At 52.3% G+C, this 70,377-nt stretch overlaps 1 protein-coding gene across 1 annotated transcript; it reads left to right on the forward strand.

Annotated features, from left to right (window-relative positions):
- Positions 1-377: 377 nt before the first annotated feature.
- On the forward strand, positions 378-58,867 carry CLIP2 (CAP-Gly domain containing linker protein 2; the record flags this gene model as incomplete). The annotated part of the gene is made up of 19 exons (XM_080703879.1): positions 378-501; positions 14,426-14,982; positions 21,783-21,907; positions 23,524-23,737; positions 25,152-25,349; positions 27,592-27,695; positions 29,334-29,394; positions 36,302-36,406; positions 38,814-39,749; positions 41,985-42,042; positions 44,873-44,956; positions 45,889-46,045; positions 51,105-51,264; positions 52,568-52,753; positions 53,002-53,064; positions 56,559-56,661; positions 58,213-58,388; positions 58,508-58,610; positions 58,704-58,867. The coding sequence occupies 19 exons, from the start codon at positions 378-380 to the stop codon at positions 58,865-58,867; spliced, it is 3,678 nt and encodes a 1,225-aa protein (XP_080560005.1).
- Between the last annotated feature and the right edge of the window lie 11,510 nt (positions 58,868-70,377).

Here is a 70,377-nt window from a genome sequence, read left to right on the forward strand (position 1 = left end):
CTGATTGCAGAGAGAGCGTGCCCAAACCCAGAGCGGCTTGCATCACCACACTGCGCAGCCTGGGCCTGTGCCTGCTGCTGCCGCCACTCAGTGCCTCAGCTTCCCTGCCCAGGAAACATGAGTGATGGTGTTCCCTGCCTCATGGCAAGAGGTGCCAGACTCCCTTGAAGGTGCGGTGTCGGTGTTGGCACAGGGGCTCCTGGTCCTGGGCTGTAGCTCTTGTTTGCAGTGCTGGGGACGGAGCCCAGGGCTTCACTGTACTATGGGGGACTGACTTGATGGTGTGATCTTTTCTGTTCTCTGCCAACAGGTGAGTGAGGATGGTGGAGAGGATGTGACCGGCACCCACCCTTGCCCACCCCCTGAGTGGCACCACCATGCAGAAGCCCAGTGGCCTGAAGCCCCCCGGCCGAGGGGGGAAGCATTCTAGCCCCATGGGCAGGACCTCCAGTGGGTCAGCCTCCGCCTCTGCCGCAGCGGCTGCCACCAGCTCCAAGGAAGGTATGCGGTAGAGGGCGGGGGGTGGGCTGCAGTGACAGGGGGTTTCTTCTGGAAGGGCCCGGGAGCCCCCCGCCGCTCTGTGATCAGCCTGGAGTCCTGCGGTTCACTGCCAGTTCTTTGTGTCTGGCTCCAATCTCCTTAAAAACTAACTACAGAATCGGCTTTGATGCAGGCTTTCTCTTCCCTCGCCCATCCTCAGTCTCAAAACAGAGACTGGAAGGTGGCGAGCTCTCCGCCCAGCCCTGACTCCCGTGACCTGTCACGCAGCTCCCTTTGCTGTTTTCTTCCAACTCTCTCTTCTGACTCAGGTGCTCGTTGTCAGCGGCTGTTGTGCCCAGGCTCCCGTCCCGCATCCCCGCTGTTCACTGTGCCCCACGGGCAGTGCTTCCCCATACCATGTCCAGTGAGGTGGCTAGTGTGCTTTTGCAGGGCTGTGTGATAGTCCCAAGGGGGTGGGCCACAGCCTGGCCTGCGGTAGCTTCCTCACAACATCCTGGGTGGTCTGACCTCCCAGGCCCCCTTCCTGCAGGGCTGTTCCAGAGAGAAGAGGTGACCATGTTAGCCACAGCCCTGAGCCTGCAGAGGGACGGTGGCGGCACAAGGCCGTGGCTGGACTTGATGCCCTGCCTCCTCCTGGCACCTGCTGCTGCCTTTGCAGGTCACCCCGACACCCAGACACCCAGGCTTGGGGAGATGAGCTAGGAACAGCTGGCGGGCACAGCCAAGCCCCGGGAGAGGGGAAGGGGGATTCTATCATAGAGCTGCCTTTGTTCCTGCTCTAGGATCTGGAGTGATGGAAGCCTGGGAGGAGGGGCAGGGGAGGTGCCAGAGGGGGACCGTCCCTCACTCCCTCTCCCACCCACAGAACAGGCCCAGTGAGGTCTGTAGTGTTGGGGTGCCCACCCTGGCCAAGGCTGGGACTGCGTGTGGGGGGACTGGGGCCCCTCCGGATGTGTCTGGCGGTGGCTTGGGGGTGGGGCGGGCATGTAAGTTAGCCTCTGCTCTGGGAATCAGGACAGTGGCTGCCGCCCAAAGCATGAGCTCAGCCTCTGGGCAGAGGGTCTGGCAGGGAGGAGACCTGGACGGATGCCCTGGCGCCCACCCTACGGAGCTGGGAGGGCCTGTGCCAGTCCTTAGAGCTTGACACGCAGGGAGCAGCTGGGCCCAGGGGTGCTCAAGGGGGTCTCGTATAGGGAGGTGGCCCGGAGTGGAGGGAGATGTCGTTAGAGCAGGCGGGCTGAACCCCACCTGTGGACAGAGGCCTGGGCACAGCAGTGTGGGTGTGGCTGGGGTTCTTGGAGGCAGCTCTTAAGGGGGATTTAGGGAAGGCCTTTCCCAGGGGCAGAAGGGCATAGGTGCAAACATGTATTTGCAGTTCATCCTGGGCTTGAGGCAGGAGAGGAGGCTCAGGCCGCCAGGCTGGCAGCCCCAGGCCGTAATGGGTGCAGCCCTTTCTAGGTCAGGAGGAGCCCGCTGTAGTCAGGCTGTGTCCACTGCTACCCCGAGTTATGGGAGGGAAGAACTATGCAGCTGTGGTTCTAACCCTCAGGTAGGGGAAGACCAGGCTGTAGGCGAGGTGTCCCTCTTGGTCCCATCAAGAAGGGATGGATAAACGGCATGGTGGCACACACTTGTAATCCCAGTACTTGGGAGGCTGAGACAGGAGGATCGCAGTTTCATGGCCAACCTCAGCTACTAAGACCCTCTGCAACTTAGTGAAATGCTGTTTCAAAATAAAGAATAAAAGCCAGGTGTGGTGCACGCTTATAATCCCCGTGCTTGGGGTGGGGGGGTGGATACAGGAGGATCGCGCAGGTTCGAAGCCAGCCTCAGCTGGTTTAAGAGACCCTGTTTCCAAATAAAATATAAAATAGGTCTGGTTGTGTAGGCCAGAGGTAGAAGGGTTCCATCCCCAGTCCCCAGTACCACCGAGAGAGAGAGAAAGAGAGAGAGAGAGAGAGAGAGAGAGAGAGAGAGAGAAGAGTAAGAGTAGGGCTGGGGGTGTAGCTCAGAGGTAGAATGCCCCTGGGTCCAATCCCCAATAATGCAAATAATAATAATAATAATAATAATAATAATAATAATAATAGAAAGAGATGGACAGCGTGGTGGTATACACCTGTACTAGAACTTGAGAGGCTGAGATGGGATTGCAGGTTCAAGGACAGGCTTAGCAGATGGCGAGATTCTCATCAACCTAGCAAGGCTCTATTTCAAAATAAAAATAAAATAGGAATGGGGTGTAGCTTGGAGGTAAAATGCCCTCAAATCAATCCTCAGTACAAGAACAAAAAGGGACAGGCTGGAACTGGGTAGGTGGTGCATACCTATAATCCCAGTATTTAGGAGTTAGAGACAGGAGGATTGCAGGTTCAAGGCCAGCCTCAGCAGCTTAGACTTTGAACAATTTAGCGAGATCCTGTTTCAAATTTTAATTTTTTTAAAAAGGGTTTAGGGGTATAGCTCAAAGGTAGAGTGTCCCTGGGTTCAATCCTAATACCACCACCACCAACACAAAAGACGGTGGGGCTGCAGGGACCTGGGCAGGGACGCCTGGGGCTGCTGAGGGAGGGGCCAGCTGCTTCCTCTTCCACCTCCTCCTGCCCTTTGCCTCTAACGGAGCAAGGGTGGGGGTCCTTGAAGGGCTGCCCCAGCCCTAGAGCCATGATGCCCCTCCCATCTGTGACACCTAGCTTGTTACAGCACTCTCTGCAACAGGCATCTTACTACATTTCTTCTTCATGAACAACCTGCGAGGAATCTGCTCTTCTCTCCATTTCTAAGATGTGACAACCCACCTGCCGCCCCAGATAGTCCAGAGGCTGAGGCAGGAGGATCACTTGAGTCCAGCCTGGACAATACAGCGAGACCCCCATCTCAAAAAGAAAAGATAAGATGAGGGCTGGGGGTGTGGCTCAGGTACAGCGCTTGTCTAACCTGCGTGAGGCCCTGGGTTTACCCCTGTACCGTAGAAATGAAAAGGATGAGACAGCAGAGGGAGCGCCCAGCTGAGTTGCCCGGAGTGACAGGCCGGGGAGCCGCAGGGCTGGAGCCGAGACTCACACCCCCCAGGCTGTAAAGCCGGTGTGGGCTGCTTCCCCTGGGGTGGGCTGCTGGGGAAACTGAGTCCAGTCCCAGCTCTCCATGCTAGACTCAAAACCCCAGGAGGCAGAGAAGAGCTTTGTGTTCTCTTAAGACTGATCACAACTGCCCTCAAGAGTTCCTGTGGTCTTGCCTCATGCTGGGGACCCGGGAGGTGTCGGAAGAATATGTGAGGGAACCCCCCAGACAGGGAGTGGGGCCAGGAGGACGGGCTCACCCGTCATGGATGTGCACAGGGCTACTCCCGTAGCCTTTCAGCTCTGGCTTGCTGAGCTGGGTGCACCTGCACCCGGGGGCGCTGCAGACTTGGAGCCAGCCAAGGGCCCACAGGGCTGCAGTCACCCCCTTCCCCTGGAGGGTGATGGCCTTTGCTTCCACACCCAGGCTCCTTTATAGGCCTCTCAGGTGGGATTCCTTCCTTCCTTCCTTTTCTTTTCTTTTCTTTTCTTTTCTTTTCTTTCTTTTTTTGTACTGGGAATTGAATTTGGGGGCATTCTACCTCCAAGCTACACCACTAGCCCTTTTTATTTTTTATTTTATTTTATTTTTTGGTGGTACTAGGGGTGGAACCCAGAGGCTTTCTACCTCCGGGCTATACTCTCAGACCCATTTTATATTTTTTTGGAAACAGGGTCTCACTAAGTTGCTGAGAGCCTCACTAAGTAGCTGAGGCTGGCTTCGAACCTGCATGATCCTCCTGTCTCAGCCTCCCAAGCATGGGGATTACAAGCAGCGTGCGCCACCACGCCCGGCCCTTTTTATTTGTTTGTTTGTTTGTTTATTTGGTGGTACTGGGAGTGGAACCCAGAGGCTTTCTACATCCGGGCTATACTCCCAGACTTTTTTTTATATTTTATTTGGAAACAGGGTCTCACTAAGTTGCTGAGAGCCTCACTAAGTAGCTGAGGCTGGCTTTGAACCTATGCGATCCTCCTGTCTCGGCCTCCCAAGCGCAGGGATTACAAGCGTGTGCCACCACGCCCCAGCTCCTTTTTATTTTTTATTTTCTATTTTTTTGTGTGTGTGTGTGGGTCTGGGGATGGAACCTGGGGGCATCTGACCTCTGAACTACACCCTCTGCCCTAGTTTTTATTCTTGAATTTGAAACTGGGTCTCACTGAGTTGCAGAGGGCCTCACTAAGTAGCTGAGGCTGTCCGCGAACGGCGATCCTCAGGTCTCAGCCTCCCGAATGCTGGGATTACAATCGTGTGCCACCACTCCCGGCTCCCTTATTATTTTTTATTTTGAGACAGCCTCACTAAGTTGCTGATGCTAACCTTGAACCTGTCTCCCAAGTACTGGGCTTACAGGTGTGCTCCTCAGGCCCATTGGGATCATGATTTTGAGATGCAAAACCAGGGCAACAGGACCATGCACCCCCAGCTTCCCGCCGCCATTGCTGCCTCCACCCCTGCCCAGCAGCCAAGGTCATCTGCATCCCTTCAAGGCCAGCTTCTGTGCTCCCCTCCCCTCTCCTAACCACATCCTAAACTTTGTAATGGCTTCAGGACAGGGAAGCCAAGCCGAGCTTTTCCGGGGCTGTGCAGCGGGGGCAGGGCTGCCTCTGAATGCCTCTGACGTAGTCCACTATTGATCAGATTGGGGGGGTACGGTGGCCAGTGCCTGCCTGCCCAGTGACCCAGCCGCACGGGCTTCTCCATGGGGAGCTGGCTATGTTCTTTGCAGGGTAAGCCACCGGTGTCACCCTCCCCAGAGTGTCCCACTGTCTTCTGGGTGGGTGGCGGCTCTGTTCCTCCGGGCTGGCATGGGGGAAGGGAGGGGACCTCTGAGCTCTCTTTGGCTCAGGAAGGATGCTGAGCAATCCTGGACTCGGGGCCAGCCGCCATGTGGGCGAATGGAGGGCCTTTTCTTTTGGAGTGGGTGGTACAGGGGCAGTGTCGCTGGGGCTGGGGGGTGCCATAGGGATGGCTGCACTTCAGAGGCGCCCTGTGTGGTCAGGGAGGCTGGGGAGCGTCAGATCTTGCCAGGCAGGCTGTCTTGGTGGGTGCTGTCAGAGGGACTGACCAACGTGGGGGTTCCCTTGAGGGATACTCTGGACACCTGTCCCTTCCTTTGTGACCTCTGGCTGTCTTGGTGGGTGCTGTCAGAAGGACTGACCAATGTGGGGGTTCCCTTGAGGGATACTCTGGACACCTGTCCCTTCCTTTGTGACCTCTGCCTTTGGACTCCTGAGGAGAGGAAGGGGCTTAGAGCCCAACAGTATTTGGGAACTGTGGGGCATTTATGTATGGGTCACCAGGGAGGGGACCAGGTTGCATTTCCCCCCGGGGCTCTGGGCACAGAGAGAGGAGCTAGCATAGGTCCTCCCCCCAGGCTTACGTTGAGGCAGGCGAATGGGTACAGATTCACACTGTGCCTGGGAGAGCGGGAGCCTGGCTGGTTGGGAGAGACTCAAGTGGTGCTTGGAGCGGCCACCGCTGCCTGAGGGCTGTTGGAGCTGGCCTGGGTGAGCAGGCAGGGTTTCCTTAGGAGATTCCACGAGGAGAATGCAGTACTTACGGCGAACTGCTCTCCCTGGCAGCCCTGCTTTATGCCTGTGGTCTTGGCATGCTGTATCAAGAGCACCTCCCAGCCAGGCACGGTGATACACACCTGTAATCCCAGAACTGGGGAGACTGAGACAAGGGGCATCACTGGTTTGAGGCCAGCCTCAGCAACTCAGACCCCCCCAACAATTTAGCAAGACTGTATGTCTTTCTTTCCTTTCCTTTCCTTTCCCTTTGTGGGTCTGGGGATGGAACTCAGGGCCATTTCACCTCCGAGCTACATCCCCTGCCCTATTTTTTATTCTTTATTTTGAAACAGGGTTTCACTAATTAGCTGAGGCTGTCTGTGAACCACGATCCTCTGGTCTCAGCCTACCAAATGCTGGGAATACAAGCGCGCGCCACCACGCCCAGGTCAACAAGACCATATTTCAAAATAAAAAATAAGAAGGGCTGGGGTTGTAGCTTAGAGATAGGAATGTCCCTGAGTTCAATCCCTAGTACCCCTGCACACACAAGAAAAAAAGGTTGCCGCTTGTAATCCCCGCGCTTGGGAGGCAGACAGGAGGGTTGCGCTGGTTTAAGAGACCCAGTTTCCAAATTAAAAAAAAAAAAAAAAATAGGTCTGGGAGTGTAGCCTGGAGGTAGAAGGGCTTCCAGGAACCCCAGTACCACCAAAAATAAAAAAGAAGAAGAAGAAAAAAAAAAAAAAGAAAGAAAAGAAAAAAAGAAAAGGTTATTGTAAAAAGTGATCCTGGTCTGAGCTGTGGTGTAGCTTAGTGGTAGAGGCCCTGGGTTCCATTCCCAGGACCGTGCACATGTGAGCTTGATTGATTCTGAGAGCTGAAATGGGTCGGAGCAGGGCTGATGAGATTGGGTTTTAGTTCAGGGAGAGGGACTGAAGCGGAGAGGGGAGACCCTACTGGAAACTTCTGTGCAGGTGTGAAATTCCAGATGGGGCCTCTGAGACCCAAGAGGGAATCCGCCTCTAGGAGTTATTTCTCATGTGGAATTGCCTGTCACGGGTGAGAAGCTAGAAGGGAGAGAGGGAGGGGGAGAAGCAATTAAGTTTCAAATTAAAGTGGGTGGAAGCGGGTTCTGGTGGCGCATGCTTGTAACCCTAGACTCAGATTGGGAGTCTGAGACAGGAGGATTGTAGCCTCAGCAGCTTGGTGAGACTCTAAGCAATCTAGCAAGACCTTGTTTCAAAATAAAAAGTTAAAGCTAGCCCGGCGTGGTGGCGCACGCTTGTAATCCCCGCGCTTGGGAGGCGGAGACAGGAGGATCGCGCAGGTTCGAAGCCAGCCACGCTGGCTTAAGAGACCCTGTTTTCAAATAAAAAAGTATAAAAAAATAGGTCTGGGAGTGTAACCCGGAGGTAGAGGGCTTCCAGGAACCCCAGTACCACCACCAAAAAAAAAAAAAGTTAAAGCTAGGCATGGTGGCCCACGCTTGTAATCCCAGCATTTGGGAGGCTGAGACAGGAGGATCCCAGTTTGCAGACACCTCAGCTATTTAGTGAGGCTCTTTGCAACTCATTAAGACCTTGTTTCAAAATAAAGAATAAAAAATAGGACTGAGGATGTGGCTCGGAGATAAAATGCCCCTGGGTTCCATCCCCAGGACCCCCCAATAAATAATTAATAAATAAATAAAAATTAAAAAATAAATAGTTAAAAAAATTGGGCTAGCCAGGCGTGGTGACGCACGATTATAATCCCTGAACTTGGGAGGCAGAGACAGGAGGATCGCTCAGGTTTGAAGCCAGCTGCGCTGGCTTAAGAGACCCTGTTTCCAAATTTAAAATATATATAAAAATAGGTCTGGGAGTGTAACCCGGAGGTAGAAGGGTTTTCAGTACCACCAAAAAATAAAAATAAAAAAATAAAATAAATAAAATTGGGCTGGGCGTATAGCCCAGAGGTAGAAGGCCCCGGGACATCCCTAAAATACCACACAAAAAAATAAATAAGTGAAATAAAAACATAAAAGGGTGGGTGGGTAGTGGGGCCTCCTGAGATGGGGAGGATGGAGGAGGAACTGTGGGGAGTGAGGAAGGAGCCCTGCTATTCAGGATGTTGTGTTGAGATCCTTGGACCAGCTAGACCAGAGAGCTGATGGATGGGTGGGTCTGGTGCAGGGAGTGGTCTGGGCTGGAGAGAGCAACTGGGAACCAGCTTCATTCTATACTTCTTGTAGCATTTGGATCTTCTGCAAGGAGAATTTGTTAATGTCTTAATTTGCTAATGTCTGAAGAAATGTGTTAGAATAATGGGCGTTAGCCAAAGCTTCAGGAGAGGGTTAGATATTGGGGGGTACAGCGTAGATAAGTGTTTCCTTTCCTGCCTAGACTCCTGGCCCTCAGGCATCTTTGTTTCCTCTTCCTGTCTCTTGTCACAAGATCTATAGGGAATTTAGGTGTGCCTTAGATGGACCTCTCCATCAGGGGGACCAGTGGTGTTTTGGAACTGGCCCAGCTGGCTCCAGAGAACCAGTCGTGAAGTTGTCAGGAATTTTACCAAGGCAGGTATTAAACAGGCATTTAGTAAACCAGGGCTGGAAGTATAGTTCAGTGATAGCATAAGACCCCAGGGCGGAGGAGCAGGCAGCCTTGAAAGGAGGGTGTCAGCAGGGCTGGACTGCAGTGAGGCTCCAGTAAAAATAGTCTTTACAGCAGGAGGGCTTCGGGAGGCTGAGACTGGAGGATCACGGTTCGCAGACAGCCCCAGCTACTTAGTGAGGCTCTTTGTACTTAGTGAGACCCTGTTTCAAATTAAGTAATAAAAAAAAAAAAAAACAGGGCAAGGGGTGTGGCTCGGAGATCTAATGCCCTTGGGTTCCATCCTCAGACCGGCAAAAAAAAAAAAAAAAAAAAAAAAGCAAGATAGGGGAGGATCAGAGAGGGTCTGGGAAGCAGATTCCCATCAGTAGATGGGACCTGTTCCTTCTAGGAGCTTCCTGATGGAACAATCCCAAATTTCATCATTCTTAACATTATTCTTCAAGAATGGGACCAGGTAGCCGGGCATGGTGGTTTACGCTTATAATCCCAGCATTTGGGAGGCTGAGACAGGATCACGGTGGACAGCCTCAGGTACTTAGTGAGGCCCTTTGCAACTCAGTGAGACCCTGTTTTTGTTTTTGTTTTTTTAAAAAGCTGGGCATGGTGGCGTGAACTTGTAATCCCAGCATTCGGGAGGCTGAGACTGGAGGATCATGGTTCACGGACAGCCTCAGCTACTTACTTAGTGAGGCCCTCCGCAACTTAGACCCTGTTTCAAAATAAAGAATAAAAAAATATAGGGCAGGGATGTAGCTTGGAGGGCAAATGTCCCTAGGTTCCATCCCTAGACCCACAAAAAAGTAAAATTAAGTTAAAAAATTTAAAAAATATTGCTGAGGGTGTGGTTTGGAGGTAGAATGCCCCTGGATTCCATCCCCAGTACTGCAAAAAAGAAAAAAGAAAAAAAAAGAATGGGACCAAGTGATATCTAAATACCATCCCACTTGTGGGTGGTTTTTCTTATGTACATGTATGGTACCAGGGACTGAACTTAGGGCGCTCTATCATGAAACTATATCCCTAGCGCTTTTTAGTTTTAACTTTGAGATGGGATTTTGCCAAATTGCCAAGGCTGGCCTTGAACTTGCAATCATTCTATCTCTGTCCTGAGTCCCTAGGATTATAGGCGTGTACCACCACACGGGTGAGTATTTTTTAAGTAAATGGTAAATATACGTGTATACATTTAGTGTGTTTTGTGCTGTGGTAGTAGTATATCACAGACTATAGAAGTGGGTTTGGCTCGTGATTCTGAAGACTGGGAAGTTTGCTGTGTGGGGCCTTCTCACTGCACCATCCCTTCGCAGCAGGCAAAAGGCCCAAAGACAGAATGGGAGCCAGGCGTGGTGGGCACATCTATAATCCCAGTACTTGGGAGGCTGAACAGGAGGCTCGTAAGTTTGAGGCCAGCCTCAGCAACTTAGTAAGACCCTATTTCAAAATTAAAATAAAAAGAGCTGGAGGTTTAGCTTGGAGGTAGAAAGCCCCTGTGTTCAGTATCCACTACTGGAAAAAAAAAAATTGGGGATGAGGACAGGGATAGAGGAAGGGGCTTGTATAACAAGCCCACTCCTGGGGTAACGACATTGGTCCGTCCTGTCGGTGGGGCCCTGGTTCTTGATCCCTCCTGTTGGGCCCCATCTCTCGATACTTTAGTGCTGGGGATCTAGTTTCCAACACATGAGCTGGGAAAAACACACTCCATGCTGTTTCTATGATGGCGCTTTACTTAAAAGGTCTGTGACCCGTGCTTGCTAATATTCCTTCAGTGGACACCATGGTCCATGCGGCACACATTCCTTTGGAGGGAGAAAGGCTTGTTTGCTGGCAGGCGGGTGGGTGCGCTGTGGGGAGGCCTTTGTTTTGCGGGCTTTGGGGTCATGCCACCCAGGGCTCTGTCTCTGTTCCCAAGCCTGAGGGTGGGTGGCCATGGTGAGGAAGGCAAGCCCCAGAGGAGACTGAAGGGAATAGCTGTTTGCTTCCAAACGTGGAGAGAAGCCAGGCGTGGTGGTGCCTGGCCCTCCTTTGGTCCTCATACTGGAAGGAGGATCGCAGGTTTAAGGCCAGCCTCAGCTACTTAGACTCTCAGCAACCTAGTGAGACCTTGTTTCAAAAACAAAAAGTAAAAGGAGCCTCTGTGCAGAGGGCATCGGGTGGGCTGGCTTCTAGGTGACGCAGTCAAGGAAGGCTTCACTGAGGAGGTGAGGAAGCATTGTGTGACTCTCTGGAGCCGGAGGTCACGGGCAGTCCCATCTGAGATTGAGCCTGCTTTCTCCCTCCCAGGCCCCCACGACTCTGGGTCCCTTCCTCAGCTGTGCACGGAGCATACAAGCCTCACCGAGGGTGGCCCCACCTGCACTCCCCTCTTGCTGGCCCTCCTTTGGCCCACGATCCCAGCAGGACGTAGACATAGCATCTGTGTAGTACTTGCTCAGCACACGGGGCCCCTGCTGGCTGAGGCTCCGCAGGTCTGGATGAGGCCTGGAACCCCCAGCCCCCCCACCGCCCGCCTCAAGGCAGCACAGGACCTGGCAGGTGGAGGGGAGAATGCCTTCCCCTATGGACCCACAGCAAGCCCCCACCTGCTATGGGCCAGGCCGCCAGCTGCTGCCACTCCTCACTGTGGCTTTCAGCCCTGTTCATCAAGCTTCTGCTTTGAACTTGAAACCCAAAGGAACTTCAGTTGTGCCTCAGTGGGGGGTGGGGGGGATCGCTGTCTAGGGAGAGGATCAAGGGCCAGGGTGTAAGTCTGTGTCGCTGGGCCCGGTAGGGGGTGGCAGTGGCCCTTTGCTTTTTTTTTTTTTTTTACTGGGGATTAGACCCAGGGACATTCTACCTCCAAAATATAAACCCAGCCCTTTTTATTTTTTATTTTGAAACAGGGCCTTGCACAGTTGCTTAGACTGGCTTCCAACACGTTCTCCTGTCCCAGCCTCCTAAACCCTGAGATTACATGTGTGTGAAACCACGCCTGCTGGCCCTTTGCTATTATGGGGAGATGGCTGAGCCGCTGCAGCTCTGGGGTACTGGAAGACTCGGGGTCATGAGACCTGGGCCTGCCCTCAGGGAGCTTCCTGAGGTCAGCCAAGGAGGGTGTGGCCTGAGAGAGCTAGCCTATCCCTGGGTCACAGCTCTGCCTGTACACACCAGCTTCCCTGGGAGGAGAGATGGGGATACATAAGATGTCAGAGCCTAGCAGGCCCTTAGCTGTTTGTTTGTTTCTTTTTGCAAAATTGGGGACTGAATCCAGGGGGATTTTATTTCTGAGCTGCACCCTCAGCCCTATTATTTATTCTTTATTTTGAAGCAGCCTCACAAGTTGCTGAGGCTGGCCATAAACCTGTGATCCTCCTGTCTCAGCTTCCCAAGTACTGGGATTACAAATTTGGCCACATGCCCAGTTCCTAGCTGTTTCGACCTAGTCTTCTGTTGTCTGGTGGAGAAACTGAGGACTGGGCATGGGAAGGGGCTTGGCCAGGCCTACCCAGCAGGCTGCAGATGTCTCCTGGAGGGGTGGGAGCTGAAAGCTCCCCAGCACAAGGGGAGATGTGACAAGGGTGTGAGCTGGGCAGCCAGGGATCCGCTGCAGAGAAGGAAAAAGAACAAAACCTATACCCACAGGCGCCACAGGATTCTGACCTGGATTTTAACAGCTGTTGAAACAACTGGTCCTGGCCTGGACCCCTGGAAGGGGCGGGGGTCACGAGAGATTACCTGAGGGTCTCCTGGGCCAGGACAGCTGGGGAGGGGGACAGCTGAGCAGGCAGCTTCTTGCTAAGAATAGTCACGCTGGGCCCCCCTGCACCTGGGAACCCGTCTCTGTGCTCTGAGTGAAGAGGACAGGTAGAGACAGGCCCTGTCTGGGCTTCAGCCATTCTGTCAGCAACGTGCTTTAGAACTGGGTGGGGAGGGACGGGGGCTGAGGCCTGCCAAGTGCACCTGCTGTGTGTGTTCAGGGGGAAGGCTCTGGAGCCCCACCAGCTGATTCGGCTCCAGGACTTGAGCAAGTTTTCTTTCTTTTTTTTTTTGGTGGTACTGGGGGTGGAACCCAAAGGCTTTCTACCTCCGGGCTATACTCCCAGACCTTTTTTATATTTTATTTGGAAACAGGGTCTCACTAAGTTGCTGAAAGCCTCACTAAGTAGCTGAGGCTGGCTTCGAACCGTGCAATCCTCCTGTCTCAGCCTCCCAAGCGCGGGGATTACAAGCGTGCGCCACCACACCTGTCTTTGAGCAAGTTTTCTAAACTGCAAGGTAAGAATGTAACCTATCAAAAGAGCCTGGTCAAGCCAGCTGTGGTGGCGCAGTACTTGGGAGGCTGAGACAGGAGGATCGAGGTTCATGGCCAGCCTCAGCTACTTAATGAGGTCCTCCACAACTTAGACCCTGTTTCAAAATAAAGAATAAAAAACAGGGCGGGGGGGGGGCGGTTATGGCTCAGAAATAGAATGCTTCTGGGTTCTATCCCGAGTAGTGCCAAAAAAAAAAAAAAAAAAAAAAAAAGAGCCTGGTCAAGCCAGGTGTGGTGGTTCACACTTGTAATCCCAGTATCCCAGTACTTGGGAGGCTGAGACAGGATTGCAGGTTTGCAGACAGCCTCAGCTACTTAGTGAGGCCCTCTGCAACTTAGGGGAACCCTGTTTCAAAATAAAGAATAAAATAGGGCCGGGCATGGTGGCACACACTTGTAATCCTTGCATTTGGAAGGTGGAGATCAGAGGATCGCCGTTTGGGACCACCTCAGTTACTCAGATACTGTTTCAAAAAATAAAAAGACTAAAAAATAGGACTGGGGGTGTAGCTCGGAGGTAAAATGTCCCTGTGTTCCATCCCCAGGACCATAAAAATAAAATAAAAAAAGAATAAAATATAAGGCTAAGGATGTAGCTCGCAGGTAGAATCACCCTGGATTCCATTCCCAGTACTGCAAAAAGCAAATAAAAGAGAGCCTGGGTGGGCGTGGTGGCGCAGGCTCGTCATCCCCGCGCTTGGGAGGTGGAGACAGGAGGATCGCACAGGTTCGAAGCCAGCCACACTGGCTGAAGAGACCCTGTTTCCAAATAAAAATATAAAAATAGATCTGGGAGTGTAGCTGGAGGTAGAAGGGCTTCCAGGAACCCCAGTACCACCAAAAAAACCAAAAGAGCCTGGTCCATGGCAGGGCAGGCATTTGGCCCTCCATAAATTATTTTTCCCCCAGCACTGGGAATGGAACCCAGGGGCATTCTACCTCTGAGCTACACACCCATCCCTATTTTTTATTCTTTTATTTTATATATTTCTATTTATTTATTTGTTTGTTTATTTACTCTGTGAGTACTGCAGAGGACTCATCCTCTCCTCTCGTTTTACTGAGGGACCCAGTGATTTGCCCCAGAGTCCTTATTCTCATTCCTGGGCCTTTTATGATTTTAAATTTCTTCCTGAGCAAGGTGTGTCACAATCCTGTAATCCCAATACTTGGGAGGCTGAGTCGGAGGATTGCAGGTGTCAGGACAGCCTCAACCGTACAGAGACTCTCAGAAACCTACTGAGACCCAGTTTCAAAAAAAATAAACGCCTGAGGGGGTGTAGCTCAGAGGTAGAATGGCCCCTGGGTTCATCCCCCAGTACCCCCCCACACACATATAAGGAAGAGTCCTAGGGGTGCCTGAGGCCTAAGAGGAGCACGGTTTACCCAAGGCCACACTGCTGCCGGGCCTGCCTCAGTTTCCCCACCAGCCCTAACACAGCCTCCTTTCTGCTCCACAGGCTCGCCCCTGCACAAGCAGGCATCGGGGTCCCCGTCCTCTGCGGCCAGCGCCCCTGCCCCCGAGAAGCCGGGCCCAAAGGCGGCAGAAGTGGGCGATGACTTCCTGGGCGACTTCGCGGTGGGCGAGCGTGTGTGGGTGAACGGCGTGAAGCCGGGCGTGGTGCAGTACCTGGGCGAGACGCAGTTCGCGCCGGGCCAGTGGGCCGGCGTGGTGCTGGACGAGCCCGTGGGCAAGAATGACGGCGCGGTGGGCGGCGTGCGCTACTTCGAGTGCCCGGCCCTGCAGGGCATCTTCACGCGCCCCTCCAAGCTGACGCGCCAGCCGGCCGCCGAGGGCTCGGGCAGCGACGCGCCCTCGGTGGAGTCGCTCACGGCCCAGAACCTGTCGCTGCACTCGGGCACGGCCACGCCCCCGCTGGCCAGCCGGGTCATCCCCCTGCGGGAGAGCGTCCTCAACAGCTCAGTCAAGACGGGCAACGAGTCCGGCTCCAACCTGTCTGACAGCGGCTCGGTGAAGCGGGGAGACAAGGACCTGCGCCTGGGAGACCGCGTGCTGGTGAGTGTCTGGGGCCAGGAGGGGTCCCCGAGCCGCCTCCTCAGCTCCCCAGAAGGACAGGCGCCATTCAAGGAGACCCTGAGCAAGGGTCCTAATCTTTTGGGGCCTCCAAGGCTGGAAGAGTCGGGAGAGTCTGGCCTGGTGGCACACGCCTGTCATCCCAGTACTTGGGAGGCTGAGACAGGAGAATCACAGAACTGGGGGAGTAGCTCAAAGGTATAATGCCCCAGGTTCAACTCCTACTAACACACACACACACACACACACACACACACACACAATAAATAAAATTAAATTAAAATAGGGCTGGGAGTGTAGCTCAGAGGTAGAGTGTCTTTGGGTTCAATTCCCAGTACCACAAACACAAAAAAGGTGTAAAGAAAGGCTTCAGGTCTAGGCAGCTGAGGGTGAAGCAGCCTGCAGGGGGCTGGTGAGAGGTCCAGCCAGGGACCCCTTGCATGAGAGGAGGAGACTCAGAAGGATGGGCTGGGGCTGGGGCTGGGACCGAGCCAGCTCAATGAAGATTAAGGAGTTAATGGTGAAGAGAGGGAGGTCCACGGAGAGGGAGGCCCACTGGGCTCCATTCACTAGCCTCCCTGAACCGCATTTTCTTTTTCATGAGTAGGGCAATGGTGCCCATTTTATGGAGTTGCAAGTCTCAGCCTCCCAGGTACTGGGATTTTTGCATGTACTGCTAAGCCCAGTTTTTTGTTGTTGTTGTTTTGTTTTTTGCGGGTCTAAGGATGGAACCCAGGAGCATTCGACCTCTGAGCTACACCTCCAGGCCCATTTTTTATTCTTTATTTTGAAACAGGGTCTCACTGAGTTGCAAAGGGCCTGCTAAACCCAGTTTTAAAAAGGTTTTAAATCAGCCGGGCGTGGTGACGCACGCTTGTAATCCCAGCATTTAGGAAGCTGAGACAGGAGGATCATGATTTGCCGACAGTCTCAGCTACTCAATGAGGCCCTTTGCAACTCAGTGAGATCCTGTTTCAAAATAAAGAATAAAAAATAGGCCTGGAGGTGTAGCTCAGAGATCAAATGGCCCTGGGTTCCATCACCAGGCTCGCACACACACACACACACACAAAGTTTTAAGTCCTCAAGGACAGAACAGGAGAGGACACTGCCTCTACAGACCTGGAAATGCACAGAAGCCAAGTCCAGAGCCAGCAGCTGGGAAGGCGAGAAGCCACTGATGTTCCCCAGGCACCTGAGGCTCAGGAGCCAGCGCCCTGTGGCCTCTGGAAATGGGGCCCATGTTGGTGCCAGCAGCAGTAAAACTAGTTGAAAAAATCTCTGCCAAGTGACTTCTGCCAGCTCTGCCTGGTGTGGACACCTGGTCCCCTGAGAGAGTCAGGGAGAACTTGTGGATGAGGGGATCCCAGGCAGAGGCACAAGGGAGAAGGACAACAGAGCAGGCTACTCTGAGGCCGAGCCCTGTTCCCGCCGGCCTCTTCCTCCCTCGCCCCCGCGAGTGCTGGCGGCCCAGGCTGCGCCCAACAGGAGAGGCTACCGCGGCCTTCCCTGGGGCAGATGAGATTGAGAGTTGGGCAAGTATTAGCTACGAACAAAATGCCACTTCAGCGTGTGGACACGGGTATTCATAGGGATATGCATATTTATATTCACACACATATGAATATTCAGCCAGCCGAAAAGCTCCGGGAAGTGAAAAATGGAATTGCAAAAATAAGAAACGCCATAGAGGTGTTAGAAGATAAAGAAATCTCTCAGAATGTCGAGCAAAAAGACAGATGGGAAAGAGGAGAGAAAAGGGGAGCATATTTGAGAACACATCCAGGCAGTCTAGCTTTCAAATGCTGGTGGTTGCAGAAGGAGAGAACAGAGGGATGGGAGGGGCAGAATCTGACAAGTAATTCCAGAACGCCCCTCAGGATTGACAGGTGTTTGGCCCGTGAGTGGCCAGCACAGGAGACAGACAGCTACAGGAAGCCCGGCGTGATGGTGCATCCCAGTATTTGGGAGGCTGAGACAGGAGGGTTGCAGGTTCAAGACCAGCTCACACTGAAGCCCTGTGTGGCAAATAATAGAACCTAGAGCAGAGAGAAAGAGCTACACGTTTCCTGAGTGGAAAGATGGGCCTCACATACGGGGCGGGGACCCCGAACAGCTTTGAGCTTCACACGGTAACACGAGAAGCCTAGGACATGCTTAGCACAAGTTTAGTGGGGGGCTTTGAAATTCTGAAGGAATTCATCCATAATATTCTTTAAGAACTTGAGGATAGTGGGGCTGGGGGTGTGGCTCAGTGGTAGAGCATGTGCCCAGCACCCGTAAAGCCCTGGGTTTAACCCCTAGCACCTGAAAGAAAAGAATAAAAGAATGAGGGTAGTGTATGTATCCAAAGGACACGGAATCCACATGTCGGAGAGATACAGGCCATCCCGTTCACTGCTGCCCGATTCACAGTAGCCCAGGTATGGAATCAACCGAGGTGTGTGTTGGATGAACAGATACAGACAGCGTGGTCTGGACGCACTGAAGTATTATTCATCCATAAAAGAGAGTGAAGCCCTGTCATTTGCAACAAAATAAATGGAACTTGAGGACATTATGTGAGGTAAAGTAAGCCAGGCCCAGAAAGACAAAAACTGCATGTTCTCCCTCATACGGGAAAAGTGAAAAAGTTGCGGGCACAGAATCAGAGAATAGGATGGTGGTTGCTAGAGGAGGGGAGGGGCTCGAGGGGGATTGGATGACGGGCACCAGCCGGTGAGAGAGGAGGGAGGTCTGGTGTCTGCGGCGCAGTAGGGTGATGGCAGCGTGCAGCAGTTCATTACGGATATATTTGTGTGTGTTAGGGGCACTGGGGACTGAACCCAGGGGCATTAGACCTCTGAGCTTCTAGTTTTATTTTGAAGGAAAATCTCACGGAATTGCTGAGGCTGGCCTTGAAACAGCGATATTCTTGTCTCAGCCTCCCACGTACTCGGATTACTTGGGAGTAATCCTGGCCTCATTTTATATATGTGTGTGTGTGTGTGTGTGTGTGTGTGTGTGTATGTATATGTATATGTATGTATGTATATGTATATGTATATATGTATATATACATATATATATATATTTTTTTTTGCAGGTCTAGGGATGGGACCCATGGGCATTTGACCTCTGAGCTACACCCCCTGCCCTATATTTTATTCTTTTTATTTTGAAACAAGGTCTCACTAAGAAGCAGAGGGTCTCACTAAGTAGCTGAGGCTGTCCACAAGCCGCGATCCTCCGGTCTCAGCCTCCCTAATGCTGGGATTACAAATGCCCCCCCCTCTCCATATATATATATATATTGGTGTTACTGGGGGTGGAATCCAGAGGCTTCTACCTCCAGGCTATACTCCCAGACCTATTTTTTTATTTTTTATTTGAAAACAGGGTTTCACTAAGTTGCTGAGAGCCTCACTAAGTAGCTGAGGCTGACTTCAAACCTGTGCGATACTTCTGTCTCAGCCTCCTAAGCACAGGGATTACAAGCATGCGCCACCACTCCCAGCTCATTATATATTTTATAAAGAGCTACATGAAGCCACGTGTGGTGGTACACACCTGTAATCCCAGTACTTGGGAGACTGAGACAGGAGAATATCAGGTTCAAGGCCAGCCTCAGTAATTTAGTGAGGACCTCTGCAACTTGGTGAGATCTTGATTAAAATAAAAAGTAAAGAAGGAGTCAAACGTGGTGGCGCACGCTTGTAATCCTAGAATTAGGGAGGCTGAGACTGGAGGATCACGGTTCGCAGCCAGCCTCAGCTTCTTAGGCCCTCCACAACTTAGTGAGACCCTGTTTCAAAATAAAGAATAAAAAATAGGACATGGGGTGTAGCTCGGAGGTTGAATGCCCCTGGGTTTCATACCCAGACCTGCAAAAAAAATAATAATAAATAAGTAAAATAGGGTTAAGGGTACAGCTCAGATGGTAGAATGACCCAGGTTCAATCCCCAATGCCACATAAATAAATAAATAAATAAATAAATAAATAAATAAATAAATAAATAAGCCAGCCAGGCATGGTGGCACAGGCTTGTAATCTCAGCATTTAGGAGGCTGAAACAGGAAGATCATGGTTCACAGACAGCCTCGGCTACTTAGTGAGGTCCTTTGCAACTCAGTGAGACCCGGTTTCAGAATAAAGAATAAAAATTAGGGCTGGGGGTATAGTTCAGAGGTAGAATATTTCTGGGTTCAATCCCCAGTACTGCAAAATAAATAAATAAATAAATAAATAAGTAATTAAGTAAACAAATGGGGGGGTGGCTCAGAGGTAGAATGCTCCTGGGTTTAATCTCCAGTAGAAGGAAGAGATAAAGGAAGGAGTTGAAAGCTTACCAATACAAAGAAATAATGAATATTCAAAGAAATGAAAATGCTAATCACCAGTGACTTATTATATACATTGTATGCGTGTATCACAGTATCACACTGTATTATATATATTTTTCTCTCTGTGTGTGTGTGTGTGTGTGTGTGTGTGTGTGTGTGTGTGTGTGTGTGTGGTGCTGGGGATGGGACCCAGAGATTTCTGAGGGCTAGACAAGCGCTCTGCCGCTGGGCTCCACCTCAGCCAGCATACCATTATTATATGTCAGTTAAAAAGGAAAGAAATGGCTGGGCGTGGTGGCACATGCTTGTAATCCCAGCATTTGAGAGGTTGAGACAGGAGGATTGAGGTTCATGGATGGCCTCAGCTACTTAGGGAGGCCCTTTGGAACTCAGTGAGATCCTGTTTCAAAATAAAGAATAAAGCCAGGTGTGGTGGCGCAAGCTTGTAATCCCCTCGCTTGGGAGGCGGAGACAGGAAGATGGCGCGGCGCAGGTTCAAAGCCAGCTACGCTGGCTTAAGAGACCCTGTTTCCAAATAAAATATAAAATAGGTCTGGGAGTGTAGCCTGGAGGTAGAAGGATTCCATCCCCAGTACCACCAAAATAAATAAAAAAGAGTGTCAAAGAATAAAAAATAGGGCTGGGGGTGTAGCTCAGAGGTAGAATGCCCCTGGGTTCCATCTCCAGTACTGCAAAAAAAAAAGGAAAAAAAAGGAAAAAAAGTGAAAGTAGCAAGATAAATATGTACCATTTTATATAGTGGTTAAAATATAATAGCAATAGCGGTAGCAATAGAAGCATGCTATTTAGAGATACAGACAAAAGATTTTGTTTAAACAATTGAAAGTGTGTCTCTGGAGAGCAGAGAAACTTCTGGGCTTTTAAAGGATTTGCAAGTGTTTGCTTCTTTAATATACATATCTGTATAACTTAGATTTGAAATTTTAAAATATTTGTTACAAAGCTCAGCGTGGTGGCACATGCTTGTAATCTCAACATCTGGGAGGCTGAGACAGGAGAATTGCAGTTCGCAAACAACCTCAACTACTTAGTGAGGCCCTGTTTCAAAATAAAGAATAAAAAATAGGGGTACGGGTGTAGTTCGAATGTAGAATGCCCCTGGGTTCTATCTCCAGTACCAAAAAAAATTGTTACAATAATATCTATATTTTTAACAATAAAAAATCCTGTCCTATGGATTTTTGTTTGTTTTGTGGTACTATGGCCTGAACCCAGGGGCATTCTACCTCTGAGCTCTACTCCCAGACTGTCTGTTTGTTTGTTTGTTTGTTTGTTTTGGTGGTACTGGGGGTAGAACCCAGAGGCTTTGTACCTCCAGGCTACACTCCCAGACCTATTTTATATTTTATTTAGAAACAGGGTCTCACTAAGTTGCTGAGAGCCTCACTAAATAGCTGAGTGTGGCTTCAAACCTGTGTGATCCTCCTGTCTCAGCCTCCGAAGCGTGGGGATTACAAGTGTGCGCCACCACGCGTGGCGAGACTTGTTTATTTTGAAACAGGGTCTCACTTTGTTGCTGAGGCTGGATGCCAACTCTTGGTCCTCCTGTCTCCCCCTTCCTGTCTCGAGCTTCCCAAGGCTTTAGAGGTGTACACTGCCATGCCTGGCTTGGTTTTTAAAATTCTGATGAAAACCACGTAACATAACATTTTTTATTTTAAGCATTTCCAAGCATACAGGTCAGTAGTATTAAATACATTCATGTTATTTTGCAGGAGGTCTCTAGAACCTTTTTATCTTGCAAAACAGAAACTCTGGACTCCTTAAATTCCCCATTTTCCCCTCCCTCTCAGCCCCCAGCAACCACCATGAAAACTACTTTTTAATACTTATTTATTTATTTATTCATTTATTATGGTATTGGGGCTGGAACTCCCAGACTTGTTTTATATTTTATTTGGAAACAGGGTCTCACTAAGTTGCTGAGAGCCTCACTAAGTAGCTGAGGCTGGCTTCGAACCTGTGTGATCCTCCTGTCTCGGCCTCCCAAGCATTGGGATTACAAGCGTGTGCCACCAAGCCTGGCGAAAACTACTTTTAAGGATGTTTCCATAATCTCTAGTACGTATGTACTAGACACTGTACTTATGGTACTTGACTCTCATAAAAGTCCTCTTCTCAGATGAAGGCATCGCGGCTCAGAAAAGTTAGGTCACTCATTCAGCCTCACACAGCTTCTGAGTGGCAGGGTTCCCATGCAGATCTCTGTCTCCTTCCTACGCCTGTGCAGCCACATGGGACTGGCCTGGGAGGCGCTGGAGCCTGTGTCCCTCCTGACTCTCCTTGGAGAGGGTCTCCCCGACCTCACCCACCCCTGAGGCTCCCCTGTCCTCTGCACACTAGGACGGAGAGACAGGAGTTAGCAGGACACCTGGACGCACGCGCCACGTACACTGTGCCCACTGTATCCCCCCACCCGCATCTCTCTGTCCACCAGGTCGGCGGGACGAAGACCGGCGTGGTGCGGTACGTGGGGGAGACAGACTTCGCCAAGGGCGAGTGGTGCGGCGTGGAGCTGGATGAGCCCCTGGGGAAGAACGACGGGGCGGTGGCGGGCACCAGGTACGGCGGGCAGGGACGGGGACAGGGCTGACTACGCCATGCCAGACATCGGCATATGGGTGCTCCTCCCCGCCCCTCGCAGCAGCCCTCTAAGTGATAGGAGCCGGGCTTACTGTCCACTGGATGGATGAGAGAACAGGGACCAGAGAGGTCCCTGCGCGAGGCCACAGTCACAGCCAAACCCTGGGAGAATCCCACTGTTCCTGTGCTCCTTTCTCCATGTAGTGGGAAAGAAGCACTTGAGAAGGAGTTCCATCTTCTGGTTCCTGCCTCTTGGGGCAGCCCCCAGTTGACACATTAGCTCATCAGAGAGGTTAAGTCACTTGTTAAGCTCACACAGCGTGTAGTGGACAGCACCATACAGCCCCAAGCGGGCATCCCAAGGCCCCGGGTTTCACACCATTTCTCATGAAAGGGAAGCGGTCCAGCAGGGCTGAGTCCATCTGGACTCGGTGGGGGTGGGGAGCCAGGTGGCCGGGTAGCAGTGCCCTAAACTATAGTATGGCAGCCTGAGGATCAGAGCTGGCTTTCTCCGAGCTGGGCTCCGTGGTCCAGAGGCGGCTGCAGCAACCCTGATTAGCACCGGTCTCTGCGGCACAGAGGAGCCTGGCGAGGTCTGGCCTCTCGGGAAAGTGGGCCTCGCTGGTGGGAGAGGCTGAGGAGGGCATGCGGAGAGGTGGGTGGCAGTTTCAAGGTGAATCAGATGCTGGATGGGACCAGTCTTTGTGGTCTAGTATACAGTGACCAGAGAAGCTTTGAGAACAGAAGGGGGTCCAGGGTTTCCATGGTAACATTCTACCTTCCTGTGACTCTCATCTCACCACTTCTTTCAGAGTCTGGGGGTAGGTTGGGTTGCTTCTCACCCCCAGAGATCTTCAGACTCTTACTGTCTATGCAGAGAGCTGATGGATCTAGGGTTGGGCTGGGTATCACCACGAGAGCGGTGTGCAGCTGTGGTTGGGGGTGCTGCATTAATGATCTGTAGGAGTCAAGCATGGGAGCCCTGAGGCTCCCAGAAGGAAACCAGTCCCCGATTTGTCGCCACCCCAGATGTGTGATGGCAGGCAAGTTTCTTAACCTCTCTGAGCCTAAATTTCCTCAGCCAGCAACATAGATAACAGGATTGAAACCAACATTCACGGAGAGGGATTAGCATGGCATGAGTCCCAGTCATTGTTATTTCTCCACTTCCCAAAAGGATTCCAGCAGAGCCGGGCATGGGGGCGCACGCCTGTAATCCCAGCATTCGGGAGGCTGAGACCCATGGATCACAGTTCACGGACAGCCTCAGCTACTTAGTGAGGCCCTCTGCAACTCAGTGAAGCCCGGTTTCAAAATAAAGAATAAAAAATAGGGCAGGGGGTGCAGCTCGGAGGTAGAATGCCCCTGGGTTCCATCCCCAGACGCACAAAAACAAAAACAAAAGGATCCCAGCAGCTGCTCACAGCTCCAGAGACCCTCAGCCTCCACACGCTTCTCCCCTTCCTCAGAGTCCTGTCCATTGGTCTGAAGAGTTGCCACCTTGGGGTCCCGGGGTCTCTCTGTTGGGCTCAGAAAGGCAGGGGGCCGCTGGCCGTGGATCCATGATGGTAGCGTGGTCTTCCCTGCTTCCCTAGGTATTTCCAGTGTCCACCCAAGTTTGGCCTCTTTGCGCCCATCCACAAGGTGATCCGCATTGGCTTCCCATCCACCAGCCCAGCCAAGGCCAAGAAGACCAAGCGCATGGCCATGGGGGTCTCGGCACTGACCCACAGCCCCAGCAGCTCCTCCATCAGCTCGGTCAGCTCTGTGGCCTCCTCCGTCGGGGGCCGGCCCAGCCGCAGTGGCCTGGTAAGAGCGGGACCAGGGAGGGATACTCTGATGTGTGTAGGGGGTGGAGAACTTACAAGACCCTGTTTCAAAATTAAAAAAAAAAAAGAAAAGAAGGGCTGGGGTTGTAGCTTAGAGGCAGAATGGCCCTGGTTTCAAACCCCAGTACCAAAATAAAAAAACCCAAGAAGACAAAAAACTAAAACTAAACTCATCACATACAAAGTTTCTTTTCATTAAAAAATGGATCCCTTTACATTTATTGTTACTGATATTTTGAAAACAAAATCCCAGAAACAAAACAAAAGTTTTGATTTTTGGTATTTGGGATTCAACCCAGGAGCATTCTACTTCCAAGCTACACCCCAGGCTTTTTTATTTTCTCTCCTTCCTTCCTTCCGTCCGTCCGTCCGTCCTTCCTTCCTTCCTTTCTTTTTTGGTGGTACTGGGGTTCCTGGAAACCCTTCTACTTTCGGGTTTCACTCCCAGACACCTATTTTTTATACTTTTATTTGGAAACAGGGTCTCTTAAGCCAGTGAGGCTGGCTTCGAACCTGCGCCATCCTCCTGTCTCCGCCTCCCAAGCGCGGGGATTATAAGTGTGCGCCACCATGCCCGGCTATTTTTCTTTATTTTTTAATTAATTAATTAATTTATTTTACAGTACTGGGGATGGAACCCAGGGTCATTCTACCTCCAAGCTACACCCCAGCCCTACTTTTTATTCTTTATTTTGAAACAGGGTCTCACTAAGTTGCAGAGGGCCTCACTAAGTAACTGAGGCTGTCTGTGAACCATGATCCTCCTGTCTCAGCCTCCCATGTGCTGGGATTACAAGTGTGCGCCACCACACCCGGCTTTTATTTTGTATTTTGAAACAGGGTCCTGTTAGGGTGCTGAGAGTCTCATTAAGTAGCGGAAGTTGGCCCTGAACCAGCAATCTGTCTGTTTCCCAAGTACTGGGATTACAGGCATGTGCCACCACTAACAGCTTTATTGCTACTTTTATATTACTGATTTGTGGCTATCCTAAGCCCTTTCCTTGGAGTTAAGGAGGGTCCTATAATAAGGTTTAGAAAGGCCAGCACAGGGACTCTGGATGAGGGGGGAAGATGAGGCTGCTCAGAGTTATGGGCAGAGGGCCTTCTTCTGCTTAGCAAGAAGGGATCCTCCTGGTCTGGGAAAAACTGGCCAGGGAAGGGCCCCATCATGGGATGGACCCTGGGGTTCTGTCAGGAGCTGACTTTACTGGGAAGGGCAGTTCCCTGCACCCCAAGCATCATGATGGCTACTGAGGCAAGCCAGCAGAGGCCAGGGGTCCACCCAGAGAAGCTGTGCCCTTGGATTCCAGGCATCGGGTTGCTGGGCTGGGCAGGTTTGGGGGAGCCGGGCAGCAGTGCGGCGGATCCCTGAGTCTCGCCTGTGCCCTCTGCAGCTCACAGAGACCTCTTCGCGCTACGCTCGCAAGATCTCGGGCACCACGGCGCTGCAGGAGGCGCTGAAGGAGAAGCAGCAGCACATCGAGCAGCTGCTGGCGGAGCGGGACCTGGAGCGGGCCGAGGTGGCCAAGGCCACCAGCCACATCTGCGAGGTGGAGAAGGAGATCGCCCTGCTCAAGGCGCAGCACGAGCAGGTGGGCACGGGGGCTGTGGTGCCCAGGGCACCCAGCCGGCTCTTAGACCATGGCACTCAGGGAGAACCTGGTATGCAGAGACATCCCAAGATGTACTTTAGCAGCCCCCACACCTGCCTTTGCAGAGACAGCCCCTAGTGGCCTGGCGAATTCCCTCCAGGAATCGTTGTGAGTGTGGGTAGGTGCTCAGGCCTTCCTTCAGAACCGCCCATGCGCTCCATGTCCTGCCTTCTAGCCTTAGTCTAGTGCAAGCATTTCCCCTCTCTCTCTCTCTCTCTCTCTCTCTCTCTCTCTCTCTCTCTCTCTCTCTCTTTCTCTCTCTCTCTCTCCCTTCTCCTCCTTCCTTCCTTCCTTCCTTCCTTCTTCTTTGGTACTAGGGAGGCATTCTGTCTCCAAACTACACCCCCAGCCTTTTAATTTTTATTTTATTTTATTTTTTGTGGTACTGGGGATGGAACTCAGGGGCATTCTACCTCCAAGCTGTACCCCCAACCCTATTTTTTATTCTTTATTTTAAAATAGGGTCTCACTGAGTTGCAAAGGGCCTCACTAAGCAGCTGAGGCTATCTGAAAACTGCGATTCTTCTGTCTCAGCCTCCCAAATGCTGAGGTAATAAACATGTGCCACCACACCCCTCCCCAGCCCTAGTTTTTTATTCTTTATTTTGAAACAAGTTCTCACTAAGTTTCAGAGAGCCTCACTAAGTAGCTGAGGCTGTCTGGAAACTGCGATCCTTCTGTCTCAGCCTCCCAAGTACTGGGATGACAAGCATGTGCCACCATGCCTGGTTCCTTTTTTTTTGTTTTGCGGTACTGGGGATGGAACCCAGGGGCATTCTACCTCTGAGCTACACCCCCAGCCCTATTTTTTTTTCATTTATTTATTTATTTATTTATTTATTTATTTGTTTACTTATTTATTTATTTTTGTGGTACTGGAGTTCCCAGAAACCCTTCTACTTCTGGGCTACACTCCCAGACCTATTTTTATACTTTTTTTTTAAATTTGGAAACAGGGTCTCTTAAGCCAGCACGGCTAGCTTCGAACCTTCGCAGTCCTCCTGTCTCCGCCTCCCAAGCATGGGAATTACAAGCGTGCACCACCACGCCTGGCTTTTTTTTTTTATTCTTTATTTTGAAACAGGGTCTCACTAAGTCGCAGAGGGCCTTACTGGGTAGCTGAGGCTGGCTGTAAACCTGCAATTCTCCTTTCTCAGCCTCCCAAGTACTGAGATAACAAGCGTGAGCCGCCACACCTGGCTCCGGCTCCCTTTTTATTTTTTGTTTTGAAACAGGGTCTTGCTAGGTTGCCAAGAGTCTTGCTATGTTGCTGAGGCTGTTCTTAAACCTGGACTCTCCTGTCTCAGCCTCCCAACTCTATAGGCATGCACCACCATGCCTGGCTTAGTGTGAGCATTTTCTAAGTCATAGAAAATTCTTCCCTGTCTTCATGGCTGTGTGGCTGTCCATCATGTTTAATATAAGCTGTCTACAGTCCATATCCTGCTACTCACATCACTTACCTCTTCTTTTCCCTGCTCCTCACCTAATCTTTGGGGAGAGCCCTGTACCCAAGAGGAGCCTGGGGCACTCCTCCTGTGTGCCAGGATTGATAAAGCCAAGTTCGACTGTGGGGGTGCAGCTCAGTGGTGGAGCTTGTCCTTCCTTCCTTCCATACTGGGGACTGAACCCAGGGGTATTTTACCTCTGAATATACCCCTAGTCCTATTTTATTTTGTTATTTCAAAACAGGGTCTTGCTAGGTTGCTAAGGGACTTACTAAGTTGCTAAGGCTGGTCTTGAACCTGCAATCCCTGTCTCAGCCTCCCATGTATTGGGATTAGAGGCATGTACCACCACACCCAGCAGTGGTAGAGATCTTGCCTAGCATGAAACCCTGGTTCCATCTCCAGCCACCCCCATCTGTCCTAAAGTTTATTTGTGCTCTGTGAGGAGGAACCTCACTGGACAGCAGCCCTTATGGGCTGAGAGGAGCGGCAGGTACTTGGGGTGGTAGCTCTTGGGAACATGTGGCCCGAGTGTCCCTCCTCTGCTGGTCATTGGCTCTGCCGGACCCTCTCTACTCACATCATTGGCCCACCATGCATGGCCAGCTGGGACTGCCGGGGGACCCGTGGAGACTGGGGATCATGGCCCATTCCTTAACTACCCTGCCCCTGCCTGGACCCCACGCCCCTGGAGACTGGCCCTCACCCTGTCGTGGCCCTGGCTCGGGGCCCAGTATGTTGCAGAAGCGGAGGAGAAGCTGCAGCGGGCCCGGCTGCTGGTGGAGAGCGTACGCAAAGAGAAGGTGGACCTGTCCAACCAGCTGGAGGAGGAGCGGAGGTGCGCGCTGGCCTCTGTGGGCCCCAGGGCTCCATCACTGAGCCACGACCAGGAGCAGGGGAGGCGCGTGGGTCCCATGTTTGCCTCCATCCCTTCCTGTCTGTGCCACCTGGCCTGGTGACCCCATGTGTGGGCCTTGGTCTTCTCATCCCTAAGTGGGTAGGAAGACTCGCAAGGGGATTGGTCGAGCACACAGGGCTGGGCACAGAGCACACCACATTTGCACCCTGTAAAGTTCGCTCTTCTCATCCTGTCTGGGGGCTCATCATGAGAAGGACATGCCTGGCTCTCCTGGAGAGCCATGCATGGGGGAGAAGGGAGCCATGCATGGGGGAGAAGGCCCCGTGTCCTCATCCTTTGCTGTGAGCATGTCCTTGGCCGCGGAGCGCCCCCCACCTTGGGCCAGGTCCCACGCACGCAGCTCCCAGCTCCTGCCCTGGGGCCCTGCTCCCATTTCACAAGTGAGGAGACTGAGAAAATACCAGTGAAGGGGCCCTCACGATGCCTTGCTTGCTGCCATCAGCCCTGCCTGAGCCGAGAGCTTTACCATCGTCATCTAACCCCGGGAGGCCCCCGTGGCACAGATGAGAAAAGGGAGACAGTGCCCGTGCGGGCCTGCTGGGGATGCAGCAGTTCCTGCCCTGCTACAGCGGCTGGGGGGATTGTGTTCGGTGTGTGTGTTTCTGAGGCTTCTTCAAAGATGGAGCCCCCCTCCCAGGGGGAGCTCAGGGACAGGAGGGTGTGGTGGAACTCGAGGCAGCCACAGAAAGACAGGCGTGACTTGCCAGCCTCCACCGCCGAAATCCCACTCGTCTGTGTTTTGGGGCCATTAGCCGAGGCATCTCCTCCATAGGCTGCTCTTACTGTCTGACTCGGAGAGATACAGGTTTATTTAGATCTGCCTGAGATGGTCCTTGGGACCCACACATCTGGTTGCCATGGTGATGCATCTGATGCCAATAGACAGAAGAACAGTTCTTTAAGGCTTAGTAGAAGTTATGTTCAGTGGAAGCGTGGTGGGTGCAAACTGCAGCATTGCCCAGTACTTGCTGTGTGACCCTAGGTGGACCACACACCCTCTCTAGACCTCAGTTTCCTCATTGGTAATATGAAAGCTGTCAGCAGCCCCCAGGACGCGTAGCGTTGTAAACTGGAGTGTGTGGTGGGCCTGGTCTCTCCCCTGTGATCTCTTGACACATGGGTGGGTGAGCATGTCTCCCGAGGGCAAGTCCCCAACTACTTTAGCAGGACCCTCCAAGTCCAGGAGTGGCCCCGGGGTGGACCTTGACTCCTGATTCTGAGGCCTGTGGATGAGAGCAGAGCTGGTGGGGAGGAAGGCCCTGGTCCTCCCCTCCCTCCTCACTGATCAGCTCACCTGCCGCGTCTGCTCCCTGCACTGGCACGACCCTGCTTGTTTACACATCACTGTACTTTATCCCCCCATGGCCACTCCAGAGAAGGAGGGTCTTGCTCAGAGTGCAGGGTGGGAAGTTGGGAGGTCTGGAAGCTTCTGGAAGGACTCTGGGTAGGTCCCTGCTCTGCTGGGACGGTTCCCTCCACATGGGCTGAGCATGCACTGTGGCCTCTCCATCCCCTTGCCTTTGTCTGGCTGGTCAGCCCCCTCTCTGCCCCCTGCAGGAAGGTGGAGGACCTGCAGTTCCGAGTGGAAGAGGAGTCCATCACCAAGGGAGACCTGGAGGTAAGTCAGCGCCTGGCCCCCCAGCTCACTCCTTGCCCCAGACCCAGCGTTGAAGTCCAGGCAACAACTCTGGGCCCTCCTGGAGGGGGCAGGGATTGCAAGGGGAAGGGAGGAAGGTCTCAAGTCACCCTGGAGGAGTGGGGAGAGGCGGGCCACGAGACATCGGGGGTCAGCCATGGCCATGCTCTGCTCCGGGAGCCCAGAGGGGCCCCGTGTTGGTGGCTGGAGGTGGAGACAGCGTGGGCTGAGCCAGTGAGGTGCGGTCCAGCTTGAGGCCATGGGGAGCTGGCTCCCTGTTGGATCTTGTTGAACTGTGGTGCTAAAGGTCTCCCTTTAGGTGCCTGGGAATCCAGGTGCTTTGGGCTGGAGGTGGCTGGTGGAGTCACAGAATATAAAGTTGGGAGAACGGAGGCTCAGAAAGGCAGAGGGGTTTGCCCAAGTGCTGTAGCGAGTCAGCAGCCCAGGGACCAGGGAACAGGACCCTGCCCCCCCACCTCCCGGCTTGGAGGCTGTCGGGAGCAGAACCCCTCGGTGACGTTGTGGGCACACGTGGTAGATATGGTTCCCCCTCCCCTCCCTGGGCAGTTTCACCCCTTCTGGACTGAGGGATTGAAGCTGCTCAGGTCAATTGATTAGACAGCTCAGCCCTGCCCCTCCCTGTCCCCAAACCTTGCAGACCATGGGACCCACGCCACTGTCAAGTGGGCAGGCGCTCCAGGAGATGACAAGGGACAGGACTCCTGGGGCTTTCAGATGGAGACAGGGACAGTGAGTTCAGTTCCCTTCACCCTCTGGCCCTAGCTGGCCTCGGGCAGCCAATTCCCTTCCGTCATCTCAGTTCCCTTGTCTATAAAACGGGGAGGTTGAAGTCTGGGTGTGATGGTGCATGCCAGTAATCCCAGCACTTGGGAGGCTGAGACAGGAGGATCATAGGTTTGAGGCCAGCCTCAGCAATTTATAGCAAGACCCTCAGCAACGTAGTGAGACCCTGTTAAATAAATAAATAAATAAATAAATAAGGCTGAGAATGTGGCTCAGAGGTAGAGTGCCCCTGAGTTCAATCACCTGCAGATAGAGACAGAGAGGAGGTCGAACTCCACCAAGGGTTCCCAGCTTTAGCTTTCATCTCCTGAAGGACCTGTTCAGACACAGGGCCTGGCCCTGCCCTCAGAGGGCCTGGCTGTGGGAGTAAGTGCGACCCCAGTTTCTGTATTTCCCAGCCCCCAGGTGATGCCCACTGTAGACTGCATTTTGGGAACCACCGCAGTGGATCGTTTCTGAGCTCAAATCAGAAGTCACAGATGAGGATGTAAAAGAGCTATATTAAGACTCCTGCCGATAACTTCCAGTTTCCCACCAGCAGGAGAATGCCTATGGGTGTCCCGCACCTGGACCGCCCTGGCTGGGGACAGCCGGGGAGGGGGCTGTGTGCTTAGCCGAGGGTCCCTGCCAGCTGCTTCTGTTGGGGCAGGTTTCGCTGCAGAGCTTAAAAAGGGGCATCCAGGACCCAGGGAGAGCCTCGGCCCAGCGAGAGCCTCGGCCCGCACCAGGCTGTTTTGATGATGTTTTGCTCATAGCCAAAGGGACAAGTGGGCAGCTAATATGCAGGGGCAGGGGAGGGCTTCTAGATAAAATGCCTGGGCTTGCCGGCTCCAGCCTCCAGGGATGTACTGAATGGCTCTGAGAAATCCACAGCCCTCAAGGCCAGTCAGTCCAGGGAACTGAAGCCTCAGACAGCTCCAGGAGCCAAGCCATCCTCCGGAGCTCCCTCAGGACCCTCCCTCTTCTCTGTGTCTCAGGTCAGGCTGCCAGGCTGCCCGCCTGTCTCTCTCTCTCTCCCTGTCTCTTGGCCTTTACTGCACCTGACTCCCTTCTGCTGGCCCAGCCCATCACTCACCAGTTATCCTCATGAAAGAATCTAATTGGTCACAGGCTAGCCAATGGGCTGGCTGACTCTAGATCAGGTGTCCACCCCAGATCCAACTGGGCCTTGCTGGGAGAGGCAGGGGGTGGGACAGACAGGTAGGAAGGGCTGTAGAATCCCTTTTTGACTGCTTTTATTGTGCAAGCCAAATTGTGACCATATTCATGACAGCCAGGAGTCAAATTGATCCAAAGGCCAACACACTGCCACCCTTTTTTCTTTCTTTTGGTACTGGGCATTGAACCCAGGGGCGTTATACCTCCAAGCTACGTCTCTAGCCCTTTTTATTTTAAAAAGGGTCTAAGTTGCTGAGGGCCTCACCAAGTTGCTGAGGCTGGCTTTGAACCTGTGATCTTCCTGTCTCACAGCCTCAGCCTCCCAAGACTGAAATTACAGGCATGCACCACCACACTTAGCTTAAAAGTCAAAATTAAAAACCAGAACCCCTTCCTTCTTGACTTCCAGTCCCACCGTGCTGTGGTACCCCATCTCTCTGCCTGTCCTCGTAGCAGAACTTGTCTGAGCTGCTCATGATTGTCATTTCCTCTTCTGTCCTCCCTCCCCTGGCTACACCAGGAGCCCCCTCCCGACTTCTCAGCCACTTGAACTGGCAGGTCCTTCTCCCTGACCTCTGAGTGCTGGCCTGTCTGGTCCATGCCTCTGGTCCATGCCCACCCTGGGAGCACCCAGCCTCTGGCCTCGGATGCCCTGGATGGGCCCTGCCAATAAAGAGTAAGAAACCCCTGGGCTGTAAAAAAAATAAGTCACCACGACTGGGTGGCTGGTAACAACACACATGTCCGTTCTCACTGCCCTGGAGGCCTGCGGTGCAAAATCAAGGCGTTGGTGTGCGGGGCTGGCTGCCTTTGGAGGCTCCGAGGGAGAATCTGTTCTGATCCTCTCTCCAGCATCTAGCAGGATTGCTGGCAGCTCCCTGTGCCCCTCAGCTCGTAGCTACATCACTCCAGCCCTGCCTGGCAGCCACTACTTGTGCTCCCTGCATCTATTCTCGTGGCCTTGGGAGGACACTCACATGGGGCTTAGGGCCCACCCAGACCCAGCGTGCCCTCATCTTGTCACGTGCACAGATTCAATGCCAAACAAGATCCCATTCTGAGATGCAAAGCAGGCATGTCATTTAGGGACATTATTCACCCCGACATAGCACCCCAAACAAAACTCATCCAAACCAAATCTCCTAGTATTTTGCCCTCTTCTCCCCACTTGGTCCCAACACCACCACCCTTACTGTTCTCATCTCAGAAATAGCTCCGTGCTTGGCAGGGTGTTCCACACCTGTAATCCTAGTACTTGGGGGGCTGAGACAGGAGGATCACAGGTTCAAGGCCAGCCTCAGCAACTTAATGAGGCCCTCTGCAACCTAGTAAGGCCCTGTTTCAAAACAAAATAAAATAGGGCTGGGGGTGTGGCTTGAAGATAGAACACCTGTGGATTCCATCCCTAGTGCCACAAAAAATAAATAAAATTTAAAAAACTGTCTCCATAGTCCACACATTTGCCCAGGCCCCACTGCTGAAATTCATCCTGAATCTTTTCTTTCCCCCACCCCTTGACTTTGTCCCCAAATCACCCCCATCCCCACAGCTGCCTCACGGGCTGGCCCTGATACCTCATGAACCTCTGCACCAGCCCCTACCTGGCCCCTCTTCTTTGCTCCTCCATTGTCTCTTCTCTGCCAGAGCCATCTTGTTTTAAATATCTATTTAAATTTTTAATGTTGGAAAATTTTAAGCCCACATAGAAGTAGAGGGGACGGCATCGTGACCTCCCCGTAGCCGTCACTTGCAGCTATTCTTGGCCCACCCGTGACCCCCTCTCAAATCCCAGACCTCAATGTGACTCGCAGATCCTGCCCCTTCCCTGCTCACACTGTGTGGTGCTGGATAGCTCCAGGCTCTGAAGGGGGGCCTGCAGAGAGCCTGCCTCACTCCCCTGTTGGCCTCTTGGTTACCCTGGGCTGGGCTCCTCTGTTCCTAGAGCGCCCGAGCCGTGCCCTCTGCTTTAGATCATACACTTTCTCCTGCCCCCAAACCCTCTTCCCCCACAGGGGCTCCATCCCCTCCAGGTCTCACAGTAAATTGCATCTCTTCTCTTTGGGACCTTCACCCAATTTTCTCTACCTTCCTGGCTCTGTTCATAGCCCCAGTCACAGTCCAGAATTGCCTACACCCTCTATTTATTGTTTACAACTTTTCTTTAGAATATCGGCCCCTTGAGCCCGGCGTGGTGGCACACACCTGTTATTGTAGTTAGTATATGGGAGGCCGAGACAAGAGGATCAAAGTTTCCGGCCAGCCTCAGCAACTTAGGCCCTTAACAATATAGCAAGACTCTGTTTCAAATTAAGGCCGGGTATGGTGACACCCCCTATAATCCCAGTATTTGGGAGACAGGAAGCTTATAAATTCAAAGGTAGTCCCAGCAAGTTAGACCCACAGCAATTTAGGGAGACATTGTTTCAATATGAAAAGGCCTGGGAGTGTAGCTCAAAGGTAGAATGCCCCTGGGTTCATTCCCTAGTATGAAAGAAGGAAAAGAAGAGAGAGACAGAACAAGTTCTTGGTTACCTGAGATGCATCCCCAGACAGTGGGTTTCTCCATGCTCTGGGGGTTGGGTGGACACTGTGTACGTGAGAAGAAAAAGCCACCAGCCAAGAAGTGTAGGCCAGGTCCCAGTGAGTATTCAGGGTTTGAATTGGGACAGGGAAAAGGGGAGCCCCTCTCCCCACCTCAGGAGCCCTGGCTGCTCTGCAGTTGCAGATCTGTGTGGCTGACAGGGGAGAGCACAGTTGTAGGAAGCAGAGGGTCCGTTCGGAGCTTCACTGCTGATGTTGCTGGGTGACTCTGAGACCAGGCTTTCTCTCTCTCTGGAGTGCTCCCTCTCCTCTCAGTATGAGGGTTTTGTTTTTCAGTCATCTAGAGCTTTGTTTGTTCCCATAGGAAATTCAAGAAATAAGATCAGCCATGCACGGTGATGCACGCCCATGATCCCAGTACTTGGGAGGCTGAAGCGGGGGTTTGAGGACAGCCTCAGCAACTTAGTGAGACCCTGTTGCCAAACAAAAAATAAAAAGGGCTGGGGTTGTAGCTTGGAGGTAGAATACCCTTGGATTCAATCCCCAGTACTCCCTCCCCACCCCCCAGCAAAAGAAAGAAGATTTTAGGACAAAGGATATAAATGTCTTTGCTAATGAATTACAAGAATAGCACAGTAGTCCCTCTATGTCCAAGGAAGGTTGGCTCCAGGACCCTCCCCAGCCCCAGATACCCAAATCCTTGGATGGTCCAAGTCCCTTGTATAAATGGCCTATTGCACAGAACCATGCACATCCTCCATGCACTCTTTTTGTGTGTGTGTGGTACTGAGGATTGAACCCAGAAGCAGTGTCCCTCTGAGCCGCCCAGCTCTTTTTATTGTTTTTGTTTTGAAACAGTGTCTTATTAGATTGTTGAGACTCTTTCCTTGCTGAGGCTCCCCTCCAACCTATGATCCTTAGTCCCCCAAGTTACTGAGATTATAGGTGTGCACCACTGTACCCACTTCCCTTTTTTTTTTTTTTTTTTTGTAGCACTGGGGATTAAACCCAGGGGCATTCTACCTCTAAGCTACACCTCTAGCCCCATCTTATTTTTTGTTTTGAAACTAAGTTGCAGAGGACCTAAATCACTGAAGCTGGTCTCAAGGCTGCACTTCTTCACTTCAGCCTCCCAAGTACTGGGCGCACAAGTATGTGCCACCATGCCTCCATGCCTGGCTTCCTATGTGCACTCAAATCATCTCTAGACAGTTTATAATACCTGATACAATGTAGATGTTAGGTAAATAGTTATACCATATTATTTAGAGTAATAAGAAAAAAATCTGTATGTGTTCAAAATAGTCACAGGCTTTTGTTTATATATATATATATATATATATATATATATATTTATTTATTTATATTTAAGCCTAAGGTTGGTGGAATCTACAGACATGGAACCCATGGGTCTAGCGTGCTTCTTCTCAGATGGGTGGTCTCGGTTCACACCATCAGCTGGGGCGGGGCTAGGCTTAACGCCTGTGATTTTGCTAAGGCCTGCCTCTTCAGCGCTGCCACTCTGCTTTAACCTGCATCTTCTAGAAGCAGCACCCTCTCGCCTCTCCCCAGGATGAACTTGTTTTCCACACTGGCTCCCTGGGACAAGTATTCTTGCCCTCCCTGCTCCTCTCTGGAGATCCGTCATGGGCAGTTGAAATGCCAGTGTGGCCAGGCTGAGAATGTTGGGCTTTGTTAGCGTATGAAGCGGGTGTTGTGAGGCTGGGACAAAAGTGCTCTTGTACTTTCTGGAGGCCAGTCATCCTCCACGGGGCCCTGGGGGGTGGGAGGCACAGCCCAGCCCCCACCAAAGTTAGGCCAAGAGAATCCAGAGGGCGCGGACTTGTCCTCGGTTCTCCTTTAGCACAGGCCTTGCGGGTTGGGATCCCGGGATCATCCGTTTGTTGGCCTTCTTCAGGGCCTCTGATGTCCAGGATCCTGTGTGCCTAAGCTGAGACCCAGCCCGCAGGCCCCTGATGGGCAGCAAGGAGAGGCTGGGCCCCTCTGGGGAGCAGGCAGGAGGACCCTAAAGAGCAAGGGCTACCTAGGGGTGGCAGGGGATCCTGGGTGCCCATTGCCAGTCCCAGCAGGGCCAGCGAGGGAGGGTCACCATAGACCTCTCCCCATAAAACCCACCCTGCCAGGCCTCGGGGAGGGGTGGGTGCTAGGACTTCCCCCAGCTCCCTGGACCTCCTCTCTTTCCCATAGCGATTCTGGCTCATCAACCTGCTCTCCCTGTCTTATTCACAAAAGATGACTCCTCTTTCTCTCTGTTTCTCTCTCCCTCTCTCTCTCTCTCCCTCCCTCTCTCTTTCTCCGGCTTCCCCTTCCCTATATCCCTTCCCCGCATCCCTTCTCCCTGCCCTATCCCTGCTGGGTGGAGCAGACCCAGACGCAGCTGGAGCACGCGCGCATTGGGGAGCTGGAGCAGAGCCTGCTACTGGAGAAGGCGCAGGCCGAGCGGCTGCTCAGAGAATTAGCGGACAACAGGGTAACGCGCCCGCCGCCGCCCATGCCCTTGGTGCCCCTTCGGCTTCTCTGTTTAATTATTTACTCTGTCTTTGGCTACTGTCACCACTCTTTTTTCTTTGATATTCCCTTCTAGGAGGGAGGTAGCGTTTGGAAATGTGTATAGCTCCATGCTCAGGCGAGGCTTCCTGGGGAGGGGGCCAGTCCCCTAGGACTTTGCTCCCAGCTTCTGGCCTCCGTAGCTGAGACCTTAAGACCCCTGTGTGTCACAGTGGGGCTGTGGAAGAGGAGACACGTTAGGGTCTGCAGATCCAGGTTTTTCTAACCCCCAAGGTCATAGACATGGTTGCAGAAAGACCAGGACTGATAGATCTTGGCTGAGAATGTGATGGAGCTTTGGAAAAGTGGGGGTACTCCCAGGGGATGGGACTGTGCCAGCCCCAGGGTCTGGCTGGGTTGGGGAGCCCCAGGAAAGGTCTACATGGGAGTGAGTCCCAGCTCATGGTACTGTGTCCCACATTCCAGGCCTGGCTGGCCCCTCCAGGGCTCTGAGGTCGGCACCCTGTGCAGTCAGCACATCCAATGGCTGGGTGACCCAGGGCAGCTCTCCTGGGGAGAGGCCAGCCAGGCGGTGAGCAGAGATGGGGAGGGAGGCCACCTTCCAGACAGGGTGAGGGTCGGAGCCTATAGGGCCAGTGTCTGCATGTTGGCCACAGTGCACGAGGACACGTGCACACGAGCGTGGACATCTGGAGACACACGGGGGTCTTTTTGCACACACTGGCCATTGCTCAGAGACCACACGTGCTCACGCACTACATGCTTGTAGGCTGCATGCAGAAACCCGCCTCACCAGCAGTGGATGGGGCTGAGGTCCCCCAGGCCCAGGTACCTTGATCTAGGTTTCAATCAGATTACAAAACAAAAACAGGTTCTTTGCACCAAAGGACCTTCAGAATTTTTTAAGTTTGTAAAAGATTTGAAACTGTAAAATGTATCATTTCCCCAGGTGTGGTTTCCAAATAAAAAATATAAAATAGGTCTGGGAGTGTAGCCCGGAGGTAGAAGGGTTCCCAGGAACCCCAGTACCATAAAAAAAAAGTATCATTTCTAGATCAACTGTGATTGAGGTGGTTTTGTGGAGGATGGAGCCTCTGACAGGTCTGGGAGCTTTAATTTTTTGTTGTTTTAAGGCTTGAAAGCAGCACTTCTTTGGCCACCTCGTTCAACCAGCTCCTCTGTCAATCAGACCCTTTCTGCCTGGGCCTCTCTGCAGTAATATAATGCAAAATTCACCTGGCCTGTGCCCTTGAGAAATAATATTAGCTTTGCTAGGCATTCATACAGGCCTGAATCCCAGCTACTTGGGAGGCTAAGGCAGGAAGATTAAAAGTTTGAGACCTGCCTGGGCAATTTTGTGAGACCCTGTCTCAAAATAAAGTAAAAAGTGTTGAGGATGTAGCTCAGTGGTAAAGTACCCTAAGTTCAATCCCCAGCACTTTAAAGAAAAACAAAGTTAGCCAGTCATGGTGGGACCCGCCTGTAACCTCAGTTCTTGGTAGGCTAGACAAGAGGATCACAAGTTTGAAGCCAGCCTCAGCAATTTAATGAGACCTTCGGTAACTTAGCAAGACCGTTTCAAAATTAAAAAATAAAATAAAATAAAAGGACTGGTGGTATAGCTTGAAGGTAGAATGCCCCTGATTCAATCCTCGGTGCTCCCCCCCAAAAAAGGGCTTTAAGAAAGCTGTAACCTAGCCAGGTGTGTGGATGGTGCACACCTATAACCCCGTACCTAGGAGGCTAAGACAGGAGGATTGCAGTTTCAAGAACAGCCTTAGCAGTTTAGCAAGACTCGCAGCAACTTCATGAGACCTTGCTTCAAAATAAACATTTTTTTAAAAGGGCTGGGGGAGCCGGGCGTGGTGGCACACGCTTGTAATCCCAGCATTTGTGAGGCTGAGACCGGAGGATCGCAGTTCGCGGACAGCCTCAGCTACTACTTAGGCCCTCTGCAACTCAGTGAGACCTGGTTTCAAAATAAAGAATAAAAAAAAAATAGGGCAGGGGGTGTAGCTCGGAGGTCAAATGCCCCTGGGTTCCATCTCCAGACCCGCAAACATAAAAAATTAAAAAAATTAAAAGGCCTGGGGGTTTAGCATGGAGGTAGAATACCCCTGGGTTCAATCTCCAGTGCCAAAAAAAGAGAAAAGAAAGCCATAACCTCAAACAGGTATTAAATTTTACCCCATTTGTCCCAAGCCACTTGGACAAATGGGGCCTGTAGTTCTCACATCACTGGGGGTACAGTAGGGCCTCTGAGTATAGCCAGCACCCCAGTTGGAGTGGGCTCCCTCACCTTCTCCGGTTGGGGTTGTCTTGTCCCTGGCCCCCTAACTGGCCCACCGACCCCGTCTCTCTCCCTGTAGCTGACCACGGTGGCCGAGAAGTCACGGGTGCTACAGCTGGAAGAGGAGCTGACCCTCCGGCGTGGTGAGATCGAGGAGCTGCAGCAATGCCTGCTGCACTCGGGCCCGCCGCCCGCCGACCACCCCGAGGCCGCCGAGGCCCTGCGGCTGCGGGAGCGGCTGCTGTCAGCCAGTCAGGAGCGCCAGCGGGAGAGCGGGGCGCTGCGGGAAAAGTACGAGAAGACCCTGAAGGCCTACCAGGCCGAGGTGGAGAAGCTGCGGGCGGCCAACGAGAAGTATACGCAGGAGGTGGCCGCCCTCAAGGACAAGGTGCAGCAGGCCACCAGCGAGAACATGGGGCTCATGGACAACTGGAAGTCCAAGCTGGACTCGCTGGCCTCGGACCACCAGAAGTCCCTGGAGGACCTCAAGGCCACGCTGAACTCGGGCCCAGGCGCCCAGCAGAAGGAGATCGGGGAGCTAAAGGCCGTAATGGAAGGCATCAAGATGGAGCATCAGCTGGAGCTGGGCAACCTGCGGGCCAAACATGACCTGGAGACTGCCGTGCATGTGAAGGAGAAGGAGGGGCTGCGGCAGAAGCTGCAGGAGGCCCAGGAGGAGCTGGCCGGGCTGCAGCAGCAGTGGTGCGCCCAGCTGGAGGCTCAGGCCGGCCAGCACCGGCTGCAGCTGCAGGAGGCCCAGGACCAGTGCCGTGACGCCGAGCTGCGTGTGCAGGAGCTCGAGAGGCTGGACGTGGAGTACCGCGGCCAGGCGCAGGCCATCGAGTTCCTCAAGGAACAGATCTCGCTGGCCGAAAAAAAGATGCTGGACTATGAGCTGCTGCAGCGGGCAGAAGCCCAGAGCAAGCAGGAGGCTGAGCAGCTGCGGGAGAAGCTCCTGGTTGCTGAGAACAGACTCCAGGCCGTGGAGTCCCGGTGCTCTGCCCAGCACACCCACGTAGGCGCTGCCACTCCTGCCGGGCGGGGACGGGGCCCAGCTGGGGAGGGCCTGGGTGTGTGTGGACATCTGTTTGCCAGCCTAGGTAGCACTCCTGTATCCCAGGAGCATCCCAGGGGGGATTGGGAGACACTTGGCTCAGAGGGGGAGCCTCGCCTTCCTTCACTAGAAAGGTGATGGCCAAGCCAGGCGTGGTGGTGCCCAACTGTGATCCCAGTAGTTGAGAGGCTGAGACAGGAAGATTGCAGGTTTGAGGGCAGCCTCACCACGTAGTCAAACTCTTATCAACCAAGCAAGACCCTGTTTCCAAATAAAAATAAATTAGGGCTTGGTGTGTAGCTTGGAGGTAGAATGCCCCTGGATTCAAGCCCAATACTAAAAAAAAAAAAAAGAAGAAGAAGAGTGATGGCCTTGCTGGGCATGGTGGTGCAGGCCTGTAATTCCAGTACTTGGGAGGCTGAAATGATAGGGTTGTAGGATCAAGGACAGCCTCAGCGACTTAGCAAAACCCTCTTTAACTTAGACCCTGTTTCCAAATAAAAAATGAAATAGGGTTGGGGGTGTAGCTCAGAGGTAGAACACCCCAGCGTTCAGTCCCCAGTACCACACACACAGAAGAAGGGTGGGCGGCCTTGGTGATGGTGGGGACCCAGGTGGTCTGAGTGACCCTGCTGGATTCCTCACAGAGCAGGTCTGGAGAGGTGCGTATCATGGAGCACAGGTCCCTTCCCAGCTCCCACTTCACCCCAACATGTCCTGTTCTGTTGTGCAGGCTCCTGGGGATCCCTGTTCCACCATCAAGGCCCTCAGGCCTGGCGCTGTGGAGCAGGCCTGTGTGTGGGAGGAGGCCTCGCCCACCCTGGTGCCCTGCCTGCCCGTCCTAACAAGGCCCCGCACAGTGACCAGCCCCTTCCCCAGAGTGTGTGGGTCCCTTGAACGGGGCGGCCCCAGAGAGGCCTCTGCCACCAAGATCCGTCTTGTTTCAAACCTAGAAATCTCCAAATGTCTGACTCTTCTTCCTTTAGCAGAGCATGTCCTCCAGCCCCTCTCAGGGGCAGCGGTAACCAGACAGCTGTGTCCACTCCATTGAGGCCAGGAGGGGCCTTCTGAGTGGCCCTGGGCACCGCATCTGTGCATGGCCCCACATTACCCACTCCACGTTAGCTCCTAGGTCAGCAAAAATAGACCTGGAGGCTGGGCGTGGTGGTGCACGCTTGTAAATCCCAGTACTTGGGAGCCTGAGACAGGAGGATCCCAGGTTCCAGCAGCCTCAGTTACTTACTGAGGCCCTTGGCAGTTTAGACCCTGTTTTAAAAAAAGAATAAAAAAGCCAGGTGTGGTGGCACGTGCTCCTAATCCCAGCATTTGGGAGGCTGAAACAGGAGGATCACAGTTCATGGATAGCCTTAGCTGCTACTTAGTGAGACCCTCTACAACTCAGTGAGGCCCTGTTTCAAAAGAGAATAAAAAAAAAATAAAAAATAAAAAAATAAAGAGAATAAAAAAAGAGGGCTGAGGGTGTAGCTCGGAGGTAGAATGCCCCTGAGTTCTATCCCCACTACTGCAAAAAAATAAAAATAAAATCAGTTAAAATAGGGCTGAGTGTGTAGCTCAGAGGTAGAATGCCCCTGGGTTCCATCCCCAGTACCGCAAAAAAAAAAAAAAAAAGGGGGGGGGCTTAATTAATCATAACTAATTGGGCTAAAAGCAGGGCTTCGGATGTCTGAACAGAAGTAGGAGGGGCAGGCTGATGGAGGTGACAGTCTTCTCAGCTCTGCTACCTGGTCTGCAGTCCCAGACTCTGGTCGACCGCAGGCTCAGAGGACGAGCAGCAGCACAGGAAGCCTCTGCCAGGAAGCGGCAGGGCGCCCTTGGTCTCTGATATACTTTTTTTCCTTTAATCAACGTTTTTGGCTTCTGGATTTAAACAAAGTAGTAGAAGGGAACTAGCATTTATTGAAGCCCCTCCAGGAGCCGGCCCTGGGTATGGCGGCCAGTGCTTGTTCCATGGGGGAGGTTGGCAGGGGTCTTGTCTCTGGGAGATGATGGAAATAGATCCCCAGGACACATCTCCACCGCGATTAAGGAAGGGTCCATGCAGAGGCTGCTGCACAAGCCATCACCAGGGGACTGGGAGCAGCGGGAGCCTCTCTGTTGCCAGGGCTGTCCGAGTGTGCAGGGTGCACGTGGGCGGCCCAGGAGGGGCCGCAGCCCTTGACAGGACTCTCCTTTCAGATGATCGAGTCCAACGACCTTTCGGAGGAGAAAATCAGAATGAAGGAGACCGTGGAAGGTGAGTGGCCTCTGGGTCAGGGGACCCTGGGCAGAGGGGGAAGGCTGGCTGGGGCCACCCTCTGGCCAGGCTGCAATCTGTTCTGCTGCATAGTGAGAGTTGCATCCTCTGTTCTTCAAGCCTGGAGGAGGGGGCGGCAGCTAGTCGGCGGGCAGGGTGCCATGCACTTCAGTACTGGTTTGGTTTGTTGATTTATTGCTTTGGAGGTTGAACCCAGGGGTGTTCTACCACTGAGATACACACCAAGGCCCTTTTTAAATTTGCAGGGGTGGGGGATACTGAGGATTAAACCCATACATGTTCTGCCTCTGAGCGACATCCCCAGCCCTATTTTATTTTTATTTGGAAACAGGGTCTCACTATGCAAAGGGCCTCAGTAAGTTGCTGAGCCTGGCCTCAAAACTGTGATTCTCCAATCTCAGCCTCCCAAGTACTGGGATTACAAGCATGCACTGCCATGCCTGGCTCCCTTTTTAATTTTTTGTTTGTTTGTTTGTTTGTTTTGTTTTTGTGGGTCTGGGGATGGAACCCAGGGGCATTCAACCTCCAAGCTACACCCCCTGTCCTGTTTTTTATTCTTTATTTTGAAACCGGGTCTCACTGAGTTGCAGAGGGCCTCACTAAGTAGCTGAGACTGTCCACGAACTGCAATCCTCTAGTCTCAGCCTCCCGAATGCTAGGATTACAAGCATGAGCCACCACGTCCAGCTCCTTTTAAATTTTGAAATAGGGACTGGCTAAGTTGCTGAGGCTAGCCTTGAACCTGAGACCCTCTAGCCTCAGTCTCCCAAGTACTGGGATCACAGGCATGCACCATGGCTCCCAGCAGTACTTTTTACTTTTGTTTGGTTTTACTTTTTAAATCTTTTAAATTTTTTAAATCTTTTTTTTGTTTGTTTGTTTTTTTCAGTAGTGTGGATGGAACTGGCCACAAACCTGCAATCTTCCTGTCTCTTTCTCAGCCTCCCAAGTGCTAGGATTATAAGCATGCTCTATGTTAACTTATAAATTCAAGGTTATAACAATAAAAAGACCAACAAGATTTTAATTAATTAATTAATTAATTATTGGTGGTACTGGGGATTGAACCCAGGGATATTCTAACTCCGAGCCACATGCCCAGCCCTAGTTTTTATTCTTTATTTTGAAACAGGGTCTCACCGAGTTGCAAAGTGTCTCACTAGCTGAGGCTGGCTGAGAACGCGGATCCTCCTGTCTCAGCCTCCCAAATGCTGGGATTGAAAGCACGTGCCACCACTCCCGGCTTAACTTAATTTTTAAAACTAGGAGTGAAGCTGGGATGGTTCAAAGGGCATACGTTCAAGGGCCCCTCCCCACCGGTGTGACATGGTGCAGTGTCTGCTGCCTCTGCAGAGGGCCTTTCTGCACGTGCCGGCGGCTGGGTAACCCAGTGGTGCCAGGCCTCCCAATCCGATCAGGCCTGTTCTTTTTTCCACTTAACACTGTCTCAGAGACGGTCCCCAACGCACAGTACATTCTTTTCTCCTGTGCAGAGTGCCCCCTTGTGTGGAGGTGCTGTCTTGCATTCAGCCAGTTTCCTGCTAAGGACTGTCCGTTTTGTTATTGGTATTCTTGGTGCTGGGGATGGAACTCAGGGCCTCACTCAGGCTGGCCAAGCACACTTCCACAGAGCCACACCCCCAGCCCAGCACTTCACTCCTTCCCATGGCCAAATAATACCCCATTGCGTGGATGTGGCTTGCCTTGCTTATCCATTCCTCTGTTGGAGGGCGCTTGGTTCCCACTTTTTTTTTTTTTTTTTTTTTTTTTTTGGTGGTGCTGGGGATTGAACCCAAGGGCATTCCACCTCTGAGCTACACCCCTAGCCCAATTTTTTAAATTCTTTATTTTGAAACAGGGTCTCACCAAGTTGCAGAGGGCCTCACTAAATAGCCGAGGCTGGCCGTGAATCCGGATCCTCCTGTCTCAGCCTCCCAAGTACTGGGATTACAAGCCTGCGCCGCCACACTCGGCTTGGTTCCCACCCTTTGACCGTGGAGATCGGTGCTGCCATGAACACGGGTGTGCACATGCGTGCTGAGTACCTGCCTTCAGTTCTTTGGGCCGCTTACCTAGGAGTGGACTTCTAGGCCAAGTGCTAATTCTGTGTGTGTTTGTTTGTTTGTTCATGGTACTGGGGATGGAACCTAGATGCATTCTATCTCTGCAGGTTTATGGCCAGCCTCAGCTAATTAGTGAGACCCTCTGCACCTCAGACCCTGTTTCAAAATAAAGAATAAAAAAATAGGACCAGGGGTGTAGCTCAGAGGTAGAATGTTCCTGGGTTCCATTCCCAGTGCCTCAAAAAATAAGAAGAAGAAGAATGAGAAGAAGTAATAGTAGTGAGCCGGGCGTGGTGGCGCATGCTTGTAATCCTAACATTTAGGAGGCTAGACAGAAGGATCTCAGTTCGCAGACAGCCTCAGCTACTACCTAGTGAGGCCCTTTGCAACTCAGCAAGACCCTGTTTCAAAATAAAGAATAAAAAATAGACCTGGGGGTGGAGCTCAGAGGTAGAATGCCCCTGGGTTCCATCCCCAGTACCACACACACACAAAAAAAGTAGTAGTAATAGTAAACGTAGGTACAGCCAGTGTGTTTCCAGGCACTTTCCATGCTCATCTTCTTTGGTTTTGTGAGACCAGCCATCATGGAACTCAGGTGACCGGTGACGTGGCCGCCCTTGTTTTAACTCGATGACCAAGTGCCCTCCCTAATAGGGTCTTGAGAGGAGGGCCACCCACTTACCCGCTGGCCCACGCCATTGGCACTGGAGTGTTGAGGGCTTCTCTCTCCCTTCCTTCCCTAGGCCTGCAGGACAAGCTCAACAAGAGGGACAAGGAGGTGGCAGCCTTGACATTGCAGACTGAGCTACTCAGGGCCCAAGTAAGTGGTAAGTCTCCCTCCCGCAGGGCCGCTGCGGGGCCCCAGGCCGTGAGGCACAGAGCTGGGTGACTCAGGAGACCCTCCACTCCGCTCTAAGGAGATGGCAGCCCGGCCAGCTCACCTGCCCAGACGTGCCCTGAGGTAGCAGCCAGTGGGCTGAAGAGAATTAGGGAAGGGGAGGGCTCAGAACCAGAGCTAAATTCCTTGCATTTCCCCCACCCCCAAGTTCTCTCTTTTCTCTGGTCCTAAAGATGTTAGTGTCTTACAGGGCACTCAGACACAGTCTACCTGCCCCTGGCCCTCAGGAGAAACTAGAATGATTGCAGGATTGGGGAAGGGATGCTGTTGACAGCCAGAATGAGACACAGAGAGGGGGCAGGCCAGGCGTGGTGGCTCATGCCTGTCATCTCAGAACTTGGGAGGCTGTGACAGGAGGATCGCAGGTTCAAAGCCAGCCTCAGCAACTTAGCAAGACCTTCAGCAACTTAGTGAGACCCTGTTTCCAAATAAAAAATGAAATTGGCCTGGGGATGTAGCTCAGAAGTAGAATGCCCCTAGTTCAATCCCCAGCACCACAAAAAAGAGGGCAGCCAGGGAAAGGCGGGGGTCAGGAGAGGTGGGGGTCACATGACTGCGTGGCAAGCAGGCCCTGCTTCCCTCTACCAGAATCCCTGCGGTGGTGGCCCTCGGACAATGCCCCTCCTGGGGGATGGTTCCCACCCCAGTCCCCGCCACATTTGCCTGGCTTTACGGGTCTCAGCTTGGCGTGTCCTCCCCGACCTCCGAGGACCTCGGAGACCCTGGCGCTTCTGAAACTACTCCATGAACTGTCACCATCACCCCCCACCCGAGAAAACCAGCACCCAGACCTGGGCCCCTGGGAGTGAATTCCTAGAGGATCCCAACCCGGTCCCTCCTTTCCCTGCCGGCCATCCCCAGCGCTGGAGAGCAAGTACAAGTCTGGGGAGAAGAAGATGGACTCGCTCCTGAAGGAGAAGCGGCGCCTGGAGGCGGAGCTGGAGGCCATGAACCGGAAGACCCACGATGCCTCGGGCCAGCTGGTCCTCATCAGCCAGGAGCTGCTGCGGAAGGAGCGGTGAGTCATCCTGGGCCACGCGTGACCTCCCTCCCGCCCCGGCCCTCGCTCCACCCAGCGTTAGCCAATCTTCCCCAGACACGGAGGGAGGGAGGGACCCGGGGACAGGCAGCTGGATCCACAGTGGTCACTGCGTTCTCTACCAAGTACAGACATAGCCTCAAATCCTTAACACAGATCTCCAAACACAGTCAAAGGAAAGATGAATGCCTCCCTGACTTTTTGGGTTTCAGGGACCCCTTTAAACTCAACACCACAAAATTATTGTGCTTCCCCAGGGATCTGTTGTTTATTCTGTATTTACCCTATTAGAAATTAAAACAGAAATTTTAAGGTTTTTTTTATATGTGGTACTAAGGATTGAACCCAAGGGCATTCTACCTCCAAACTGTATCCCCAGCCCTTTTTATTTTTATTTTTGTCTATGGCACTAGGAATTGAACCCAGAGGCATTCTACCTTTGAGCTATACCCCCAGCCCAATTTTATTTCTTATTTGGAAACAGGGTCTCACTAGGTTGATGAAAGCCTCACTACTTGCTCAACTATCATCGAGCCCATAATCCTCGTGTCTCAGCCTCCCAAGTACTGCGATTACAGGTGTGTGCCACCATGCCTGGGTTAATTTTTTATTTTGAAACAGGGTCTCACTAAGTTACTGTATACTGGCCTCAGAGGCAGGACATCCCTGGATTCAATCCTCCATACCATAAATAATAACAGTAATAATAAGCCAGTTGTATGTAATGTAAATAATATGCCTTTGATAAAAAGTAGATGTTTAGCCAGCATGATGGTGCATGCCTGTAATCCCAGTACTTATGAGGCTGAGACAGGAGGGTTGCAGGTTCACAACCAGCCTCAGCAATTTAGTGACATTTTGTTCCAAAATAAAAGATAAAATAGGAGTGGGAGTTTAACTCAGAGGTAAACTGCCCCTGGGTTCCATCCCCAGCACCACATACACACACACACAAATAATAATAATAATAATAATAATAATAATAATAATAATAATAACAATAACAACGACGACGACAATAAGCCAGGCATGGTGGCACACACTTGTAATCCCAGCATTTGGGAGGCTGAGACCAGAGGATCACAGTTTGCAGCTAGTCTCAGCTATTTAGTGAGGCCCTTTGCAACTCAGTGAGACCCTGTTTCAAAATAAAGAATAAAAAATAGGGCTGGGTGTAGCTTGGAGGTAGAATGCCCCTGGGTTCCATCCCCAGTACTGCAAATAATAATAACAACAACAACAAGGCCGGGCGCGGTGGTGCACGCTTGTACAATCCCAGCATTTGGGAGCAGAGACTGGAGGTTCACAGACAGCCTCAGCAAGGCACTTTGCAATGCAATGAGATCCTGTTTCAAAAATGACTAAAAAAGCCGGGCGTGGTGGCGCACGCTTGTAATCCCCGCGCTTGGGAGGCAGAGACAGGAGGATCGCGCAGGTTCGAAGCCAGCCGCACGCGCTGGCTTAGGAGACCCTGTTTCCAAATATAAAATGTAAAAAGAGGTCTGGGCGTGTAGCCCGGAGGTAGAAGGGCTTCCAGGAACCCCAGTACCACAAAAAAAAAAAAAAAAGACTAAAAAAGCCGGGCATGGTGGCGCATGCTTGTAATCCCCGCGCTTAGGAGGTGGAGACAGGAGGATTGCACAGGTTCGAAGCCAGCCGCGCTGGCTTAAGAGACCTTGTTTCCAAATAAAAAGTATAAAATAGGTCTGGGAGTGTAGCCCGGAGGTAGAAGGGCTTCCAGGAACCCCAGTACCACCAAAAAAAAGACTAAAAAATAGGGCTGGGTGTGTAGCTTGGATGCAGAATTCCCCTGGGTTCCATCCTCGGTATTGCAAAATAATAATAGTAATAATAATAACAATAAATGTTTTCTGGAACAAAAACGTTTAGTGAGGAGAACAGCATCATTTTATGGTTTTACATAAATCCCTGGATTCCTGTATCTTCTACATTCATTCTTTGTGATTTGTTGTTTGGGCTCAAGCATATTATGAAAATCTAACCTTACATGGACATGAAGCTGGAAAAGAAAGGAGGATTTCAGTACCTTTTTCAGATGATCATCAATACGCCATGTCACTCCAGGGAAAATCAATGCTATGCCAGCCTTGGCAACTTAGTGAGACTTGCAGCAGTTTAGCAAGACCCTTTTTCAGAATAAAAAGGGCTGGGAGGTAGCAGGGAGGTAGAATGCCCCTGGGTTCAACCCCCAGTACGAATGAATGAATGAATGAATGAATGAATGAATGAGCGAGCGAGCTTGGACAGCACCCAGCTGAGCCTCAGCAGAGCCCATCCAGTCCCGGCCAGGGCGCCTCTGGTCATGGGTCTGGCCCTCTGCGTCTCATCCTCAAGCCCAGTTTGTTATCCTTCGGGGAATGACTCTTCAGCTCTCAGCCTCCCGGACTTGTCAGAGTTAAAGGCATCTCTCTGAGCTATGAGCATTTTTTGCAAGTGATGCTGATTCCTCCCTGCCCATCCTGCCCACTAAGCCAGCTGTACAAACTAGAGGTCGCTGTGGTGGATTTCTTTAGACCTAGAAAATGTGAAGTGTTGGCAACATAGAGAGGCCCTCCGCAACTTAGTGTGAGACCTTGTTTAGAAATAAATAAAGTCAGGCCTGGTGGCACATGCCTGTGATTCCAGCACTTGGGAGGCTGAGACAGACGAAGATCGCAGGTTGGAGGACTGCCTCAGCAAGCAGTGAGACTCATCAAGCTAGCGAGACCCTGTTTCAAAATAAAAACAACATAGGACTGGGGGTGTAGCTCAGAGATAGAATGCCTCTGAGTTTAATTCTCTGTAGCCAATAAATAAAAAGCAATAATAAAATAGAGCTGGGGGTGTAGCTTAGAGGCAGAATGCCCCTAGGTTCAATTTCCTGTATCAGAAGGAAAAGGAGAGAGGGAGGAGAGAGAGAGGGAGGGAGGGAGGGAGGGAGAGAGAGAGAGAGAGAGAGAGAGAGAGAGAGAGAGAGTGTGTGTGTGTGTGTGTGTGTGAGTTAATTAGTAAGTTAGTTGGCCTGCTCAGGAGGGCAGTAGGCACGGGCCAGAAGGCAACTCAGGAGCACAGTGGACAGCTCCGCCCCTGCAGTTGCACCCAGGCCGCCTCTCTGACCTCCCTGGGGATTTCAGCCTCCATGCCCAGCCTTGGTCTCACCTTCCCAGAGGGGTCTTTCCTAACTGTCCTGGCCACAGGGATGCTTCCCGGCCCTGAGTCTCCGTGGAGCTCTCAGGAGGTTTTCCCCTTAATCCGTTGTCTTTGTTTCTTTCTTTGTCCCAGTTTTGGTTTTTGGGAGTTGGTTGCTTGTTTTTCCGGTGCCAGGGGTAGAGCCCACGGTGTCACAAACACTGGGCAAGCCCCTGAGCTCCAGCGCCATCTCCGCATCAGCTGGCGTTGGATTTCCCAAGGTCCTCAGCAGCAGCCCCTTTCCTCCAGCCCAGCCTCGCTGTCGGCAGGCTCCCTCTTCCTCCAACCCTTACCACTTGTGTGAGTCTTACCCTCTGCTGGGTCCTTTTCCAAGGTGCAGTCCATGCCTCAAGGAGTAGTTCATAGGCCCTGGAGATTGGAGGCGCAGGACAGAGTGCGCAGCCCGTCCTGGTGGGTGTAGGCCACAGAGGGCCCCTCGACACTCCTGTGGTGCTTAGGATGGGGCGGGAGATCAGCAGGAGCGCTTTGACGACCGAAACACACTCTCCGTCAAACAGCAGCTCAGACTGGTGGCAGTTCCTTTCCCCATGTAACAAGAAGTCTGGAGGTGGCTGTGACTGGCATTTGGTTCAGGGACTTAAAATATCAGTGTCAGACAGGTGTGGTGGCACACGCCTGTAATCCTAGTACTTGGGAGGCTGAGACAGGAGGATTGCAGGCTCAAGGCCTGCCTTGGCAACTTATTGAGGCCCTCCGCAACTTAGTGAGACCCTGTTTCAAAATAAAAAGTAGAAAAAGCAACCAAAAAAAAAAAAAAAAACCCAGGACCGGCACTGTTTTTAGAATGGCCACGGGTTCAATCCCCAATACCACCCCCTCCCTACACATGCAGACGAATATGTTTGCCGCTCTCCTTGCCTCTGCTTCATGGTACAGGGTGGCTGCTGAAGCTCCAGTCATCCTCACAGAGCAAGAAGGAGGGAAAAAGAAAAGGGGGTAGGACCAGCAGGTTTCTATTTTGCTGTCAACTAAGGGAGTTTCCCTCAATAGTGTATGCAGGAGAAGGCTTAGAAAGGACCACATGCTCCATACTCTGTCCGTGGCAGGCATTGCTAATCCATCGCTGCACTAATTGCTAATCCATTCCTGCAAACACATACATGGCCTGAGAGCCATTCTCATCAGTGTTCCAGGCAGCGACTGCCAGTTGATGAAGCATTGACGTGGAAAATAAAACTCATCTGACATCAGGCGTTTAAAATATTTTGCCACATGAGATCTTTTGAGTGAATGTTTAAAATATTTTAATTATGTTCTCTCTCTCCTTTTTCTCTTGTGCTGGGGATGAAAACCAGGGCTTTGTTCTTACTAGACAAGTGTTCTTCCACTGAGCCACACCCCCGACATTTATTCTTTTCCTTTTTCTTTTTATACTGAGAGTTGAACCCGGGGGCATTCTACCTCTGAACTACCCCCCTAGCTCTGATTTATTTTTTTTATTTTGAAACAGAGTCTCACAGTTGCTGAGACCTGTATAAAGTCGCTTAGGCTGGCCTTGAACCTGTGATCCTCCTATCTCATGTTCCCAAGTATTGGAGTTACAGGTGTATACCACCATGCCCAGCACCCTTATCTCTTCTTTTAAAAACCAAACCTTATAAACAGTGTCGGGAGGACCAAGTCCTTTGACCATCCCATGTCCTGGCCCTGGCCCCTCCTGGGTGGCGGCTGAATGCTCTCAGGCCCCATCCTTCCACTCTGGCCCCCTTCGCACAGACGGTGGGTGGCCGGTGTCCTCCCCATGGGTCGTGAGTCCTCCAGGCACAGTGGCAGAGCACGGGAGCTGGGGGCAGGCTGACGCTACTCACCCGTACCCCTCTACCCCCAGGAGCCTGAATGAGCTGCGGGTGTTGCTGCTGGAGGCCAGCCGCCACTCCCCGGGGCCCGAGAGGGACCTGAGCCGCGAGGTGCACAAGGCCGAGTGGAGGGTCAAGGAGCAGAAACTCAAGGATGACATCCGGAGCCTGCGAGAAAAGCTGAGCCGGCTGGTACGTAGTGGTGGCAGGGCCTCACCCGGGGACAGCCAGTCATTGAGACGATGAGGAGAGAAGGCCCCAGAGGACCACGGGCAGGGTCACGACGGTGCGGGTGGAGGGACTGCAGCACCCTTTTTGCAGACGTCCTGGGTGCGGCCTGGAAGAGGCAGCGTCAAGGAAAACCTCCCCACTGTCTGACCCCACTAGAGGCAGGATGGGGCTGTGCAGGTAGAAGCTCCCCATGCAGGGAAGTCATCAGCCAGGAACCAGTGCCTTTTTTGCTCAGGGTCGTGCTGTGGAGAGTCATACAGGTTTCACAAAGGAGACTAGAACCTGCAAGTCTCCTCCAGCCCCCGGGCCTGCCTTGCAGAGATCCCTTCTCTGTTATGAACGGGAACCTGAGTTTGTGCTGAGCGAGACTGATGCCGCTGGCAGCACTGTCCCGCCTCAGCCCTCAGTGCTTGGCATTCATGACAAGCCTGTGGTGGTCTCCGGGCTGGGCGGGGTCCTGGAGAACCGGCCTCACTGCCCCTGCCCACCAGAACTCCAGCACACTGGGAAGGAGAAAGGAGGAAACGGGTCCCAGCCCAGGGGAGCTCACAGGCTGCGGGAGAGGCCAGGCAAGGCTCCACAGCCCCGGTGGGTGCTGGGTTCTGGTTTCCGGTTCCCTCTGGTCCTCTGGGCTGGCAGATCCAAGTGACAACAGGAGGAGACAAGGGCCCCAGTGGTGGGGGCTGGGGAGTTTTACCCACCCTTGCAGCTGTCCCTGGGCGGGGGGGGGGGGGGATGCTAAGCTCAGACTTCTCCCTGGGGGCCCAGCTGGTTCAGCTTCCTTGGGAATGTGCCCTCACCCCCCACCCCAGCAGCCTCCTATCATCCCCCCCACACTGTGTGCCGCCTCTGGAAGGATGTGGTGATGTCCAGAAGCTCCCTGAACGGAAGAGGGCTCTGGGTGACAGGAGGGCAGAGCGGGACCAGGAGGCCAGCCTTGGGTGCACCTCGGGATGCCTTGAGGGGAGGGCAGCCATGGCAGCTGACAGATGGGTGCCTTGGCTTGGGGTCATGAAGAGGTCACCTGGGCTTGGGGTGAAAGGGGCTGAGAAGTTGTCTGGTACTGTGGGTCAGGTAGAACAGAAGACGTGGGAGGCACGTCCTGGGCTTCAGAACTCGGAGGAGGTAGGTGAGCCAGAAGGGTGATGCCCAGAGCTGAGGTGGAACAGAAGAGTTCTCACTACTCCGAGACCCTCCTAGCACACACGTGCACGCGCGCAAGGATAGGTGCTCGCACACGAGTACACGTGCTCCTCCGTCCCAGGACAAGGAGAAGGCCCTGTCGGATCAGAGGCGCTACTCGCTCATCGACCCGGCCTCGGCGCCCGAGCTGCTACGGCTGCAGCACCAGCTGATGAGCACGGAGGACGCGCTGCGGGACGCGCTGGACCAGGCCCAGCAGGTGGAGAAGCTCATGGAGACCTTGAGGAGCTGCCCTGACAAGGCCCAGGTGCGCCCCTGACCAGCGGAGCTGGGGAGGGTGGCCCTGTTCAGCCCTCTGGGAGTCCCAACCCAAGAGGTACCTTGGTCCGTGAGGGTGTCAGACTGAGAGGGGATGCGCCTGAGCCCCGGGAGGCTTGGGTTGGGGGTCCTGGGAGCCCCTCCCCCGCGGGTCCCTCCGGGAGACATCGCCATCTAGTGGGTGGATCTGGAACTGCGGCCTGGTGCAATCTGCTCAGCGGCTTCCGCCTCTTCCAGACCATCGGCAGCCCTGGTTCTACAAACGGCATCCACCAGCAAGACAAAGCCCAGAAACAAGAGGTGAGGGCACCAGCCTCCCCACACCTCCTCTGAGCAGGCAGGCCTCGGAGGATATCCTGAGAAGTCACTGAGGATACATAGGGTCAAGGGTGCCTTGTGCCAGGAGTGTAATACAGTGGGGTGGTTCAGTGTGGGCAGCTGCTTTCCTTCTTCCTGCTCCTTCTCCATTACTTACTTACTTTCTCTCTCTCTCTCTCTCTCTCTCTTTTTTTTTTTTTTTTTTTTTTTTTTTTTTTGGTGGTACTGGGGATGGAAACCAGGGGCCTTCTACCTCAGGCTACACTCCCAGACCTATTTTATATTTTATTTGGAAACAGGGTCTCTTAAACCAGTTGAGGCTGGCTTTGAACCTGCACGATCCTCTTGTCTCAGCCTCCCAAGTGCGGGGATTACAAGTGTGCGCCACCATGCCCAGATTTTTTTTTTTTTTTTTTTACAGTACTAGGGATTGAACCTAGGGGCATTCTACCTCTAAGCTATACCTCCAGCCCTATTTTTTTATTCTTTATTTTGAAACAGAATCTCACTAAGTTGCAGAGGGCCTCACTAAGTAGCCGAGGCTGTCCTCAAACCGTGATCCTCCTGTCTCAGCCTCCCAAGTACTGGGATTCTAGGTGAGCACCACCACGCCCAGCTTATTCCTTATTTTGGAATGCAGTCTCACTAAATTGCAGAGGGCCTAAGTAACTAAGGCTAGCCAAACACCTGCGATCCTCCTGTCTCAGCCTCCCAAGTACTGGGATCACCATGTCTGGCTTCTTTCCAGTTTATAAAAACTTCCTTAAGCCAGGCGTGGTGGTGCACACTTGTAATCCCAGCATTTGGGAGGCTGAGACAGGATTGAGGTTTGTGGACAGCCTCAGCTATTAAGGCCCTTTGCAACTCAGTGAGATCCTGTTTCAAAATAAAGAATAAAAAATAGGGCTGGGGTGTCACTCGGAGGTAGAATGCCCCTGGGTTCCATCCCCAGTATCACAAAATGGGGGGAGGGTTAGCCAGGCAGGGTGGGCACGCCTATAATCTCAGTACTTGGGAAGCTGAGAAAGGAGAACCACATAGCCGGGCGTGGTGGCGCAGCTTGTAATCCCCGCGCTTGGGAGGCTGAGACAGGAGGATCGCGCTGGTTCGAAGCCAGCCGCGCTGGCATAAGAGACCCTGTTTCAAAAATATAAAATAGGTCTGGGAGTGTAGTCCGGAGGTAGAAGGGTTTTTTTTTTTTTTGTGGTACTGTGGAACCCCAGTACCACAGAAAGGAAAGAAAGAAAGAAAGAAAGAAAGAAAGAAAGAGAGAGAGAGAGAGAGAGAGAGAGAGAGAAAGAAAGAAAGAAAGAAAGAAAGAAAGAAAGAAAGAAAGAAAGAAGAACCACAGGTTGGGGGCTGCCTCAGCAAGTAGTGAGACTCATCAACCTAGAGCCAGGTGTGGTGGCACACCCTTGCAATCCCAGTACTTGGGAGGCTGGGACAGAAGGATCGCACAGGTTCGAAACCAGCCTCAGCTACTTAGTGAGGCTCTCAGCAACACAGTGAGACCCTGTTTCCAAATAAAGTAGAAAATAGGTCTGGGAGTGTAGCCCCAGAGGTAGGAGGCCCTTAGGTTCTATCCCCAGTATGACTAAAACAAAAACAAAATATTTAAAAAAGGGGCTAGGGGTGTAGCTCAGAGGTAGAATGCCCCTAGGTTCTGTCCCTAGCTAAACACACATATACACACACACACACCACAACTTCCTTATTACAAAGTAATACATACCTATGAAGAACCTTCTGGAAGAAATAGAAAAATGTATAGAGCCAGCATGGTCACAGATGCTTGTAATCTCAGTACTTGGAAGGCGGAGACAAGAGGATCACAGATTTTAGGCCAATCTCAGCAACTCTTAGCAAGACCCTGTTTCAAAATAAAAAATAAAATAGGGCTGGGAGTGTAGCTCAGAGTTAGAATGCCTTTGGGTTTAAGTTTCAGTACCCCCTCCCCAAAAAAAAGTATAAAGAAGAAAATACCAGCAGCAGGCCTTTCACCCAGAGAACCATTATTCTGTGTGTTCATGGGTATATTAACTTATTTTAAAATAATCTTAATTCTATGCATGCATGTATATGTGTGTTTATATTAAATTATTTAGAAATAATTTCAAACATTGTCCTAACATACTGTTTTATTTCTGCCTGTATCTCTGAGGTACATTGTTCTTCTAAGCTATACCCTTTTTTCTTTTTTTTTTGGGGGGTGGTACTGGGGGTAGAACCCAGGGGCTTTCTACCTCCAGGCTACACTCCCAGACCTATTTTATATTTTGTTTGAAAACAGGATCTCACTAAGTTGCTGAAAGCTTCACTAAGTAACTGAAGCTGGCTTCGACCTGTGTGATCCTCCTGTCTCCCAAGCGCTGGGATTACAAGTGTGCACCACCATGCCTGGCTTATTTCTTATTTTAAAATAGAGTCTTACCCAGGTGTGGTGGCACACGCTTGTCATCCCAGCATTTGGGAGGCTGACACAGGAGAATCTGGGTTCACGGCCAGCCTCAACTACTTAGTGAGGCTCTTTGCAACTCAGTGAGACTGTATTTCAAAATAAAGAATAAAGCCAGGCGTGGTGGTGCACATTTGCAATCCCAGCATTCGGGAGGCTGAGACCAGAGGATCTCAGTTCGCAGACAGCTTGAACTCCTTACTGAGGCCCTCTGCAACTCAATGAGACCCGGTTTCAAAATAAAGAATAAAAAATAGGGCAGGGGCTGTAGCTCGGAAGTTGAATGCCCCTGGGTTCCATCCCAGACTCACAAAAAAAAGAATAAAAAAACGCCGGACGTGGTGGTGCACGCTGGTAATCCCTGCGCTTGGGAGGCGGAGACGGGAGGATGGCACAGGTTCGCATGTTTGAAGCCAGCCGCGCTGGCTTAGGAGACCCTGTTTCCAAATAAAAAGTATAAAACAAAAAATGGGTCTGAGAGTGTAGCCTGGAGGTAGAAGGGTTTCTAGGAACCCCAGTACCACCAAAATAAATAAATAAATAAAAATATGGCTGGGGGTATAGCTCAGAGGCGGAATGTCCCTGGGCTCCATCCCCAGGACTACAAAAATTAAAAAATAAAATAAAATAGGGCTTTGTAAATTGCTGCGGTTCTTGCTAAACTGCTGAGACTGTCCTCCTGTTTCTGCCTCCCAAGTACCAGGAGGCATGTTCTACCCCACCCGGCTTATTATTATTATTATTATTATTATTATTTGTAACAGGGTCTTGCTCAGTTTCCTTAGCCAGCTTCAAACTTTCCATCCTCCTGCTTCAGCCTCTCGAGTCTCCGCACAGTGTTGCTTTTCCGGGGTGCCCGGGCCCCACCCTCTCCTCACACAGCTACCACAGCCTTTACCCACAGGTGTCCCTGTTCTTTCGCCAGCCCCTGTCTGGGGCCAGCCCTGTCCTGGCTTGCTGTGTGATCAGGGCAGGTGAGGCCGGAGCTGGACACAGAACCTGCATTCTCCTTGTCCTCCAGCTCTGGACCGCAGCCACTGACTGGGGTCAGGAGAGGCTCTGCCGCAGGGGTGGAGGCCTGGGAGGCAGCCGGGAGCAGACAGGGACCCACCAGCAGGGTAGAGGTAGCGGCAGGCAGAGCGGGCCCCTGGGAGTTGATGTCTGTGCTAATGAGGCTTTGTCCTCCTGGCTGCGCAGGGCTCAGATGAGGAAACTGAGGCTGCGAGTCTCTGGTTTTCATTTTCTCCCATCCAGCTGCCTGGCTGGCACTCGGGGCTCCTTGTCAAACCCACGCATTTCCTTCCCAGGGCCTCGGCCATGTGCTATTCTTGCTACCCAGAAGCTTTTCTTCCTGAAGCTTCCTTGTCCTTCGCGCCCCCCCCCTTTTTCTTTCTGTACCGGGACTGGAACCCAGGGGCATTCTACCTCCGAGCTACATCCCCAGCCCTGTTTAATTTTGAAACAGGGTCTTACTATGTTGCAGAGGACCTAAGTTGCCGAGGTTGGTCATGAACCTGTGATCCTCCTGTCTCAGCCTCCCAAGAACTGAGAATGCGCCACCACACCCGGCTCCCGTCAGGCTCTTGAAGACTCGGGCTCATGAAACCTTTGCTCTCTCTAGGACAAGCACTGACCCTGAGGGACACCGCAGAGCAGCCCAGCTCACTCCAGAGCCCCGCCAGGTGCCAGTGGCACCCCCTCCAGACAGGGGCCAGGACTGTCACTTTGGAGACAAGACAGTGTTTGTAACAATAATGTACTCACCGCCGCGGACAATCCCCTGCCCCGACCCCCTGCCGGACCAGGAGGCTTCCTCAAGCACCACCTTCCGTAGATGGCGGTACAGCCCTGCCTGGCCCCGGGACCTAACCTCAGCCCAGGCACCCAGCGGCTTCTGGAGTTTGTTTAGGGAGACTGAAGAGGCCCATCAGGGTTCTCTCCCCAGAGCAAGATGCCCTGAGGTCCAACTGGGTACCTGGGCGCTTCCTGTCTCTCTTTCCTTCCCTTCTCCCGGGAAGGGCCGGCGCAGGGCCCGACATCTCCCTGCAGGCTTGGAAGACAGACGCCCCGTCTCAAAGTCAGGTGCAGGCCTCTTTCTGCAGCCTTTTCCAGGCCAAGGCTTTCCCCAGGGCTCCCTGTCCCCACTTGCTGAGCCTCCTTCAAACAGTGGTACAAGTTCCCCTCGGCCTCCGCGCAGTGAGGGCTTGGGTTCAAGGTGTTGAGGAAACAGGGTCCCTCCTCCCTGGTACCAGCACCAGCACACTTGCACCTCCTGGCTGCTGGCGGGAGTGTGTGCAGCCAGCGGCAGTATTAGGGGAGCCTGGAAGCCCCTCTCCCGGTCCCCACCACGACCCTGGGTGAGCCCTGGCTTGCTTGGTCATCAGTGATGCCATGTCCCCCGTAGGACCGTGCACGCCGAGGGACCAGGGTGCACACACACCTGGCCGTGGGGATGGGGCGTTTGCAGTCACCCATACACAGGCTCTGGTTCCGGGACCGGCAGGGCCGTGCCCGCAATGCTGCCAGCCTTCTTGCAAGCTTTGTATACACACGAGGGCACACATGATGGAGCGTTTAGAGACGTGTGCGCCACACACTGCAGGACACACACAGCAACAGCCCCCCCCCCCCAACCTCCCCAGGCCAGCTCTTCCGCCCTGCGCCTCCTCACGCAGAGGTCCCCGCGCCCACACCACCCCTGCAGTCCCGGGGCACCGGAGAGGGAGGCTCGGCGCCTCATCTTGGCTCTCCAGAGTCCACAGGACGGTTCCCAAGTCCTCGGGCCGGCCTGGTGAGCGCAGCCCGGTGCCGGCAGGTGGTGCTCGTGCTCTTGCTCGTGGGGGGGGCGCTCGTCAGCTCACCCCTCCCGCTCCCTGCAGGCTTCGGGTAGCTCTCGCATGCAGTTAACAACAGTAGCCTAGAATCGATGCTCTAGTGGCCTAACCCAGAGTCGGATACTGTTCTTTACAGCAAAATCAGGCAGCCGTGCCCATCCTCCAGGAGGCGCTGATTAGTCCACTAACAGCCAGAGGCCTAGAGGGCGCCCGGAGGGCGGAGACGGGCGGGTGTGCAGGTGGCAGGCCTAGGAGGGTCGATTGCGCTCGGCCCTCCCGGGCATGGCTTGGCCTCCTGCCCTCCCCAGGCCTTCCCCTCAACCCCTCCCCAGTGGAATTGTGGAAGTGTGGCGAGTCCGTGTTCGGGACAATAAAGCTTGTGACTGAGGTGCAGGACCCTTGCAGCGTCTGCTTCTCTCTGCGGGCACCTAAGGCTTTGCCAAGGGAGCTGCCGGGCACCCTGGTGCCAGGAGCTGGTCCTCACACTGCCAGCTAATTCCTACCCTGCCCTGCTGTGAGGGGCTGGCTTCAGGGAGTCCTGGGGCAGAGATGTCTAAGGGGAAGCTCCCCAGACCTAAGACAGGACAGGAGGGGCGCCAGAGGTGGGGGCGGCGGGGAAGCTACGCTTTGCACCTGACCCAAAGTCGCAGATAGGCCTGAAGGGAAAACACCGAGCAGCCCTGACCTGTGCGCAGTGAGGGGTCAGCTAACACACGACTCCGGCGTTCGTTGAGAACATTTAGGAGTTTCTGTCTCCTACAGCGAGGCTTCCTTAGAACAATGAGCAGAACCACTTCTGCAAATAATGTGCTCGTCCCAGGATTCACAGGGGCGGGCGCTGCCCGCGAGGCTGAGCAAGGCTGAGGTCACCAGGATTGTTTGCTGTGAGGAACCCTGGGGTGCTTCTGCAGGTACTGTATGAGGAGAGCCCTGGAAACACAGTGAGACAGGCCCGGGCACAGGGGCGTCTGAGAAAGGGCCTGTGTGCATGATGTGGACAGGGCTCAGAGGACGCACTAGGGAGCGGTGCGGTGAAGCAGAGGAGCCAGTACTGGAACCCGGTGAGCACACCTGTGAAGGGGGCCCACAGGCAGTGTGGCCCGGGGAGGGGCTTCGAGAAACGCCCAACCTCTCCTGCCTCCCTGCTTGGCCCTAGCTAGAAGCCGAGGCCAGGGAGCCCGCCAGACGCTGCCCAGGACGGAAGGCTGCAGTTTTCTGGGGTGGGAGCCAATGGACAACAGTCATCGCAGTCTCCATCATGAGACTATCTGGAAGATACTTAACTACCACCCTGTTCTCTGATCTTTTACCACTCTAAATATAAGTGGTCTGTGTCCTTCCGGAACTTACCAACCCAGTGCTTTGAAATTCAAAGATCTGCCTACAGGATCCTTTCCTCCCGAGACTGACGCCGCTGGGACCTCCAGCTCCTTTTCACTTGGCCGAGGCACAGGATACTTCAGTGATCATCACCCTTTCCCAGGGTGAAGCTTTTCCTCTCCTGGCTAGTTTGACCTTCAGGGATGTGGGGTCAGAGCAGAGGGAGATGCTCCTACTCACGGCGATGGGAGGACCAGGCCTCTGGGCCAGCTGTCAGCTTACCCAACCACTAGCATCCATGAAGAAGAGGTGCTGAGTGTGGGGGACGGAGGGGAACAGGCGTGGAGGGTTGGGGACAGGGCACCTGGCCACTCCCGCACAAGCTGGGGTGCTAGAGTGGTGCACTGTGGCCAGGGCTGGGGGTGCACGGTCCTGAGGCCAGATGGCGAAGGGGCTCAAGTCTCCTGAAGGAGCACACAGCGCTGTCTACCTGGAGCCCGGAGCCCGGGTACAGGTGGTGAGAAGGATCATAAGAGCACGGGGGCTCTTGGGTTGCCAAGTTCACCCTTCAGAAGCTGTGACCTTGGTGGGAGGCAGGTCTCAGCATCTTAAGATGCCCCCTTCGGGTCCAGCCCAGAGCACTGCACTCTGGGATGGGCTAAGCCTCATCGCCCCTATTCCCTGAGCCTCAGTTTCCTCACCTGACCTCGCACACAGCCAGAGCTGAGTGGGAGCCTGCAGGAACCCCACCTCCAACGTCCCATGCAGCTGTGGCCCTCATTCTCTCAGGCCGGCAGGGAAGCAGCCTCTTCTCTGCCCATGTTGATGAAGAGCAGGGTAGGGTGGCATCTGTAGTTTTCTGAGAGCTGCCACCCAGGCTTGGGGACCCTTGATGGTCCAGTTTAATGGGATTCAGTTTGTACAAGAGCCCAGCACAGCCGCTCGCCAAACACAGGGCCCCTGTTTGTTTCCTGTGCCTGTGGTGCTAGGGATTGAATTGCTTCTACCTCCAAGCTATACCCTTCAGTTCTATTTAATTTTTTATTGGGAAATAGGGTCTTGCTAAAGTTCTGAGGTTGGCCTCACACCTGCGATTCTGTTTCAGCCTCCTAAGTACTAGGATTACGGGTGTACGCCACCATGCCCTATGGGGCCCCTGCTTTTGAATGTGCAGTGGCAGGCAAGGATCTCCCGCAGGGATGGGTCTGGGGTTCAGTGGGAATTGAATGCTGCTCTGGCTGCAGAGGGAACTCCTACTAGAAGATAGAAACCCAGGGGATTCTACCACTGAACTACTGGAGATGAACCCAGGGCGTTCTATCTCTGAGTTACATTCCTAGCTCCCTTCCTTTCTGTGGTACTGGGGATTGAAGCCTTGGGTGTTCTACCTGTAGTCCTAGTGTGTATGTGTATGTGTTACCAGGGGTGGAACCCAGGGGCTTTTCTACCTCCGGGCTATACTCCCAGACCTATTTTATACTTTATTTGGAAACAGGGTCTCATTAAGTTGTAGAGAGCCTCACTAAGTAGCTGAGGCTGACTTCGAACCTGTGCCTGTCTCAAGCCTCCCAAGCACAGAAATTACAAGCATGTGCCACCATGCCCGGCGAGCCCTATTTTTCTTTTTCTTTTTTTTTGGGGGGAGGGTGGTACTGGGGTTCCTGGAAACCCTTCTACCTCCAGGCTACACTCCCAGACCTATTTTTAATAATGTTTTATTTGGAAACAGGGTCTCTTAAGCCAGCGATGCTGGTTTCAAACCTGCGCGATCCTCCTGTCTCTGCCTCTCAAGTGCGGTGATTACAAGCGTGTGCCACCACGCCCGGCCCTATTTTATTTTTTATTTTGAAACAGGGTCTAAGTTGTTGAGAGCCTTGCTAAATTGCTGAGGCTGGCCTAGAATCTCCAGTCCACCTGTCTCACCCTCCCAAGTACTGGGATTACAATTGTGCATCCCCATGCCTGGCTCACAAATTTGTGTGTGTGTGTGTGTGTGTGTGTGTGTGTGTGTGTGTGCAGCACTACCCCAGCCTTTTTTTGTTATTTTGAAATAGTATCTCACTAAGTTACCATACATTGGCCTTGAACCTATGAGCCTCCTGTCTCAGCCTCCCAAGTATTAGGATTATAGGCGTGTGCCATCACACCCAGTAACCACAATTTTTTTTTTTTTTTTTTTTTTTTTTTGGTGGTACTGGGGTTCCTGGAAGCCCTTCTACCTCCGGGCTACACTCCCAGACCTATTTTTACATTTTCATTTTTGGAAACAGGGTCTCCTAAGCCAGCGCGCGCGGCTGGCTTCGAACCTGCGCGATCCTCCTGTCTCCGCCTCCCAAGCGCGGGGATTACAAGCGTGCGCCGCCACGCCCGGTGACCACAATTATTTTTAACATGTCAAGCAGAATTTCCTTACAAAGTAAGTCGTTTTTGTAGTGATGCTTATCACTGACGTAATCTACTCGACTATAGTCAGAGAGTTTCACCTCTTCTGGACCTTCATATGAAGAGGATCGCGCAGTACATATGATCTGGGGGTCTGTGTTTTTAAGCTCAACATTCACCCCTTTCTTGCGTGCAGCAGTAGCTCCTTCTTACTGCTGTATAGTGTTCCACTGTCTGCACACACCACAGTTTATCCTCCTCTTGCTGCACAATTGGGTTGAGAAATACTGTAGCATATACCCATGAGCCCGGCATGGTCCACGGGTCTATAATCGCAGTATTTGGGAGGCTGAGAAAGAAGGACTGTAGATTCAAGTCCAGCCTCAGCAAATTTATTTTTCAAAATAAAAATGGTTGGGGGCATAACTTGGAGGTAGAATGCCCTGGGTTCAATCCTCAGTGTATATATATATATATATATATTTTTTTTTTTTTTTTTTTTTTTTTTTTTTGCGGGTCTGGGGATGGAACCCAGGGGCATTCTGCCTCCGAGCTTATCTTTATTTTGAGACACGGTCTCACTAAGTTGCGGAGGGCCTCACTAAGTAGCTGAGGCTGTCTGCAAACCGCCATCCTCCAGTCTCAGCCTCCCGAATGCTGGGATTACAAGCGTGCGCCACCACACCCGGCTCAATCCTCAGTATATTAAAAAAAAAAAAAAGGCTAAAAAAAAACAGGCTTCATAAAGGATGAGGGTTTGTGATAACGTAACAGATAAGGCTGACAACCGAAGCTGGATCTGTGATGCCAGTGGATCAGGTTGCCCGCCTCCCGCCTCCTGACCTGGGCCTCAGGGAGGCCTGCACGTGTGCTGGGGAGCGGGGTTAGCACCGCGGGGCGGCAGAAGTGGTCTGGGATGAAGGCCGAGCGAAGGCGCCACCGAGAGCCCGGCTCACCGCCTGCCTCCCCTTGGAAATGGAGAAGACCGGGCCAGACGTGGACAGAGAGGAGCCCTCGTCTTGTTCCTGCTTCCAAATCAGTGTCAGTAAGCGGGTGGGGAGGGGGCCGAGTGGTGTCAAACCTGCAAAGTATCTGGACAAGGGAAGGAGCAGCGTTTTGGAGACTGCGAGCAGGAGGGCAAACCTCTGAAACAATCCGCCGCACAATCTAGGATTACCGGGCATGTCTGAGGACGCCGTGGGGCTTCTGGTTCTAACACGATGGCAGACTTGAATTCATTTTTTAAAATTCTGCTTGGAGTCAGGCTTGGTGACACATGCCTAGAATTCCAGTACTCGGGAGGCCGAAACAGGGGGATTGCAGGTTTGAGGACAGCCTCAGCAACGTATGAGACTCTCAGCGATTTAGCAAGACCCTATTTCAAGTGAACAATGAAAATGGCTAGGAGTGTAGCTACTTTTTGGACTGTCATGTTAGCTCAGCAGGACAACGCTTACTTAGTATGCACAAGGCCTTGTGTTTGATTTCCAGAGCAAAATATAAAATAAGTAAATCTGGAATGCAAACAGGCATGATGACATATGCCTATAATTCTGGTATTTGGGAGACTGAGACAGGAGAACTGTAAGTTTGAAGAACCAGCCTCAGCAATTAGCAAAATTTTCATCAACTTACTTTATTTTATTTTATTTTGCAGTACTGGGGATTGAACCCAGGGGCATTCTACCTCTAAGCTACACTCCCAGCCCTATCTTTTTTTTTTTTTTTTTTTTGGTGGTGGTGGTACTAGGATTCCTGGAAACCCTGCTACCTCTGGGCTATACTCCCAGACCTATTTTATATTATTTTTATTTGGAAACAGGATCTCACTGAGTTGCTGAGAGCCTCACTAAGTAGCTGAGGCTGGCTTAGAACCTGCAAGATCCTCCTGTCTCAGCCTCCCAAGTACTAGGATTACAAGTGTGCGCCACCAAGCCCGGCTTATTATTCTTGATTTTGAAACAGGGTCTCACTAAGTTGCAGAAGGCCTCACTAAGTAATTGAGGCTGGCCACAAACCCGTGATCCTCCTGTCTCAGCCTCCCAAGTACTGAGATTACAAGCCTGTGCCACCATGCCCAGAGACCCTCATCAACTTAGTTTCAGAATAAAAAATAAAATGAGCCCGGGTGTAGCTCAAAAATAGACTGCCCCTGGTGTTCAATCCCCAGTAACACACACACACACACACACACACACACACACACACACACACACACACACGGAGCTCACATATACTAAATGTCTAGTATTGTGCCTGCCATAATGGTCAACGAATATTTATTGAGCAAACAAGAGGAAAGAAGAATTTTTAAAAAGCCTAATAGGGTTACAAAATAAAATAGAATTGAAGAGAGGCGTGATTTAAAGAGTAAACAGCTGAGAAACTCCCCCAAATTGATGAAAGATATGAATGCAGAGTACAAAGACTCCCAAGCACTATAGGTATCAATGAAATCCACACCTCAGCCCAACACAGGAGATGTGCAGAACGCTGAGAACAACCCCAAGCAGGGCTCACCGGCCACAGCCACGGCGGCAGCTTATCTCCCACCATGCTGTTAAACCTCTTCAAGCGGGGGTGCACCTGCCACTGGGCGAAAGCTTGGACAGGCCCCTCCACTTCTGCAGGCTCTCACAGGTCAGAGGGACTGAGACCACTTCAATGGCAGAAGCAGCCTCAGTCCAGGATTTGAAATGTTAGGATCCCGAGCCGGGTGCCGGGATACACACCTGTAATCCGAGTCAGTACTCGGGAGGCTGAGACAGGAGCATCACAAGTTTGAGGCCGGCCTCAGCGAGACAGGAGCATCACAAGTTTGAGGCCGGCCTCAGCAACTTAGCAAGACCCTGTCTTAAAATGGGTTGAGTTTACAGCTCAGTGGTAGAGCACCTCTGGGCTTAATCCCCAGTATCACCCTTCCCCCCTCAAAAAAAAAAAAAGGTTAGGCTCTTGTGTTAGTCAGCTTCCCAGTACTGTAACGATTATCTGAGACAGTTGACTTATAATGAAAAAAAGGATCATTTGACACGGTTTTGGAGGTTTTAGTCCCTGATGGACTGGCCCCGTGGCTTTGGGCCTGTAATGAGGCAGCAAATCATGAGGGCAGCGTGTGGAAGAGCAAGCTGTTCCACTCAGGGTGGAGAAATGAAAGTGAGGAAGAGGAAGAGGCGGGGCTCCACTATCCCTCAAGGCCACTCCCCCAGTGACCTAAAGACCTCCTGCTAGGCCCCACCTCTTAAAGTGTCCATCACCTCCCAAGAGGGACGAGCTGGGAACTGAGACTATGTTGATTTGTTTATTTAGTTATTTATTCTGTGGTGCTGGGGATTGAACGCAGGGGAATTTTTTTTACCTCCGACCTATACCCCCTAGTCCTATTTTATTTTTTATTTGGGAACAGGGTCTCACTAAGTTGACGTGAGCCTCGCTGAGTTGCTAAGGCTGGCTGTGAACTCTACTCCTCCTGTTCCAGGAGGATCCAGCCCCATCTTCCCCCAAGTACTGTGATTCCAGGCAGGCACCACCACGCACATATGTGCTTTGGAGAATATTCCAGAACAAACTATAACCGTACCACCCACAGCCAGGAAGGCATAACCAGCTCCGGTGCCTCTTGGGAGGCCTGTGTGAGGAGACAGCGCGCCCGCCCTCGCCTGGAAGGTGGGGCTCCCCACACAGCTCCCTCCAGCCAGTGGTTCTGGACAGGGGTGTTATTTTACCTGTTGGCAACATCCGGAGACATTTCTGGTCACCAGAGTGCAGAGGTTGTGCCTGGCACGTCGTAAGTAGAGGCTGGGAATGTCACCAAATACCATAAATGCTCAGGACAAAGACTGATCCAGCCCCCAACACGCGCAGGGCTGCTGGCAGTAGAACTCTCCTCTAAAACTGTTCTGTGACCCCATTTTTTGGGTGTGTAGTAGGGATTGAACCGAGGGGCATTCTACTTCCTTGCTATACCCTCAGCCTTATTTTATTTTGAAACAGGATCTCACTAGGTTGCTGAGAATCTCACTACTTGCTGAGGCTGTCCTCAAACCTGCCACTCTCCTGTCTCAGCCTCCTGAGCACTGGAATTACAGGCATGGGCTACCACACCTGGCTACCCCCTGTTTTGTTTTTTTGTTTTTTCTTCCTGATGAGGACTGACTCTCCCCAGCAGCGCCTTGTAGCTCATGTGGGTCTGGATTTGTGCCCAGGGCAGCACCACCTGATGGAGGCTGGGTACAAACCAGGCTTCCCTCCTCAGTCTCAGTTTCACCATCTGTAAAGTGGGAGCACGATTCCCAGGCACGAGGGTGATGGAGGGAAATGTTGGGTGGGCAAAGGGAGCCTCCTTCTGGGATAACTCCTGGAATGCCCAGACGGGGCCCTGGGTACCACTTTGGGAAGATTAGGTGGAACATGAAGCATCAGTGTGTGTTTGGGGGGGATGAGCTACGCAGACTACAGAGAGGATGGGGTGTCCCCTGCACCCCAGAGCTCAGGGAGAGCTGCTCCTTAGACATGCAAAGGAGTCAGCAGGGCTTGAAAGCCAGGCAGGCAGCCCCACATCTGCATTACCCCTCGGCTTCTCCACATCCCCAGACCTCGCCAAGGCCCAGATCTTCCATCTCCAGCAAGGCAGGGACGGTAAGACACATGGCATGGGATCTGGGGGGACCTCGTACAACAGGGTCCGTCCCACAGGTGGGGCTGGGGTCTCAGGGCTGCGGCTTTTCACACCCTCTTCCCCTCTTCCGTAGCCAATGGCCAGAGAGTCCAGGTCCAGTTGGGAGGTGCTGGCCTTTTCCCCTGGGGAAACTTGGGGTGAAGAACGCTAGAGAGCAGGTAACAGACACCTCAGACCCCTGTGCCCCCCGAGCCCTACATCTTGCCTGTGCTACTTGGAATACACCACCAGATGTCGCCCTCAGCCCTCTCACCATGCTGCCAATTCCAACCTGGGCTCCAGCCCAGTCTTCTTGGATGCAAATAGGGGAGACGAAATCAAAAGGCATGGTCTAGCTGGGGTGCAGTGGCACAGGCTTGTAATCTCAGTACTACTTGGGAGGCTGAGACAAGAGGATTGCAGGTTCAAAGCCAACATCGGCAATTTAGCGAGGCTCTTACAAACCGAGTGAGGCCCTGTTTTCAAATAAATTAAATCGGGCTGGGGCTATAGGTAGAATGCCTTACAGCCGGGACCAGAACAGGGACCCAGATATCTCATTCCTGGCTAGAGTTCCTGCACCAGGAGCCTCCCAGGCTTGGTTCAGGCCTGTATATGTGGATCTATTTGTGCCCACCCACACATGCCTAGACAGAGGCCAGCTAGGAAGTGGACATATACGCCATCTCCAAGACCTCCTGGGCCGGGACCTGACCTCTCCGTCCTGTCCACATTGTCTCCCCCTGCTGCCCCTCCCCTGGAACTGCCTTGGGGACCTAGGTTCTTGGAGACCTGTAGGCACACGGATCTCCCCAGAAGTGGATGAAAAATGTCTTGAGACTGAAGTTTAGGATCCAGTATGAATTCTCAAGGCAGCATGGTTTAGGACAAATCGCCAGACTTAGTTCTAGAAGCTTCTCTAGAAATCCTGTTTGGCTTCCTGCTCTTTTCTGCAGATGGCCAGCAGAGGGAAGGACCTGCCCTCTCAAGGGCTGCCCGAGCATTCACCCAGAAGGCCGAGCTGCGCCCCACACGGCCACCTTGGTAGCAGACGTTCCTGAAGCCCCGGGCCAGAAATCTGCTTCCCCCTCACTAGGTCCACATCCCTGGGCCCAGCTATGGTCATCGCTGTCTGTCCCGAGGCCCCGGGTCTGTGCTGAGCTCCTCAGAACCACCAGCTGCCTGGGCTCACTCCTCATGCTGGCTCAAACCCCATCCCTGCTCTCAGGTAAGCCTTTCCAGGTGACCACACACACACACACACACACACACACACACACACACACGCGCGCACGTGCGCGCATATATGCACACACATTCATACACCCATACAATACACACACAAACACATGCATATACATACATAAACTCCTATATAGCCAGGAATAGCGGTGCACGCTTGTAATGCCAGCATTTGGGAGGCTGAAACAGGAGGACTGCAGGTTCTTGGCCAGCCTCAGCCATTTAATGAGGCCCTCTGCCACTCAGTGACTCGGAAACAGGGTCTCGCTACATTGCCGAGCGCCTCACTGGATTGCTGAGGCTGACTTCGAACCCGCAATCTTTCTGTCTCAGCCTCCCAAGTCCTGGGATTACAAGCATGTGCCACCACGTCCAGCTCTTTTTTAAGTTTTTTTGAGGTTGCTGCAGGGTCTTTTTAAGTTGCTGAGGCTGGTCTCCAACCTTCGACCCTCCTGTCTCAGCCTCCTAAGTACTGGGATTGCAGACGTGTGCCACCAGGCCTGGCTCTGATGCCACTTTCATAAGATTGGCAAACACTGAATGTATTTATGGTGCACGGCAGGATGTTTGGATATATTCACACACTGTGGAATGGCTAAATCAAGCCAATCAGCATAGGCATTACTCTGCATGCTAATCATTCTTGTGCGTATGTGGTGAGAGCACTTCAATTCTACTCTTGTGGCAATATTCAAGCGTGCAGCACAAGCTGGATGTGGTGGTGCATGCGTATATCCCAGTACCTGGGAGGCTGAGACACGAAGATCACAGGCTTGAGGACAGCCTCAGCAAGTAGTGGGACTATTATCAACCTAGTGAAACCCTGTTTCCTTCCTTCCTTCCTTCCTTCCTTCCTTTCTTTCTTTCTTTTTTTTTTGTTTGTTTTGTTTTTGTGGTACTGGAGATTGAACCCAGGGGCATTCTAGCTCTGAGCTACATGCTCAGCCCTATTTTTTATTCTTTATTTGGAAACAGGGTCTCATTAAGTATCTGAGGCTGATTACAAACCTGCAATCTTCCTGTCTCAGCCTCCCAAGGACTGCAATTACAAGCATGCACCACCATGCCCAGCTGAGACCCTACTTCAAAATAATAAAAATAAGCCAGGGGTGGTGGCGCATGCTTATAATCCTAGTACTTGGGAGGCTGAGACAGGAGGATGTTGGTTCAAGGCCAGCCTTAGTAATTTAGTGAAGCCCTCAGCAACTTAGACCCTGATTCAAAAAAGACTTTTTTTTTTTTGGTAGTATGGATTGAATCAACAGGCATTCTACCTCCAAACTATACCCCCAGTTTGATTTTATTTTATTTTTTATTTTATTTTATTTATTTATTTTTTTGCGGGGCTGGGGATGGAACCCAGGGGCATTCGACCTCCGAGCCACACCCCCTGCCCTATTTTTTATTCTTTATTTTGAAACCGGGTCTCACTGAGTTGCAGAGGGCCCCACTAAGTAGCCGAGGCTGTCCACGAACCGCGATCCTCCAGGTCTCAGCCTCCCGAATGCTGGGATTACAAGCGTGCGCCACCACGCCCGGCTTTATTTTTTATTTTGAAACAGAAGTCTCACTAGGTTTCTGAGAGCCTTGTTGAGTTGCTGAGGTTGACTTTGAACCTGTGATTCTCCTGTTTCAGCCACCCTAGCACTGGGACTACAAATGTGCACCACCACACTCGGTGACTCTGGTTAAATTTTTTTTTTTTTTTTTCGGTACCAGGAATAGAACCCAGGGGCATTGTACCTCTGCGCTACACTCCCAGCCCCATTTTTTTTTGTGTGTGGTATTGGGGTTCCTGGAAACCCTTCTACCTCCAGGTTACACTCCCAGACTTATCTTTATATTTTTTATTTGGAAACAGGGTCTCTTAAACCAGCCCGGCTGGCTTTGAACCAGCACGATCCTCCTGTCTCTGCCTCCCAAGCGTGGGGATTACAAGCGTGCGCCACCACGCCGGGCTCCAGCCCCATTTTTTTATTCTTTATTTTGAAACAGGGTCTCACGGAGTTGCAGAGGGACTCACTAAGTATCTGAGGATGTCTGCAAACCTGGATCCTTGGGATTACAAGCGTGTGCCACCACGATCAGCTCTGGTTAAAAAAATTTTTTTAATGAAATAAAAATGGGCTGGGGGTGTAACTCAGAGGTAGAATACCCTTGGGTCCGATCCCTGGTTCCACAACAAACAAAAGATATTCTGTTAGTCCTTTTAACTTTAAAGTTTATATCTTGCTGGGCGTGGTGGCACACACCTGTAATCCCAGTACTTGGGAGGCTAAAACAGGAGGATCACAGGTAGAAGGCCAACCTCAGCGACCTAGCAAGACCCTGTTTTATTTGTTTTTTGTTTTTGTTTTTGTTTTTTTGTTTGTTTTGCGGTATTGAGGATGGAACCCAGGGGCATTCTA

This window comes from Muscardinus avellanarius (genome assembly GCF_963383645.1).
Source record: "Muscardinus avellanarius genome assembly, chromosome: 10".
In the NCBI taxonomy this organism is placed as follows: Eukaryota; Metazoa; Chordata; class Mammalia; order Rodentia; family Gliridae; genus Muscardinus; species Muscardinus avellanarius.